This window comes from Castanea sativa, chromosome 5 (assembly GCF_040712315.1).
Source record: "Castanea sativa cultivar Marrone di Chiusa Pesio chromosome 5, ASM4071231v1".
NCBI classification, from domain to species: domain Eukaryota; kingdom Viridiplantae; phylum Streptophyta; class Magnoliopsida; order Fagales; family Fagaceae; genus Castanea; species Castanea sativa.
Window position 1 is genome coordinate 27,620,674 of NC_134017.1, and position 72,089 is coordinate 27,692,762.

Sequence of the window (72,089 nt, forward strand, 5' to 3'; positions counted from 1 at the left end):
AGTGTTAAATTCTTAATGAAAGTTAATGACTAAGTCTTATGAAGGAGTGACACTTAATTGAAATGAAGTTTTCGTCATTAGGCCTTGAATGTATTTCCATTAATAAACTAAACATTAATTATTAAATGCATTCTCAATCTTTAAATATGCTCTTCCCATTTAATACATCTCTTCAATCAATTAACCTTTATTAATTTCTTCTCAAAAAAAAAAATATTATTATCTTAGATATCAATTTACTTTGAATTCAAATATTCAATTCTTTAGGAAGGAACATCACATTAGTCATCAAATTCAATTATTTTCAATCCATTAGGCAATATGATTTCTTGATTCTCAATCATTAATGTCTAATCATGTACTATTTTAGAATTAAAACCCTTACATCTTTAAGGTAAGATTTAGTTTTAGTTATCTCATTAATTACTTGTCTTTTCCTTAATTGACTTCCAAGTTCAAATTCAAATTAGTCATCTCATTTCATTAAAGTTTGATTATCAGAAAGATTTTAATATTCAATTAGAACATAAATTTCCCTTAGCAAAATTAATTAGATTCAAATTAGAGATTTAAACCTAATTGACTATCACCTTTTATGAGAAATCTATTAGCATTTAATGCATTTAATACTATTATCTTTTAGGAAATATCTTCCCATTAGTGCTTAATTGTCTTCCATAATTAACCTTTCAGATTTTATGAAAAATATGACTAGCCCTAAAGATTAATGAGAATTTTATTAAAAAATGATCAAAGATTAATTACACAATTTTAAATGTTGGGGTAATTACACTCTCCTCCTTTGAGGTTTGGGGGAATGACACTCCTCCCCAAACTTGAAGAGGAAAAAAAAACACTCTACTCCTTTGAGATTTGAGGAAATTAACACTCCCTTTACTTCTGTTTATATTATTAATAAAATATTCTAAATTTTTATAGGAATTTCTTTATAAAAGTTTAACTATGGTTTGTAAAAAAATAATTTTTAAATTTGAACAAAAATGTAAAATTTATCAAGTACCAAAACACTTGCAACGACAAATCTCTCCATAACCCGTTGAAACTAGAAAAAAATTAATAAGGAAAATTCACAAATAATATTTTAACACTTTAATTAAAAATTAAGAGTACTGAATTTTAATTATGAAATAAGATAATTTTAAAAACCTTCCCCTTAGCAATGTGCAGGTTAATATTTGTATTAATTGAACAAAGTTTGGTTAGTTTAACTTTAAGGGCGGAAAGTGTTTCTTTCTTCAAGTTTGGGTGGGGTGTCATTTCTTCATACCTCAAGTGAGGAGAATGTAATTACTCCTTAAATGATTTTAGTGTTTTAATTAAAAGCCAACATGGAAAAAAAAAACTAAAAAATATTAATTGATATATATAATGAAGTAAATAAACAATTGTATTTATCACGTAAAATCTAATAAAAAGCAAACCATAATTTGTTTTTTCATACTTAGTTTAATTTATTAAGCAACCTTTGGCCTTTTCTCAAATTTTGAACTCATTATTACGCTCATTGTTACTAACAATTAAATTACGTGGGTTCTAATTAGTTTAATTGGCTGTTGTTGAATAAAAGATTTATGGTTCAAACCATGCCTGCAAAAAAAAAAAAAACCAATTGTGTTAGTCTGATGATGGACACCATATGATAAGAGAAATTATCATGAAGTAGACGCTATAGATTTAAGATTTATCCTATCTATTCAAAAAAAAAAAAAAACAATCAAAGCATGAAAACTTTTATCTTTGGAGGGTGGAAAGCTTGATGGTGCTTATTACAAGAGCAATTGTGCTTACCCTACTTGTATGCCAAAATACTATTATCTATATATATATATATATATATATATATATATATATATATATATATATATATATAAATGAAATTCTGAAGCTTTCACAATTTTCCACGTCAGCAGAATTTAAAAAAAAAAAAATTCTAAAACCTAGCATTATTAAAAAGAAAAAAAAAACACCCAAATATTTCCGCTAAAAAAAAAAAAGCCAAAAGCCTAAAACCCGAAAATTTCCTTCTCCCCAAAACAAAAACTCGATTAAAAAAATACTCTCTCCCTTAAATGCAAACACAGTAACAGACTCATCAAACTCCCTCTCTTCTTCTTTACACAGGAAAACCCCAAAACTGAAAACCCTAGACCCAAATCCTTCTTCTTTGTCTCCACTCACATCTGACCGGATGCTTATCTTTAAAAAAAAAAAAAAAAAGCGTTAGACACAAACACAAACTCAACTTGGAAATACGATTGGATCGAGTCTGCAAGAGAATATGCAGGAAATCCCAAAACTGAAAACCCTAGACGCAAATCCTTCTCCTTGGTCGCCACTCCCATCTGAGACAATCTCTTCCCGGCAACAGTAAGCGATCAAAACCCTGCTCTATAAAAAACAAAAATTTTGATTTTATATACAAAAATTTTGATTTTCTATTTTTTGATCTGTTAGATAAAGAGGTTTTTTTGATCTATTAGATAAAGAGGTTTCTGGATTTTAAGTTTCAGTCTTGGAATTCAATCTCAAAGTAAGCAATAATAGAAATACATGTTTGATCTGATTCTCTCTCTTATATACCTACCCTTGTTTTTTTTTTTTTTTTTTTTTTGTCTCTTTGGGTTTGAGTTATAATATACATACATATAAATTTAGATCTTTTAATTGATTTTTTGTCTGTTAAATGGATCTTAATATGCTTTTTATGTTGTTTTGCTTTGGAGAACACGGCTACTTCCTCAACTTCGCAACAGGACAAAGTCACCGCCGAACTCAACGTCGAGGCCTTGACCATCAACGACACCAAAAGCACCGTCAACAAGTACCTCGATGAACCCCAAGACGCTCACATCACTGTGGTACCATCAATCTCTCACATCACCAAGATTTGAATTTCTTTATTTGCCTGATCCTAATTAGAGTTTCGATCAACTCAATACCTTTGCTTCTACTTTTGGTTAAAATATAATAAAGTTTGATTTTGATTTTAGTTTGAGATCCTAATTAGGGTTTTGAATCTTTATCATTGATATTAATTTTTATTTTGATGCTTATTCAATGTGGTAAGAGATATAGTGTTCTATAGTTTCAATTCCTATTATTATGTTACTTGGAACAGGATTGCAAAAACACACATGTATAGTTGAGTCTAATAGATATGTTTTGTTCAGTTTTCGATTTTGGGTTTTGATATATTAGGGGGTTAATTTGATGTAGGTTACCGTGAATGATACCCCGTATACATCGGCAAGTACTTTTGAGGAGTTGAATCTGTCAAAAGAACTGCTGAAGGATTTATATATTGAGACAAAATTCCGAAAGCCAAGTAAAATTCAAGCTATTAGTTTGCCCATGATTTTGACTCCTCCCCATAAAGATTTGATAGCCCAGGCAAATAATGGTTTTTCTGTCAATTTACGAATTTCGTTTTTAATTAGGTTTTTTTATCAATTTAGGGATTTCAATTCCTAACCCCTTTTTCTCTCTATTCATTTTTGTTGAAGTCAAGGAAACACTCATAGAAAATCAAATTCTACAGGTTTTGTAATTCCTCTAAGCTGCATCTTTCTGTTCAATGTGTCATTAAGTCATATATTTTCTGTTTTGTAACTTATATTCATGGGTGTATATTTTTGCTATATGAAAAATGGGGCGTGATGATGGGGTGAACTGACTTGATTGTATTTTTGAAGACTAGGTTGGATTACTGATGCGTGGATTTCTGTTACCTGACTGTTTGATTCTCTGCTGGTAGATGGGTGCTTTAATAAAAATATGTTGGATTGCTTTAATTGGAAATACATAACTATGCAAATATTTATACTTGTTGTTTCAAGTCCACCCTTTGCAAATTATTTATAAGGCAAACAGTGTTATGGTCAAGGGTGAAAGTTCTTAATTTGAACACTTTGTCTTGGCTTTTGGATCCTTTGGGCATATTTTGATATGATTAGGCTAGGTGGCTATGCAGAATCCATTGTGCCATTTAGAATACTTAATATTTACATTTTCTTACTCTATGCAAATTGAGTGCATTTGAATTATGTGTAGGAACTGAAGGCAGCCAAATCATGAGAAAAAGATTGTCATACAAATTGTCAGATTGCTTGCTGCCACCTCCAAGGTTTGATACTTTCCTCTGCTTTTTTTATTTTTATTTTGTTAATCTCTGCCCATTCACTGGGGATTCTCATTTCTGTACTGTTGTTTACCTCTTGATTTCATTTTTTTCCTATAATGAATGTGTTGTGTAGAGAGAGTTGGAGAGAGAGATCTACAGGAGGCCCTTCACTACTATCAGACCAGTCCCCTTTGATATTGATGAAGAGATTGCTGCATTAATTGCTAATCTGACACAATCAGATGAAGCATGGAGTCAAATGCTTTGTCTATGAGATTGTTCTGGTACTGGACAAATTCTTTTTCTTCTCTTTAATACACTTCCATAGATTGTTTGTTCTTCTCTTTTCTATTTTTTTTTTTTTTTAAATCTGAATCATTGATGCAACTAAATGACCAATCTTTGGAACTCTGGCATATTTCTCAAGGAGTCAATAGTTTATAGTTAGCATGTCTATTTGCTGGGCTTGGTTCCTGCTGTTGTTGGGGGTTTGTTTTAGTTTTGGGTTGCTGTTGGGGTTTGTGAATACATGTAAATTTAGTCAATTGTAAATTTTTATGCCTTACAGGGTTTTGAGGAGTACATAAATTTGATTTTGGATGATGCTGGAAAAGTCAACATCAAGAGGAAGAGCAAAAAACTTTAGATGGGTTCACTTTCCTTTACTTTTAATCTCCCAAATGTACATGCTTTGAATGCGGTACATCTATTTTGTTATGGGTCACTTACATCAAAGGAAATGTAGAGGGTAGATTCTTCTTAAGAGATGGAACCTCCTCTCTCTCTCTCTTAATAGTGGAAAGTGAAGATTTCAGCAATTGTCTAAATTGGCATTATGTTGCCTTTTCAATCCCATTAAGTTCTAGCATCTTTGTTTACTGGCAATGTTAGAATTTAGATACATCTTGTACATCAAGAATTATTAATATAATTTATAAAAGATATATGATTGAATGAGTATGAAGTTAACTGTATTTGTGTAATTAATTGTATTGGAGTGTATTTATATCAGTTATATATTTTTTTAAATATGATCTCAAGCTCTTGTTTATCACAATATCTCAGCACATGTGATAGATTTTATTGGTTTGGTATATATAAATTATAACATGATATTGATTTTTTTTTTTTTTCATATTAGGGAAGTTATCAATAGTTTTCTCGTGCATCGCACGGGTTAGCGACTAGTTATTTGAATAGGGGAGAGAGACCAAATCTCCTCATGCATTACTTTACCTTGACGTAAATCTGTTATTGATAAAATTCCTACATTTTTTCAAAAAAAAGAAAAAAAAAAAAAGCCAAGGGCAATATAAGGAATAAGAGCTATTGAAATAATTACCGTTTAAGTCTTATAGTGTAGGGGTTTTACAAATTAAAAGGTAAGATTTCAAAGGTACCAAAATAGAGCATAAGCTTTTAAAAAGTAAAATATTAAATTAAATAATTGCTAAAATACTAACAAATAATTAGACCCTAAAATTTCAAAAAGTAATAATTTCAAATTTCAAATTTCAAAACTAACATATCAAATTTATAAAATATATTTGACACAATTTAATTGGCAGTATGTCCGTATGGTGCATCGGTTGATAATGAATATATTTATTTATTTATTTATTTGAGAATAGGTTTGCTAATTAAGATCACTAAATTTTTTTCTCAAAAAAAAAAAAAAGATAACTAAAATTAAATTTTAATTTTAATTAAGCATGTCATATATCTATTTTTATCAACGACGTAAGTTTAAAATCATTTAATATAAATAGTGATAATTTTTTAAATATCTTGAATTTTACTAATAGATTCTTAATAAGAGTAGTATATTAAAATTTTAAGGATTTTCATATGAAAGTTAATTACATTTAAAGCAAATTATTTTAATGATTAAAATGTACTTATTATAGTGAATTACATGACGAATTTCTCTCTCTCTCAAATTATTTACTGGAGCAAACTCAGGGGCGGCGTTACACTTTGTTTAGGGGGTTCAAATGAACCCTGACTTCAATTTTTTTATATATATAATATATTTTTTGTTAGTTTAATACTTTAAATTATTTTTGCACACCTTGACTTCAATTTTATACACCTTTATTACAAATATTTCAAACTCTAAGAGTAAGAATAAGTGTTTGTGGATTGTAAGTGTCACTCTTTATCATAAATTTATATGAGTAATACTACAGACACAAACTATTTTACAACATTTTTACAAACTACTGATGTAGCTTTAGGAATTTTCAAATAATCATTGATAAACATAAATGTGATGTAAGTGGTGGACCAACATTAGAACTAATAAGAATTTGTCACTTCAACAATTTATAAAAATGTTGTAAAATAGTTTGTAACTGTAGCATTACTCAATTTATATATATATATATATGAGGGATAATTACAATATACTGCTAACCCCGCAGCTCGAACCCTTTCCCCCTTAAACCCCCAAGCACTTTGTATCTCTAGTAATGCTATAGTCACAAACTATTTTACAACATTTTTACAAAATGTTGATGTGGCCAATCTCTTATTGGTTTTCATCTAGGCCCACCATTAATATCACTTTTTCATTTACCAATAATCACTCACCACGTCAGCAGTTTTTAAAAATATTTGTAAAATAGTTTGTATTGATAGTATTATTCTTTATATTATATCTGTGAGTGTATCTAATGTTGATTGTGTACATTACTTTTTGTTATAATGTTGTTTGTGTAAATAATGATGTGTGTGAAAGTTTGTGTGTATAATATAAATATAACTTTATATAATTTAGTAATTAGGAAATAGAGAGGATTTGTTGCATGTGTGTGTATTGATATCATGTTATAATAACTTTTTGTTATAAAGTTAGAAAAATTAAAGGAAAAAAGAAATTGTAAAGTTAGTGATTGTTCAAGTATTTGATTGGTTAAGTAGACACGTAGTGCATTATTTATGTATGAATGAGTATGGTTGTGTGCGTCAATAATTAATACAAAGACAAATACCAAAAAAAAAAAAAAAAGATAATAACAACTGCATAAAAATAAAAATGTTAAACAAACTTAACAAAATAAAATAATCATAGCTACCTACAATGGCAATAAATACTCATAATGAACTATCATATAATAATTCAAAATTTGAAAATTTGTAGAAAAAAATTGTAAAACTTCAAAAAAAAAATTTATCAATAACTCAATATATTTAAGTTCTCTTTTTATTAATTTTTTTTAATTGCCTTCCTAAACAAAATTCCTCAAGGCACTGGCACTAAAAGTAATACGTGGGGAGACAGGACAGCCAGACCATAAAAAAAAAAAAAAAAAAAGATACTGGACCGCCAGTCATTCTCGTGGGAGTTCGGAGCCCAGTTAAAGGCAAAAAAGTAGTTGTGATTGTGCTACTGGCAATCACACACACACAAAAGGAAAAGAAAAACCCCTCACTTCAAGCCCACATTGTACAAACATACCAGATAAGGTGGAAAATATGTCCCTCTAAACTCTTAACAAATAAAAAAGGGAAGAAAAAAGCTTTAGCCTTAGGAGAAAAAAACAAGAAAGAAAAAAGCTTTACTTTAGGAGAAAGAGTAGAAGTATGCAAGATTCTATCAGTAAGTAATTAGAAGAATGATAAATTGCGTATATAGGTTTAGGTTACATCAATTATTATTATATTATTATAAAGACGAGGACAGAGACGGAGCCAAGACTTTGAATTAGGGGGCTCAAGTATAAAAAAAAAATTTATTATGAAACTCCTTTTTTTTTTTTAATGAATATTATGAAACTCCAATGAGTATTAATAAATCAAAGCTGTCAATATGACTAAAAAAATAAAATATTTTTGTACCAGTTGATACCGTATAACGTTTTGAAATTACCACTATTTTAATATACATATATATATTTTTTTATTATTGCACTTTATATAATATCAATATATTAACCTAATATATAGTAATATAAAAATATATTATACTTTTTTTTTTTGGTTAGCATATTATACTTGAACTAGAACCATATTATCTTTACCTTAGTTTTCCGTTTCCCACCCACTGACCCATCTGCAAGCAAGGTTTTTTGTTTTTTTGTTTTCATCTGATTTATTCTCCTCCACCCATTCCTTATCTTCTAGACCTTTCTTCTTTTTTTTTCTCTACCTTTTCCATACCCACACAATTAATCATTTTTATTTCTCTCCTCTCCTTCTTTAGCTTGTTTCTCTTTCTTCGTTTCATCTTCTTCATTTTTCTTTATTTCATCCACTGTAAACCCTCTCTCTCTCTCTCTCTCTCTCACACACACACACACAGGTGTCATTCAAAACATCAATTATGCACGTATTTGTGTGCTCAATCTGCTATTATGTTGAGTTGTAACAACTCTATCTCTTTGCCTTTCTTTTCAATTCAGTACCTCTCACTCTCTCTCAATATGGTATTTTTATTTTATTTTTTCCTTTGGGAATTTGATGGAAGGATCAAAACTTTAAATTTATAGACTAGTTTTGTTTCAAAAATTCTAAAGGGTTGGGCTTTTTTATTTTGGTAAATTTGGTAGATTGGGCTTAATTATATATTTTTGTAACTTTGCTATTGGTGATTTTGTTATTGGGCTTCCTTTTTTTTGGAGCTTGCCAATTTTAAAGGGAGCCTAGATGTAATTTTATTGAACAAAAATGCTAATTAATACCTATATATATACACTTTTTTTTTTTTCAAATTCTAGGGGGGGGGGGGGGAATGCCCCCCAAGCCAAAGCATGGCTTTGTCCCTGGATGAGGACAATGCAATTTGTGCTTTTTGCTCATGATAAATGAGTGAATCTATCATGACTATGGCTTCCTCAACTAATCACCGTAAATGGAAGTACGATGTTTTCTTGAGTTTTAGGGGTGAGGATACCCGTAATAACTTCACAGGTCATTTACATAACTATTTGCTTCGTTCTGGTATTAATGTCTTCAAAGATACTGAGAAGCTTAAGAAGGGAGAAGAAATTTCACCAGCTCTTCTCACAGCAATTGAAGAGTCCAGATTCTCACTTGTCATATTCTCTAGAAACTATGCATCATCTACATGGTGCCTGAATGAACTTGTTGAGATTCTTCAATGTGTGAAATCAAAGGGTCACCTTATACATCCCATTTTTTATGATGTTGATCCGTCGGACCTTCGTTACCAGAAGGGGAATCTTGAAGCAGAGTTTGACAAACATGAGAAAAGATTCCAATCTAACCCTGAAATTGTTCAAAAATGGAGGAATGCTCTAACTGATGCGGCCAATTTTTCTGGATGGCATTTAGGAAATGGGTAACCACTCTTAACCCTTTATTATTCATTTTTATGATATATTTTAAAGCACATAATTTAGGTCGTAATACAAGTTTGATTCCACTTTGGTAGTGGAAAAATAATCTTGAATCCCTATTTTTTATGTGAAACATGTTAATACCTCTTTAGTAAAGGTAGAGTTAAGGAAATCGTAGTAAACAAGTGAAAAATAAGGTAAATGGTGAAGCTTAGAGCTGGGTGAAGCTTAGAGCTGGGTCAACCCAAGTGTTAATTGAGAGTTGGATCAATTGAGAGAGAGGTGGCACTCTCTATAAGTCTCTGTTCATAAGTTCGGTTGACTAAATGTTGACCAAACGTCAACTGAGATTATATAAAATTGCGTTTTCTGCAGTTTTGTGGCCAAAAGTTGTACCCCTGAAATATAAACATTTGTGAATGTTAGAAAAATGTTTCAAGCTATTTTTTTTTTTTTTTTACGATTATAACACTTGACCCATGATAAATAAGTGATTGTAACTCTCATTTTCTATAGCCTCTCTCTTGATTTTCTCTTCAAAACACAAAAAATTCTGTTTGTATACTCCAAAATTGATATTTATAAAACCCAATAGATTTGATTCTATTCTAAAAACAAATTTGTAATAACCCTTTAACAACTCTTGTAGGGGAAAATATTGTAAAGGAAAACATTTACTTTGTGCATCTAAGTTACTTTCATCTTTCTATTGTTCTTTTTTAAAAAAATATTTTATTCTTTTAAGTACTATCATTTCATAACATTAAATATCCTCTAATGTTTTCATTAATATTTTTGAGTCTTAATTAAAAAAAAAATAGACGATTAAATTTAACAATAACAAACAACAACAAAACACATAATTCTAAATAAAAAAATATTTCTACAATTCCATATATTACATGTTTACAAATCAAACTTATATTTATAAGTTATAGTCAGATAAAAGATTCCATTAAATCTAATAATGTCCTCAAAGCCACAAATGAAATTCAAAGTTAAAGGTGCAAGAGAAACTTGCCTTATTTAAAAGTCATTACTTGAACTCAAGTCAACAACTAGAACTCATCATCATACAAGAGAGGCAAAAGTTAAAAATGAGAAATATTATTGGTAGTGGACAGTTTGCTTTTATTAAACTGTTTTTTTTTTTTTTATTATAAATTTTATAGAGGGCCATTTGAGCAATTATTTTTTTGGAGATCACTACGCTGGTTGTTTAATTCTTTTTAGGAGGGCTAAAAGCTTTCTAAGCTAATTAGTTGACATTTCTTGATGTTTTAAATGAAAATATTTGGAATTTAAATTCTTCCACGTACAACCACTTATTGAATAATCAAAAAAATAAATATATTTTTTGGGATGAGAGTAACTCTAATTTCTGGTGATCAAATTTTATTTTTAGGTCTAATATCTCAAGGAAATTTTATTAAAATATATATACATTATGTTTAGTTTCTGAAAAATTATCTACCGCTCTGTTTGTTTTAGCATCAACGTTTTCTGAAAAATGGTTAATTTTCCAAATAATATTTTCTAGAAAACTATATCATTTTTCAGTGTTTGGTAACGACCTTGAACATTAGCTTGAAAATGTTTTCTAGTATTTGGTATGCAAATTTTTATTTTTATTTTTTATATTTCTTGTATAATTTAAAACATTTGTATTATGTAAACCAACTAATGTAATCAATATAAATAATAATAATAAACCAAAAATAAATTTGGTTTTCATACTAAAATTTTGACAATAGATACAATCAAAATTAGTTGTCAAATTTTCATGATCTCTACCACTCATCTTACTCATATATATGGACAGGAACGTCTACACACACACATATATCAATCATTTGTCTATATACATAAAATTGACAGGAAAATACATCTTTAATAAGTACAAATAACAATAATTTTTAATTGTCTACTCTTTTTGTTGGTACACTAATTGTTTACTATGGTCAACCACAAGTTTTTAATATTACTCAAAATTATATATTTATATAATGTATCTACATAATATATCATCACTACATAGTATCTTCATAATGTATCTATCAACAAAAAAGATTATCCTATGTAAAAGCAATTTAAAACCATATAGGCACTATGTTTAAAATTTTCGTCTTTTACTTCATTTATTCTTTCTTTCTTCTTTTTTGTTTTTTTTAGTACTTTTATGTGCAAAAAAAAATTCTACCTAGAATCCATCAAACCAAAAATTTCTTAGAAAAAAAATAAAATTAAGTTTGAAATTCAAAGCAAAGAATTGGGATTTTGGTAGAGATGAATGAAATAATTACCGTTGTAAATATGTTCTCTTTTGCAAGTTTTTTTTTTTTTTTTTGAGAAACCTCTCTTTTGCAAGTTGGTAGAGAGGAATGAAATAATTATTGAGCAATAAAGGAAAAAAAAATCTAATTAGAGAATTGTGTTATAAAAGGGAAGAGAAATATGGAGAGAGAGAGAGAGATCTATGAAAGAGGAGAGACCAGAGTTAGTGACAATGAGGGTGTGAGGAAAGAAAAAGAAAAGGGAAGAGAGAAAGAGTAAAAGAGCTTACTGTGAGAGAGAGATTGTTTTTCAAAAAAAATTTTAGAAAACAACCTATAAAAAACAAGCTTTATTTTTATTAGGATTTTTCATTGACTAAAAATAGTTTTCCTTCGACCAGTTTTTTTTGTGCTACCAAATACTGGAAAATGTGGAAAACTGGTTTTACAGAAAGTTTTCCAGCAAAACAAATAAAGCGTACATATGACTCAGCCTCTTAAATTTTTTGCATGTCAAGTTAATCCATGTGTTCTCAAAACATTTTATTTTGGTTTTGGTTTCTCTCTATCTTGTATCATTTGTTTTTTTTTTTTTTTTTTTGAGAAGTGATACGGTCAACTTTTATTAGGAAAACCCAGCAATATCAACTAGTACAAGAGAAACAAATGGTGGTGGAACAATCTCCGTCCACACCGAAAAATTAGAAATACTAATGGAATGTTTCGCTAAGTTATGCACTACCAAATTACCCTCTCTTTACATGAGAATAGAGTAAGTAATTGATTAAACAAACTAGCATTACATTTGATATCCTCAATTAATAAACCAAAGGAAGACAACTAAGTGCTATTATTTCTCAAGGAATTTGACAACACCTAAGAATCTGTTTCCAAAACTGCTCGACTAAAACCCAACTCAGCTGTAAACTCAAGAGCTAATGAGGCTGTTAGTGCTTCAATCTCCATGGGTGTGTACTGCTGTGGCAGGAGTTTAGACATAGAAGCCATTACTAAACTGTTGCTGTCTCGAATCACTCCTCCAATGCCCGATTTTTTCTGCTCCTTGAAGATAGCTCTGTCGCAATTTATCTTCACCACTTCTGGTATTGGAGGACGCCACTTGGCCTAAAATAAAATGAGATCAGGTCAAGTGATGGAAGGCGCAGGTTGGGTCCCTACAAACTCAGCTACACGCTCCTTTGCCGATGACAGAATCTGATGGACTCTTTAAGTTTGGTTGCCTCAAACACACCTGGTACCTTTGAGTCCAAATTAACCACACTGACGTTGCAAACAGCTCCAAATTGTGATCCTTTGTGATGAGCCATGAGAGCAATTCCTTGAAGGCCACAAAGGTGTGTCGTCTTTGGCAATGCTGAAATGGTTCTTCTTCCCACACCACGTCCAGTTCGTTGCAATTCTAGAGAGCATGAAGAGCTGATTCGGGTTCATGTTTGCAGCGGTCACATGTTGGATTTTCGATGACAGTTCGCCTCACTAGATTCTCCTTAGTTGGCAACGAGTTCTTGCAAGCTCTCTACACCAAATCCTTGATTTTGTTTGGTACCTGAAGAGACCAAATTGTCCGCCACAAAACCTTGTCATGCTCCATCTGATCTTCATCCCATTCGGTATGTGTTTTAGCCTTCAAAAATCTGTATCCGGACTTGCTTGTGTACACTCCGTTGCTAGTGAATGGCCAAAATAAGGTGTCTTCAACCGCGCACCTTGAGAGTGGAATTGACTTGATCAACTCAGCTTCTTCTGGGGTGAACAAACCTTTTATAAAACCGTGATCCCACTACCTTGTGTCTCCATTAATCAAGATCTCCACTTTAGCATCAGCCATTGTGTCCACCCTAGGTGATTGAACTTGTGGCATATTTTTTCCTTGGTAGCTAGCGGTCTTGCCATACACTCACTGCCTTCCCATTCCCAATCCTCCATGGCAGCCCCTAAGTAATACCTCCCTTCCATGTAAGATGCTCTTCCAAGCATGAGAGCCGCTACTAGAGCATTTAGCCCCCATAAATGTATAATTTGGAAAGAAGCGCGCCTTAAAAACTTTGTGCAGCAATGAGTTCGGGTTTTTCAAAAGTCTCCATGCTTGTTTGGCTAACAAGGAGTCATTGGACATAACTATGTCCCTAAACCCCATCCCTCCCTCCAAATTTGATTTAGTTAGTTCCTCCCACTTCAACCAATGGATCTTTCTTTTTTCTCCTCTTTGGCCCCCACCAAAATTTCTTGATCATGGTTTCAATTTCATGGCAAAGACCCAAAAGTATTTTGAAACACCCCATAGCATAAGTTGGGATGGCTTGTATTACCGCTTTAATGAGTACCTCACGACCAGCTTGAGACAAGAGTTTTCCTTCCCAAACTTGCAGTTTTTCCCACACCTTCTCTTTGATAAAATTGAAGCCTTCTTTCTTTTTTCTAGCCACCAATGATGGCAACCCAAGGTATTGTTCAAAATTCACAATTTCATGTATACCCAAGGCAGCCATGATTTCTTGTTTTGTTGCTTCCGTGGTAGATTTGCTAAAGAAAATAGTAGTTTTGTTTTTGTTCACCTTTTGGCCTGACTCCTCTTCATATTTCTCAAGGATAGTAAGGATTTTCCTGCATTCATCACCACTTGCCCTACAAAAGAAGAGGCTGTCATCTGCAAACAATTAATGGGTTAGTGCTGGGCATTTCCGACAAAGAGGGAAGCTCTTGATTTCTCCCGAAATTGTTGCTTGTTGGATTAGGCCATGGAGCCCCTCGGTGCAAAGTAGGAAGAGGAAAGGTGATAGTGGGTCACCTTGGCAAATACCTCTAGTGGGTTGGATAAAACCTTGAGGTTCACCATTGATCAAAATGGAGTAAGATACTGCTTTTACACATGCCATGATTAAACCTATCCACCTCTCATCAAATCCCATTTTTATCATGACATTTTCAAGGTATCCCCATTCCACCTGATCATATGCCTTACTCATATCAAGTTTAATAATCATATACCCAATTTTCTCCGAACTCATGTTGTTCATGCTATGTAGAGATTCAAAAGCCACAAGTATATTATCATAAATCAATCTATTCTTGGTAAATGCTGATTGGTGCTCAGTGGTGATGGTGGGTAGAATATTTTTAAGTCTATTTGCTAGGACTTTGGAGAAAATTTTGTAAAGGACATTGCACAAACTAATTGGATGATATTGAGTGACAAATTCCGGGTTTTTTATTTTTGGGATCAATGTAATGAAGGTGTGATTTATTGGGTGAGGGATTGCACCTGTGTTGAGCCACGAGAGGACCAAATTTGTTACATCCCTATCAACCACCCCCAAAAGTGCTGATAAAATAATGGTGGCATGCCATCAGGTTTTGGTGCTTTGAGGGGGGCCATTTGCTTGAAGGCTTCCTTAACTTCATCATCTCTAAAGGGAGCAACAAGGGCTGCTCGGTGATGACATTAAGGATGTGGTCCAAATCTGCTCCACGTGCATTTGGCTTTGAAGAGGTGAAGAGGTCCTGATAGTACTTGATCATAAGGGCTGCTATGTCATTTGGATTCACCCTCCAAATATTTGATTCATCCATAATCCCATGAATAACATTTTTCTAAAATCTCCTAGTGGCTCGGCAATGGAAGAATCTCATATTTTTATCTCCATTCTTAAGCCAAAGTGTACGTGATCTTTGGCTCCACATGTGTGCTTCCCTATCCAAGAGAATGTTTATTTCCTCTTTGAGTGCTCTAACTCGTGTGTTCAACCCTGTTACTTGTGTTTCTTGCTCAGCTTGAATCAAAAGTTCCTTCTTCTTGGCCAACTCCTTCCTCACATTTCCAAAAATGTTATAATTCCACCATTCAAGATCTCAACCACACTTATCAACCATTTTCAAGATGACATTGTCACTAAAATCGTGATGGTAAGATGACCACGAGGCTTCCACCACTTCACCACAACTCTCATCTGATAACCACATCTCTTCAAATCTAAATAATTTCCATTTTGAAGGAATTTCCAAACTTGACAAATTAATGTATAGAGGCACGTGGTTTGATGAAGTACAATGGAGATGGTGCACAATTGTACCTGGGAACTTAAAGAAACTAGCTTGCATTGACCACACCTCGATCCAGTCTCTCCCAAATAGAATGTCCATCTACGAAGTACTTGCTCCATGTAAATCTGTCTCCCACAAAGCCAAGATCAAGAAACCCACACTCATCCAACACATCCCTAAATAGTTGAATCTATCCTTGATTTCTTGTTGCACCCCTAAGTTTCTCTTCCTGTCTAACTATCTCATTGAAGTCACCTGCACACAACCATGGGATATCGGGATGGTGATTAAGACTTCTCAGACTATCCCACACCTCACCTCGCCTTGAAGTGTCTGGTTCGCCATAAAACCCTGTGAATCTCCATTTGTTAGGGGAGCCTTTGTCAATCCAGGTATCAATATAATACTTGGATGAATCTGACACCACCAAGTTAACTGAGGCTTTCCAAAAAAGAACCAAACCACCACCATGCCCCACCCTCAATACCACCCACTTATTTTCAAATTCTAAGTTTTGTTGGATCGTATCTAGCCTTGCTTCTTCTGCTAGTGTCTCAGAAATGAACACAATAGAGGAGTCTTTTGCCCGGATTATTTCTTTAAGCACCTTCCCTGTATGCAGGTTCCCAAGCCTGCGACGATTCCATACTATGCAATTCATGGCGACTAGCGGGGCTGGGTGTCAGCCTCTGCCAATTTGATACCGACATTATCCTCACTCCTTTAAACCTGGTAATATTTATTTAGTAGTTAAAAGCAAGGAAGCTTAGAAACATCTAGAGGATTTGTACGAAGTGTTCGGAGTTTTAAGAAAACATCGTCTGAGGTTAAATGCCTCAAAGTGTGTATTTGGCGTTGGATCGGGAAAGTTCCTTAGCTATATTATCACTCATCAAGGGATAGAAGTGAACCCTGACTAGTTCACGACAATACAACGTCTACAACCTCTGAGGAATCCCAAAGAGTTACAACGCGTTATGGGAATGGTCACGGCCCTAAACCGATTCATCTCTGGATCAGCTGAATGTTGTAAGCCATTCTTCTAGCTTCTGAAGAAATGGAGAGACTATGTATGGACACCTAATTGTGAGGAGGAATTCCAAGGACTAAAAGAATGCATGACAAAGGCCCCAATACTCTCATGGTCCAAGAGTGGAGCAAACTTGTACATGTATCTATCAGTATTAGACGATGTTGTCAACACAATCCTTATCAAAATAGAAGAAGGGTTTCAAAACCAGTGTATTACATAAGCAAAGTATTACTCGAAGTTGAAGTGAGATACCTTCCCCTAGAAAAGACCGCTCTGGTTCTAGTGCATGCAACCAGACGATTGCCGCACTATTTTCAAGCCCACACAATCATCGTCCTAATTGAATACCCACTACAAGCACTTTTAAGAAGAGATGAGTTTTCTGGGAGGATCGTTTAATGGGGAACCGTCTTGGAAGCCTATGATATCAAGTATTAGCCCTGCACGTCAATTAAAGGTTTTTATGGCCGAATTTACCCTAGAGAGCATGGGAAAGAATCTCGGCTTGAACCAAGTGTGTGGTGTGATCTCAGATTCCAATCCATTGTAGGAAATTTACATTAATAGAGCATCCAACTCTCGAGGGTCCAAACTAGGAGTTGTCCTCATCTCCCCGAAGGGAATTTCTCTTGAACTATCAATAAGATTGGAGTTCTCAGCATCTAATAATGAGGCAGAATATGAGGCACTACTGTTCGGATTAAGAATGGCCAAACAAGTGGGGGCTACCAAGATAAAAATATTTTGTGACTCTGAATTTGTCACCAATCAGGTTAATGGAGACTTTGAAGCTTAGGATGAAAGGATAGTAAAATATTGGACCAAAGTGAAGGCATTACAACAATAGTTCAAGCACGTTTCTGTTATTTAGATACCTTGAGGAAACAACAATCATGCAAACTCTCTAAAAACTTTGGTCTTCTTGGTCTAGAGTTGATCACTTTGGGTAATCATTGTGGATTCCTTAGCTAAACCTAGCATGGACTACTTAAATTGTGCTCGGGTAATGGGTATCCATCCTGGCCCTAATTGGATGGATTCTATCATGGCATATATTAAAGATGGGATGCTCCCTGAAGATAGTTTCGATGTAGAAAAAACCAGGTGCAAAGCTCCAAGATACTAGCTATCAAGGGAAGGGAAGCTTTACAGATGCTCGTATACCGGTCCATGTCTACTATGTGTTCATCCAGAAGCAATAGAATAACTTCAAGAAGAACTACAAGATGGAATTTGTGTTAGTCATACCGAAGGGCAGACCCTAGCTCATCGAGCAATCACCCAAGGATATTAGTGGCCAAACATGCAAAGGAGCTTTCAAGAATACACCAAGAAATGTGATCAGTGCCAAAGATATGCTCCCAACATACACCAGCTAGGTAGGTTTCTGAATCTATTGACAAGTCCATGGCCTTTCGCCTAATAATGGCTAGATATAGTGAGACCTTTCCCTAGGATCATGGGAAATTGGAGATGGTTGTTGGTAGCTACTGATTACTTCACTAAATGAGTTAAGCTGAGCCACCAGTCAATATAAGAGACTCTATTGTAAAACGCTCTATGTGGAAGAATATAGTGACTAGATTTAGAGTCCCTTAAACCTTGATATTAAACAATGGACTGCAATTTGACAACAAAATGTTTCGCGAATATTGTAGTGAATTGGGAATTACAACCAATACTCAACCCTAGCCTACCCACAGGGCAATGAACAGGCTAAAGTTACCAACAAAACAATCGTTAATGGTCTAAAGATTGGATGAATCTAAAGGGAGGTGGACCGAGGAACTTTCGAGCGTGCTATGGGCTTTTAGAATGACCTCGAGGAGATCCACCAAAAAAACCCCATTTTCTATGACTTATGGATTGGATGTACAAAGGTTAGAATGCCAATATCTAGAACAAACGATTTTGAACAGAAGAGCAGTGACTTAACACTATCCAAGAAACTGGATATGATAGAAGAAAATAGAGAGGTTGCAATGATCAAGTTAGCTAAATACCAACAAATGATTAGCCGTGGTTATAACAAGAATGGGAAGGCTTGAAAGTTTGTCCTTGGAGACTTGGTAATTAGGAAAGTTATAGGGAACACCAGAGATCTAAGCTGGGGAAAGTTGGGTCCAACTTGGGAAGGTCCATTTAGGGTCACATCAGTTGCTAGAAAGGGAGCTTATAGACTAGAATACTTAGATGAAAACCTGATCCTTCGACTGTGGAATGTATATAACTTAAGGAAGTACTTTTACTAATAAAGTGTTCTTTCTTTTGTACAAGTGATTTTTCTTTCCATGCATGCCCAAAAATTATAGAAAGATGTGGAAAACAATAGCTCGGATCATGAAAACCCTGGGATACAAGAACATGTCTTTACCTCGGGTGTATCCTAAACAAAACTCTCTACTCAATTTTATCCTTGGGTCATTGGAAGAAGAGGGAAATTAGGATGTGGCCAAAATGATGGACGCTCAAGCCCACTGAGGCCATAAATCTTAAGCATTCATACTTGCATCAAATGGTAATAAAACATAAGATAAAACTTGCATAAATTGAATCTCGTAAAAATTATTTAACCACGAAAAAGATACTGCATTCATTTAAGAAAAGATAGTTTCAAATGGATACAAGATAACAAACATAAAACCCTTACAAAAATTATAAATTAAAAACCCATAAATATTTTTTCAAATTTATAAAATTAAAAGAATTATCATGTAGTAGGCTAACACCCCCTCCTCGGGGCCCCTACCTTGAACCTTTAGATCCTTCTCTCGAGTATCTAGAGCTTCCTCTTCAACCACTGAAGCCCCCCTTACCTTTGGTGACAGCAAGCACATCGGGAAGATAATTGTTCAAAATGGGTATCTCCTCATTCCGAAGCATTGAATCAACAACTACCTCTTGTTTGTCTAGAGCACTAGTCCATCCTTCCACAAATGCCTAAAAGAAATATTTGCGGACCAAAGGCCGAAGATACTCCTTGGTGAACTCTTGACCATCCAATAGGCCTTTTGAAGTTCATCACCAAGAGCAATGATCCTCCCCTCCAGCTTGGCATTTTTCTCTTTTAAGGAATTTCAGGCCTCCAATGACTTCTTAACTGCATCCTCAGCCTCCACCAATTGCCTAACAACAATATCATAGGTAGTCTTTAGGGATGCAGCTTCCTCTTTGACTTTATCATGAGCAGCTTCAAACTCTTTCACCTTCTCCATTAGTTCTTCCACCTTCTTCATCAATTATTCTTGCTCGACTGAAGCTACCTTCTCCTTCTCAACAGCTATAAACATCCTCCTGCTCTTCTCCACCATGCCTTGATAAGTCTGCAAATAACAATCAGCATCAGAAGTGTACAAAAATAATGACAGTAATAATAATGGTATGAGAAACATTAGCAAAAAGGAAAACAATTGAAAATAAGATTAAAAAAAAAAATTAGCCTAATTAATACCTTCCAGTACCACATTCCTCTTCGAGGCTAAGAGCATCCCTCCCATTCCATTGTCTTCCAGTTCTCCATATCTGTAGGACAAAGAAGGGTCTTTCCCTATCTGCCCAGGGCCTAACACCCTCGGTAGATGGAAGAGGAGCTCCCTCCATGAAAAAATCACATGTGTAAGGGGTAGGATCAGGCTCGGATGACCCTCTACCATCCGAAGAATCTTCAACACTCATTATTTGCAAAGGATGAGTAGGAGGCTAAACTGGTGCCACTAGCACGACCATCGAGACCTTAGTTTAAAGAGTTTTGCCATTCTTTGATGGGACCTTGCCTTAGGAACCCCCATGAGGCCTTTTAGCTTTAGTAGCAGCCTTAAGAATAGCCGTAGAGGCAACCCTCGAAACTTCGATTCTCGGAGCTCCAAAGAGGTCAGAAATGTCCAAAATCACCATTTGATAAGACATCTCCAAACCCAGACTTTCACGGGGAATCACCTTAGAAATGATGAGAGTAAATCCTAGAAGGGCTTCTGGAATAACTGGAACCGAGATTGGTACGACCATGGACACTTCGAGATCCGCATTTGTGAAGGGAGGAGGGGAATCACTACGCTATGAATGTTTTTCCAGCTCTTCAATCTCCATTGGTGACTAATAGAAGTTCTTCAAATGGACGCCAATATAGAGCAGCCGATAATCACCCTTTTTGATTATGTCTTGTTCTTTTTGAAAACAGGGGTACATGGGCCTGTATCCGAGAATCAGATGAGTAGCTCGGAGTTGGTCGTCTGTATGAATGTAGATCTTAGACCGAAGCAACCTATTGAGTTGGTTAACTTTAACAAGATTGATGTTCCTCTCGTGGGAATGCGGGTCTACAAAGAAGGAAACATATTTTTGCGAATTTAATAATAATAGTAATAGATAGATAAAAAGAAAAAGAAAAAAATGATGATGAGTGAATGAAAGTCCTACAGACCTGAGTTATTGATGTTAGTAGGGCAAGAGAAATGATCGGATTGCCAGTTCCCCAAGATAACGAGGTAGCCCCCATTTGTGAGTTTGTTAAAGTTAGGTAGGCAAGAGATTATCTTAACTAGCCTGTGGCAGGCCTTAAGATTCCACCCCGATCTAGGAGCCTCGGATTTACAACTATTTTGTAAGTTATATACATAATTGATGTCATGGAGAGTAAGATTCAAGCCTAATTGCTTGTTCAGTGTATCTATAGCATTGACTACCCGAGAAACATTGGGTACACATTGTTCAGGACAATTTAAAATATCTAAGAAAGTTTACTAAAAGATCATTCAGCGGTATCCGAACCCTTCCTTTACGAAAGCAATAAATGGGATAACTACCCTCCCAAAACCTCTATTTTGAGCAATATCACCTTCCTCACATGGCCTAATTTCTACATCTTCAGGAATATTATACCTGACTTGGAAAGCAGCATTACTTTCAGAGGTACTAACTAATTGAGCAAGCTTACTCATAGTATTGACTAAGAAGACGAAGAAAGGAAATGAAAGCCAAATAAAAAGAATAAGAAGTAAAGGACTCACAAGAAAACAGAGTATCAAAGCCTGACCAGAGCCTAAAGAGGCAAAATTTCTTCAAAGAAAGAAAGGAAAGAAGCGGAGTGTAAGTGACAACAAATGGGTAAAACTGGTCTTAAATGGTAGAAGGGCGGGAAAAAAATTTCTCCACCTCTTGGGTTTCCCTCCATTACACGCTCCATCTTTTGACATCCACTACACGGATGCTAACAAGTGGCATGGCAATTCAGAAATTGAAAGGACATTCTACATCCCATTTAATGCACAAATGGCTGCATTCCCATCGATGTCAGACAAAGATCTCGAGGTAAGCCCCAAGATAAGACCATGATCTCATCCCATGAAGTTAATGGGTGCAAGATCATGGGGGGCTATTGTAGTGGGACAAATATTGGACCTTAATGTAACAGGGTAAATACTAGGTCCATTTCAACATAGGCCCAAACAGTGGAAACAAATCCAGCACTGATTGGCCTATACTAGTAATGTACGTGGATCCTCAGATCATTGATCAGGCTCAGTGACCTTACAGGCCCAGTGCCGAGACCTTGTCCGAACCGTATCCATACTACAGACATAAATCCTAGAGAAGGTAGTTTTTTCAAGGTAGCTTTCTGGTGTTTCTTGATGATTCCATAACCGTCTCCACATTAATGAAGGTCGCTTACCTGACACCACTGTTTTTAATGCAAAAGTACAAGTTTGAACAATAAGAAAAGCCACTGAAGTCTCTATTCATGATGAAAAACCAAGAAAGAAGAGTCTGATAAGACCAGAAGTTATCCAGGTTGACCCCTGAACAGTAAGGAATACTTCAAAAGTCTTCGTTCATGATGAAAAACCAAGAAAGAATAGCCTGAAAAGGCCAAACGTTATTCAGGTGGAAAAAAAAAAATATGAAGAAGAAAAGGATGACTTATATAAAAGAGAAAGAAGAAAGAGAAGAGGAACAACACACAGAATATAGGAAGAGGGTTTTTTTACAATAACAAAAACACTCAAGAGAGATCCATGTAACACATCATACTTGAATTAATAAAGAGATTTTGATAATTTACATGTTCCTGTCCAAATTTCCCATGGTGGGTCAATATCTACGCATAACATAAATTAATTATGTCACGTGTGTTGCTTAGTATCCTAAACCATAGAATTAGGGAACACGTTCCTACAAACATGAATGGATTTTTATATTTCATAATACTCTCAAGTTATATATACACACACACATACATACACACCCTCAATTCCATCTTTGCATATTTAATTTTGTCTTTCATGGAGTCAAATTCTAGGTTAGGGTCCACTATGAGTTTTTAACATCCTCTCCCACCCCAATATTTGTTATAAAAGATAATGAATTTATATAAAAAAAATTAGATAATACCCCCTAATTATTATTACTTTTAATTGTATTATATTTATGTAAATCAATCCTGCATTATTTTTTCTTGTTATTACTCTAAAAATATGCATAGCCCATGAAACAAAAATGCATTCAAGGAATATATTCCTATGAATATATGATTTTTTTAGGAACAATATATGAATTTATTTAAATGAGTAATGTGCCATTTTCTCTTCTTATTACTTTTGTTACATTTATATTATACATTTATCGTTAAGATAGAGATTATCAATAGTATTCAATATATATGCTCCTAAAAATAGGTAAGTAAATCTATTTAATTGAAGCATTCTTTATTTTCCGTAAAGAAAAACTTTTTTTTTTATAAATTGCATCAAGGGAATTAAAGATACGGACTTTATGCTTTTATCGTTTGAAGAATGACTGTTAGGACATATGTGATTCATGTTAGGAACATATGTCATCATGTATTGGCTAATCCTTTAACAAAACGCACTTTACTTGTATTTGGGTAGATCTATAATGTGTTTAATATTTCAAGGAACAAGGTTTCGAATTCAAGTGTTAAAGCCATGCAAGTCTATCCAAAAATCAAGTGATAAAATGCTGGTTTTTAAAACTCAACAGTTAGTATCTATCAAGATTTAAAAAGCTGTCTAAGCACGAAACTCAACAACTGCTCGACAGATAGGGTATCTATCGAGAATTATGAAAATCAGATTTTCAGTTCTGATTTCATGCCAATCCGTGAGTATGTGTTTGGGCTTTCATTTCTCACAACCCTAAATATATATAAGGATTATTTTATAGGTTGTCTCAAAGAACACAGTTGCACAAGTGTGAAGCAAAAAGTTGTTCATGCAAATTGTGACCGGAAACCTAGTTTGTCCTAGTTCATCTTGACGAAGCTGCTATGTTTGTACACCGTAAAGTTTTGTGACCAAGCAACTTCTTGATCTTTATTGTGTGATGAACTGAAGAACTTTACAGTCAACATCCTTCTCAAGTTGGTGATCAAGTCGCGTACTGGGATCCACGCATCTATTAGTTAGTCACATACTGGGAGCCATGCATTAAAATGAGAGATTGTCACTACAGAACAAGTCCAATTGAGTATTAGGATAAGGGTTCAACTATAGGTTGGTATAAGGTACTGGGACTTCTTTACTTGTAACTAATTGTCGTGATAATAGTTAATTCTTAAGAGTGATCACCTTAAAATCACCCGGTATGGTTTTTGCCTCGGAGGTTTTCACCATTCGAAAACAAATCACCTTGTCAACTTTATTTTAGTTGGTGATTTGTTTGTACTGCCACATATATTGTATGTTAATTTGATTAATTAATAAATTTAGCTAATTAATCAATTAATTCATCACATATAGTCAATACATTTTTGGCCTTTCAATGACAACGGTGGATTTTGTGATTATGAGTAAGAGATCATTATTGCATTTTTTATGCATGAAAGATAAGGTTTCCATTTGTTTATATTATTATAATATCTTTCTTTTAATGACTCGTATATGTTTTGGCGTGTGAAGCACCGTTTATTCTTTAAATTACTTAAAATTGATTGAATTTCCATATTTTTCATTATATTTAAAACTATCTATATGCTCTCACTGTATAATCTATGATTTATTTGACAAAAGATCTTGATCTACAATATTTAAACAATATTAATCTCGAGTGATATAATTTAAAAGCTATTTCCCAATTTAGTGATTTATAAATTTACTGGATGAAACAAAATAATGGTTTGACGAATGTAAATACCAACTTAATTGACTTAAATATTTTTGTTATATATAAGAAATTAAAATATGTTTTGGTAAAACAAGTTTTTTTTTTTTTTTCTTTTTTGAGAAACTTGTGAAACAAGTTCATTGTGATATTTCTCTCAAAACAAGTTCATTGTGATATGTATTTTTGTCACTAAGTCTAACTTACTATACGTTTTTCATTGTTCCATTGTTGACAGGGATGAACCTGAGTTTATCCAAAAAATTGTTAAGGATATTTCTGAAAAAAAATTGAATAGTACAAATGTAAGTATTGCTAAACATCCGGTTGGGATAGATTCTCACTTGCAAAACATCAACCTTCTTTTGAATATTGATCATTCAGAGGAGGTTCGCAAGGTTGGGATTTATGGATGTAAAGGAATTGGAAAGACAACAATCGCAAAAGCTATATATAACTGGCATGCTAGTCAATTTGATCGTTGTTGCTTTCTAATGGATGTTAGAGATAGGTCTAAAGATCAGTATCAAATTGTCAAACTACAAAAATTGCTTCTTCATGAGATCTTAGGAGAGGATTTGGAATTGGGCAATATGGATAGAGGAAGCACTGTGATTAAGGAAAGGCTTTGCCATATAAAGGTACTTATTGTGATTGATGGTGTGGAGGATACAGATCCAAACCCTTTAGACAAATTGGCAGAAAAACTTGATTGGTTTGGTCCTGGAAGTAGAATAATTATAACGACGACAGATAAACATGTATTGGATGCTCAGGATGTTCAATTAACCTATGAGATGAGTACAATGGATCCAATTGAAGCTATTCAACTCTTTAGTTGGCATGCTTTTAAAAGAAACAAGCCTATCCCGGATTACATGAAACTTGTAAAAGTTGTGGTACGTTTCACTAAGGGCATTCCATTAGCTCTAGTAAAAATGGGTTCTGATTTGTGTTCTAGAAGCATGGATTATTGGGAAAGAAAATTACTTGGAAACAATGTAATTGAGCCAAAAGGTGAAAAAAGCACCACAATTTGGATTGTACTAAGTAAGTATGTCGAGACACATTATAATGATGAAACAAGAGAAATGCACCCTAATTTGCAAGAACTTTTCAAAGGAGCTTTGGAATTCCCTTCTGATGTGCACCCTAAGTTTGACATGAATATACTAAAGCAATGCAATGATGTAGATTGGAAAGATGACGATTTTGATTTACAAAAAATCAAATCTGAGCAATTTGATGATGAAGCCTCACACCCAGATTCTGATAGAACTCGAGATGACGAAATTGGCAAGCAAGGGGTGAAAGCTCGGCAAGGTCAAAGTGAAAACATATATGCTGGCAAAACTCGAGATTTTGGAAAGGGAAGTCAATTGATGAATGCTTTCCAAGCTGGAACCGAAAACCCATATCATGGTGAACTTAGTGATGATGATGCTGCTAAGCAACGTGGATTTGATAACCCACATTATGGTGAACCTGGAGATGATGGCACTGCTTGGAAAGGAGGAAACGGCAACACATATGATAGTAAACCTGAAGATAATGATGTTGCTGGAACTGATGACTCATATGATGGTGAACCTGTACATGATGACGGTGCAGGTGGAAGGGACAACCTATATTATGGTGAACCCGGAGATGATGACTCTGATGGCCAAAGTGGAACCAATGACCCATATTGTGGTGAACTTGAAGATGATGATGTTGTTGGGAAAGATGGCAATGATAGCCCATATTATGGCGAACCTGGTGATGATGGCTTTGATGAGCAAGGTGGAAATCATGGCCCATATGATAGTGAACCTGAAGATGATGATGATGATGCTGCTAGGCAAGGTGAATACGATGGCTCATATTATGGAGAACCCGGAGATAATGACGCTGCGGGGCAAGATGGAACCGATGACACATTTTATGGTGAACCTGAAAATGATGATGCTGCTGTGCAAGGTGGAAACGATGACCAATATTATGGTGAACTTCAAGATGATGACGTTGCTGGACAAGGTGAAAACGATAGCCCCTATTATGGTGGTGAAACTGGAGATGATGACGTTGCTGGCCAAGGTGATAATGAAACCCCATATTATGGTGAAGCTGGAGATGATGATGTTGCTGGGCAAGCGGAAAATGACAGCCCATATTATGATGAAGATTCTGGAGAAGAAGACAATAATTGATATGCAGAAAGATATGAGTATCGGTAAGGTTTAAATGAAAACCCCATATCTCGTAGAGGTTTAAATTATAAAAGTTATTTATATAATAAAGTTAAGATTTTTTTTTTATAAAATCATAAATTTAAAACTCATTTCCTGAGCATTTTCTATATACTGTATATCGTGACTTCCCCCTTGTGCTCACCTCTCCCTTCTGTTGGATTGCAGATTGTTACATGGCCAGAGGCCGATTTTTGTGCGGATCAGTTGGGAAAAAAAAAAAAAAAAAAAGTTCGCCCAAAGGGCTTGTCTACAGCCCTGTTTTGTAATTTTCCTTAATCTGCAGATGATGTCCAGCTTTGGTGTTTGGGTCGTGTGTGTAGTGTGTTAGTGTCTTGTTTCATAGCTTAGTGTCTTGTGTGTAGTATAGATGAAGCTCAGTCTTGCGTTTAATTTGTTTATGTTGTTTATTTCGTCATTTTGGTTTTGTTTGTAAACTTGCTTGACGTTCTCTGCCTTTTGTTTATATTCATAAATAAACATCCCTTTCATGCAAAAAAAAAAAAAAAAAGAAGAAGAAGAGATTAACTGGAAGCAGCATAATGAAATATGATGAGGAGTTATCTTAATTATAGAATAAATAAACCTCTTGCACTATCATTTGTTATTGAGGCACGTGTGGGATATGGTTGTTTTGTTGTGAGCATGATGCATCTATGCTCATGTTATTTGGTACACATTTATATTTTGATCACTAGCTACTTGGTTATTGGAATATTTGAGGCTTATGTTATGCTTTGAAATCATGAACTCTAGAAGGGTTTGATATATTAGTAATTGCTTATACAATTGGGAGTATGAACTCTGGTGCAATTTAATATATTATAAATATTTCATGTCCGTGATGCTTTATTTGATTTTTTTTTTTTTTTTAACTTAAATGTGTTACCTTTGAAAATTGATATTATATTCTCTAACTATAAATTTTGAGACTGAACATTTTGGATATTATTTCTTTAATTGAACTTTTTATATTGATAATCTTATTGAATATTTTTATATACAAAATGAAAGCATCATACGATTGTATGTATTATCCTGATGCACTAAGTTGAACTGGATGCGAAATAACAGTCATGCCCTCATACTCCATGTTTTTGATTCGGGGCATGAGAGTTATCATTTCCCATGAGGCACTTATTATAGTTTATGGATTTATTATTTTATTGTAAAATATGAATATATGTGAGATAAAAAAAAATAAAAAATAAAAAGTCACATTAATAGTTTATGTAACAACTTTCAGTAAGGCTTTATAAGCTTATAAAACCTTACTGAAAGTTCCCTCCTAGGTTAAAAAAGAAAAAAGAAAGAAAAAAAAAGTGAGTACATGCTTGGACTTAAAACTTAAAAGTTAGAGAGTATACATATTAACTAGCACTACAAAAAACGCTAGCTATAGCCGCGTTTTTTGGCCGCGTTTATAAAAAAAAGCAGCTATAGCTGATCTATAGCCGCATTTTTAAGAAACGCGGCTATAGGCCCCCCTCTGGCTGTGCTTTTAGAAACGCGGCTCAAAAAAAAAAAAAATATATATATATATATATATATATATATATATTCTCACGTGCCCCTTCCTTTCCCACCTGCATCCTCACCTACCCACTCTCAATATAAGTGCCTTTCTCTTTTTTTTATTTTTCTTACTTCATTCTTCACTCAGGTTCTTCTCTCTTTCCCCTTTTTTTTTTTTTTTTTTCACTAAATCTTCAGGTTTTTTTTTTTTTTTTCCCTTTTCTTTCTTCCTTCTTCACTAACTCTTCAGGTTCTTCTTCTTCTTTTTCTTTTTTTTCCTTTTTCTTTCTTCCTTCATTTTTCCAACGTAACTCTTTTTTTTTTTTTTTTTCTTTGTTTCTTTGGAGTTCCTGCATCTTTTTTTCACAACTCTGTTTTGTTTTTTTTTTCTTTGTTTCTTTCTAGCTACTTCTTCTTTTTTTCTTCATCTCAGTCACTGATTTTTCTATAGATCTAGTTTTTTTTTTTGTTATTTTATGTTTAGTTAGTAAGAAAATGGAGAAAATGCTAAAAATTTTGAATTTGTGCTATTGTGGTTATGTTTAAATGGGTTTGTGTTTCTGAGCTTGTACTTGAATGGTTTTAGTGTTATATTTTGGAGCAAATTGTGGTTGTATTGTTAGTATGTTGTGTTTGATTTTGAATTTTTTGGGTGTGTTTGTATTGTGAGTATGTTGTGTTTGATTTTGAATTTTTTGGGTTTGTATTTGATTTTGAATTTTCTGGGTTTCCTTTTAATTTTGAATTTTATTTTTGGTTTGAATTTTGAATTTCTTGGGGGAAAAAAAACACCTAGAATTTTTATTTTTTTTTGTTTTTAAAAAAACCTATAGCCGCGTTTTTGGAAAACGCGGCTATAGGTCTCAGACTATAGCCGTGGGTAAACAACGCGGCTTTAGGTCCAATCTTTAGCCGCGGTTGTAAAAACGCGGCTATAGACCCACAGGGGCTGTTGCTGCGCTGCTTAGGCCGCGTTTACAAACGCGGCTCTAGAAAACGCGGCTATAGGCTATAGCCGCATTTTTGGGGTCTATAGCTGCGTTTTTGAAACGCGGCTTTAGACCCCGTTTTTTGTAGTGTAGTAATCAATCTCCAAATTTCTATATGGGGGTAGGGATGTGGATTCAACTATAGCTTGACAAGTGTTCAATTCTGAACTCAGTTAGAATGAAGTGAAATCTGCCCAACTGCTTTTAGTTATGCATGTGGGCCTCATTAATTTACTGATTAGGTACGAGGGAAAACTGCCCCTGTAGGTGCAATGCAAGATACCGGTTCGATGCAGTTATTTTGGTTAATTTTCCATTCTCTCAAGAACCAAACACAATGCACTTAACAACCCCAAATCACATCATGATCATTTAAAATACCAAATATTCCAAAAACAAAAAAAGAACAAAAGAAAACAAACAATTAAGAACAAATAGATTCACAATCTTTCTCTCAAACTTACCCCATTTAAAATCACAATAACCCCAAAAAAAAAAATTTTAAACCCATAAAAAATTATCAAACAAAACTATTTAAAAATAAAATACATAAACAAACCTGATAGGAACATCCAAAGTCAGAACCATTACTAGAAACTCCTAAGAATGTTGTGACAAAAAGGAGAGTGGAGATGGTCAAACTCCAAGAAACATGGTATCGAGCTATAGATTGTGGTGGTATCAAGCAGTAGAGGTTGAGGAGAGAGATAGAGAGAAGAGGCGACTGGGAGAGGGAGACTGAAGAGGGAGACAAAGAGAGAGGTGGCTAACGTAAATAAACCTAGGGTTTAAAATTTAGCCAACTAAAATGACATCATATTGTTTTTAAATCTTATAGTGACGTCATTTTGGAAGTGATATTAAATTTATATCAAGTACTAAAACGACGTCATTTTAGTACTAGATTTTTTTTTTTTTTAAACCCTAGCATTTTTCTTAACCCACCACACAGCGTCTTTTTTTTTTTTTTTTTCTTCTTCTACCTAGCGTCTTTTGCTTTCATGCCTTGTCTGAGTTTTCTTCTCTCTACTAAAACATAAAACTATATACACTAATATATGTTAAATTATAGTGTGTGTTTATATATACTAGTGTGGTGAGGTTTCTTGTTAGAGTGCAAAAGAGCCACTGCTCACCACACCGGTAGTCTTCGGTTTGCCCAGATCGCCACCGACTACTACATTAGACACCTATGGTAGGTCTTTGAAGTGGTCGGATCGGTTCGGCATCGACCGTTTTCATTGGCTTCAGTTGGATCCTAAACATGCCTAGTCATGGGTTTATAATTTGTGGGCTTCCACAAATTATTGTCATGGTTTTTTGATTATCAGTGAGATAAATAATAATTGCCATAGTTTATATATACATGATTAAGTTTGCACTTAAGCTATGAGGATACTTGGATTGTAACATATAATGTTACGTATATTAATTTGTTAGAAAAAATATTAATGATTATTTATTTTATGTTTGTAGGGAATTACCATGTTTAGGTATCAAGTTAAGATAGGGATTAGTGGTATTTGAATTTTATTTAGATTGTATTGTTAGCATGGGTGGTGTCCTAATTTTAGGAACATGGCTATTTTGGCCATAAGTTTAGGAGAAGTGCTCAATTATTTTAGTTTTTTAATGTTACATTGTTGTATTTAAATAGGTTGAGTTATTTTCAATTAAACATATCAAAGAAGTTTAATCAAGTTGGATCCAAATTGATTACTAGAGGTCAGAATTTCATTGGTCAAATCCAAATTTACCCTTTGTTTTCTTTTGTTCTTATTACATATCAAGTGGTTCATTAGAACCAACCAAATTTCTATTTATTTATTCTCTAGATATTTATTTTCACCCTCCCTAAAAATTGTGTACATATCATATAGTATGAGATAAATAATAATAGTCGCCAAGTATCATCAGTTTTGGGCTTCAAATAAAATGTTTGCCAAACAATAATTGTCTTGGGTTTTGTAAATTTGTAAAAATTTGCCAAGCAGTAATAGTCTTGGGCTTTAAATAAAATGTTTGCCAAATACTAATCAGTCTGGACTTTGAATATATTGTCAAGCAGTGATCGTCTTGGGCTTTAAATATTTTTCCAAGTTGTAATAGTCTTGGGCTTTGGAATAGTGCATGGGTTTTGGGCTCATGAGGCTAGTTTTGGGCTTTGCTAGATAGTGATATGAAACTAGATAAAAGATGAGATTTTGAGCATTTTAGTGATAATTTATATTGTAGCCCCTTTGAAAGGCTTTTATTTAAGGACAAAGTTAGAAAGAGGGAGGAGAGATATAGAGAAATTTCAAGAGCGGTTATAGTAATTTTGTGCATGTAGAAAGATCGGGGGGCAGGGGAGGGTTTATTTATACTAAGAAGAGTGGCAAGTGAGTTCAGCCCCACTATGCTCCTATTGCTAGTAGGAGCATGAAGGGGGGGGGGGGGGGCGCTAGGCCTACTCAGCATTTTTCTAGAAGCTCATAAGCTTTTCCATTGTCAATTTTGTCTTTTATTGCCTGGTTTTTGTGTAGCTATTTGGAGGTCTTCCAAGACATGGATTTCTTCATATCAAATATCTTTGAAAAGGATTGGATGTCTAGTTTCTACAAGTTTTGGCCTTGTTCAATTTGGAGCAACGTTCACGAAGATATTTTACCTGGAAGGGAGGTAATGCAGTGTAGGAAATTGTGAAGCACTTATCTTGGGAATGCAATATCTCCCAATCCAGAGGTGATATTACTGAGCCATTTTTTATTGGAATACATAAGTCATCATAATACAAGAAATTTTTAGCCTCTGGCACCAATTGTGGATGAATTTGTACAATTTATTAAGTGAAGACTCCCTAAAAAATAATTTTTCACTAGAAAAATAATGTATTGTGCATTTCATTCCAATTTTTGAGAACTTTCTTTATGGACTTACTGGCCTCTATTTTTGGTTAAACAAGACGTCGTTGGAAATGTTATGATGTTTATTTTCTAAATATTCTTGCTTTTTTGTCCAAATCCCACGTTGAAGTAAGGGAGTCAATCTCGTACTGGAGGCTGTACCGGTTTGACTAGTGGAACGATATATTTCGGTACCAGTCAATACCGGTGTACTGTTTCGGATTTACCGTTATTTTTTATATTTATATGTGTGTGTGTATGTGTGTGTGTGTGTGTGTGTGTGTGTTATAATAAATATAAAAGTTTACCATAGAGCATTACCTTAATTTAGAACAAATTATTCATGGTTTTAGACTTTAGTAACAATTAAAAGAAAACAAAAAACACAATATAAAAAATAGAAAACTTAATTGTTCACTGCATACTAAGAAAAAAAATAATACTAATAAGTTAATGCAAATAAGTTATCATTCTACCTTTACAAAAATTTAAAAATTACAAAAAAAAAAAATTTTAAAAAGCTTTTTTCTGTACCAGCCGGTACACCCGGTATTGCCTGAAATTGGCTGGTATGGCCAGTACGGTCGGTATTTAAACCGGTACAAAATGTTAGAATTTCAATACCGGTATACGTACCGGTATGGTATCAACTACATTGCGTTTAAGGCCTTGAAATAATAATGGAAAAACCACGTTTTAATATAAAATTCCCACTTTAAATTTAATGTTTTTGTAAATCAGTTTTTATTTAAGTGGGGGGTTTTGGCCATCCAAGCTTGTAAAATCTAAGCTTGTCATGTAAATTTTCCAACCACTTCTCACTCGGACCAATTGGTGGTCGTTTGATTATTTTTTAATCAAAATTAAATTATAATCACACATCGCAAAAATAGTTATGACTTTTAATTTTTTACAATTCTCATCTGTTTCAACTCTAATCTGGGCCTTTGAACATTCATTTTAAAGAGAAATTCATAATCTTTAAGATGGGCACAAATTTATCACAATCGAATAGTCAGATATTTTGTGAAACATTAACTAACCTGGTTTAGGGTTTATCTAAGTCAGTCAAACCTAGGAAAAAATGGCAATTTTAGGATTTTAAACTCTTGGACCATCAAAATGATTTTTCCAACATCCAGTTTTTCATGTAATTTCCTATTTTTTTCATGTTTTTAAATGCAGTTTTTGTTTTTTTGGGGTTAAATTGGTTTTTTGGCACGCAAATCGAGGCTAGACAAAATACAGTATCAATAATACTATGACAAGAAGCAAAACTAATTTTCTTGTTGATTTTGTTTCCTTTGACTTGCCCCCTAATTGTATTTTGAACCAGATTAAGCTTGATACCTTGGGTACTAGTCATTGTAGGCACTGCCATAGTGGTTCCATAACTCTTTAGTTTCTTTTAATTTATTCCAATTAACCAAAAATAAATGGTCAAATGAAAAAATGGATTGATGATTGATGATGATGATTGATGAGACCATAAAAATCGTTATGGTTGTCCATCTTAATGGACGACCATTGCATCATTAGTGGACTATCAAGGAAAGATGAGCAACCACTCAACACATTCAATAACAACCATCAAAGGTCTTAAACTCTCATCAAGATAAATAATGTTACAATTAGGGTAATAATCACCCTCATTTATGTCCAACAGCTATCTAAGTCACCTATAAAAGGGACAATCTACCTCACTTACTAAGGTACGTCAAAAATTACTACAAAACTACTATCTATATACAAAAGATATGGGTTGATACCAACTCAAGCATTGGAGGCTCTCTCACCGAGCACAACCTGGTGACTCTCTTTATCTTGCAGATCTTATAAGATCGTTAAAAGCTCTAAATTGGACGAGTAACCCAACTGGGGGTTTTTGGCATCATCAGTTTGGCCCCGTCTGTGAAAAAAAGACAAGTCATTGTTCTCTTCCCGTGACAAAGGATCACTTAGTTCATTCAAAGACATGAACACCATGATACCATAGTCAGTCATAGTTAGATAGATATGAATACCATGATACCAATAATCTTCACCAGACAAATTTTTTCATTCTCATAAAATCAATGTTATCAAAGTTGTATGTGTGGTGTGTCATTAGAAAGCTCACACAACAAGCTTTAGTATAAAGTAGGGATGACAATTTTTGTTCACAGTTTAGGTTCATGTCATGCTGAGCCATGAATATTCGGTTATATAGGTTTACTCGAACCTAATTTGTTTAGTAAATATGTCAAAGAATCCTCAATCCTAACATGACATGTTTATTAAATAAGCCGATCTAGCACGATACGTTTAACTCATTTGATTAACAAGCAATGCAAATGTCAATAATAGTACATACTTGACCTCAATAATTTGTTATCAATTTTCATATATCTAAAATTAAAATACAATTACAACCATAAATAAAGTAATCAACGTATAATTACAACCATAAATTAAGCAATAATAACAACAAAAAGCTAATATATCTATAAGTTAAACGGGTCAAACAGGTTCGCATGTTAAACATGAACACAACTAATTTATTAAACGGGTTAACCATGTCAACCCGAATATGACTCAAACTCATTTAGCCTCAACCCATGACCTATATATAAACATGTTAGTAGTGTCGGATTCACAAGTCATGTAAGATTTTGTCACCCCTAGTTTAAAAGAGTCGCTGGTATTAAAAAAAAATCAGAAAAAAGAATCCAAACTCACAAATTTTAGAAAACCTTGAAATGGGTGCATCGCCACATTCTCATGCTCACTACTCATAACCAAGGTTGTCAAATCCAAACCAAATCAAACGGTCCGATTCGGTTACCCGTGACCCAACCCGGTTCTTTAGAGAGTGAAAATTGGTCCTGAAATAAATAGTGAAAAACGCATGCATCAGCTATAGAACCAACGACTTGACCTCAATAATTTGTTATCAATTTTCATATATCTAAAATTAAAATACAATTACAGCCATAAATAAAGTAATCAACGTATAATTACAACCATAAATTAAGCAATAATAACAACAAAAGGCTAATATATCTATAGGTTAAACGGGTCAAACAGGTTCGCATGTTAAACATGAACACAATTAATTTATTAAACGAGTTAACCATGTCAACCCGAATATGACTCGAACTCATTTAGCCTCAACCTATGACCTATTTATAAACATGTTAGTAGTGTCAGATTCACAAGTCATGTAAGATTTTGTCACCCCTAGTTTAAAAGAGTCGCTGGTATTAAAAGAAAATCAGAAAAAAGAATCCAAACTCACAAATTTTAGAAAACCTTGAAATGGGTGCATCGCCACATTCTCATGCTCACTACTCATAACCAAGGTTGTCAAATCCAAATTGGATCAAACGGTCCGATTCGGTTACCCGTGACCCAACCCAATTCTTTAGAGAGTGAAAATTGGTCCTGAAATAAATAGTGAAAAACGTATGCATCAGCTATAGAACCAACGACCTCTCGTCCATTTAAGAGCTCTATCCAATGCACTAACCACTAAACTAGTTGGCTTCCTTGTGTCATATTTGAAATTTATATTTTGTTTACTTTAATTGCACAAGATTAATAGCTTTGCATTTAATTTTATCACTATTTACTTAATAGTATTTTCTAAATTTATTTTTGCTCAACAATTATGCTTTTATATCAATAAATATGAATATAAAATTTGTAAATTTATGTTAAAAATGATTTTATTTTAAATTAAAATGCTTTTTATGTGAAAGATTAATAAACACAACTTTTGAAGTTGTTTATATTTATTATTTTCTATTCACTTTATAAAAATAATGAAAATTTGTTTGAAAGTTTTTTTAATTGCTTTATATTTTTTTAAGGGTAAATTTCCATATTTTTACACATTTAACATATTTATTTGTATGTTAAATAATATTAAATTAATTTTGACATCATAATGGTTCGACATCGGTTGAACCTTGATTCGACCTTAAAAATCTTAAACCTCTCTCTTTTCCGATTCTTTGCACAGTTTGGGTCTAAATACCATGCTCATAACTCCCTAAAATAGAGAAAATTTGAGGAAAACCAGAGCCAAAATAAAGAATTGGCATCACAAGCTTTCAACCATGTCTCATTTGCAAATATTTGAGGTTGAGAATACCTTAAAATAAGTTCGACAACTTGGAAATATTAAAAGTTTTTAGAATGGACCAACCAAGTTGGTCACTTAGGATGTAACGCTAGCTCACACAAACCAATTTTTACATTTTGATACAAACATATTTTCTCACACATTAGACTTTTTTTTTTAGAAGAAACTTGAATTTCATTAACTAGAAAAGGAGTACAACAGAGGCCAAGAGCAAACAGAGTCATCCAAGGCCTAACTTAAACAAATGAACTAAAAATGGCGGGATAACACCCTTCCAAAGATTTGAGGCATGATTACACTTGGCGAAATGGGCTAACTCATGGGCAGCCCTGTTGTAGACCCTTTTCACATGTTGGAAAGAATAGCAGGAGAAAGAAGACCTTGCAAGCTGGATACGTTGAACAAAATGACCCATTATACCATCACTAAGGGCGTGGGAAACTGCTGTGGTGACCACGGAAGCATCGGACTCGAAAATTACCTTGGGAGGCTTCATCTCTTAAGCCAAAAGAACACCCTGTTCCAGAGCAAAAAACTCAGTCCAATCAGCAGGATAGTGCATGGGCAGAGCTTTATAAAGAGCTGCTATCACTCAACCCAAGGAAACCCTAATGATCACCCCAACACCAGAAATGCCGCTGCCACCTAAAGAAGAAGCACCATCAACATTAACTTTGAAGAAACCCGGTGAGGGAGCAACCCAGGCACTTTGAGGGGGCTGCTTAGTGGAAAAGTACAAAGTGGTGGCCTCTTGGAAATCCTCAACCAAATTCTTTGCCACTTCCCAGATTTGCAAAGGAGGTAGACCACTTTCACCATGGATTATTTTATTCCTGTTGCACCAAATCGACCAGAAAATGGCAAAGAAAAAATCAAGGAGTTTGTCATTCGGGCTAGAGCTAATTAGGAGCACTAGATCATTGAATTCCTTTACATTCAGCAATGCATCAGTGAGGCAGTCTGGCCAGAGGGACCATACAGAGAGTGCAAGGTCACAAGAGATTAAGGCATGAAGAAGGCTTTCAGGTTCCTCATCACAGATTGGGTAGTCACAGGAGGTCTGTATTCCTTTTGCAACCATTTTTGTAAGCACAGGGAGGCCATTTACACAAGCCAGCCAAGAGAAGATCTTAATTTTTTTCTAGAAGCTTTAGAGACCAGATTTTCCTCCAAATCCGGGCATTTGGATCTCCTGAAGAGCATTCCCCTTCATCCCTTGTATCAAGAAGCTTGGAAACGACAAAATAGGCACTTTTAACTGTAAATACACCCTTCTTATTCCCTATCCAAATAAGTTTGTCCTCAGGCAGATTGTGGCTTAGGGGAATCTTTAATATCCTGTCAGCCTCAAATGGTAAAAGAGAGAATGGATAATCTCAGTATTCCACCACTTAGTCATTGGGTTAATGAGAGAGGAGACCATAGGGAAGTCCATAAAAGGGTGGGGAGGGGAAATTACCTTGAATGTTGATGGGTTTGGGAGTCACTTGTCATCCCAAATGTGAATTAGGCGCCCATTTCCAACTCTCCATCTTGTTCCGCTTCGAAGAACTTCTAGACTGTTGAAAATGCTCCTCTAGTTGTAGGAGAGGCTACTGCCTAAATTTGTATGAAGAATATCACAATATAGAAAATAATTTCGCCTTAAGGATACGGGTAGCCAGGGAGCTCGGATTTGAGAGGATTCTCCAGGCCTTTTTTGCCAGCAAGGCAAGGTTGAAAGCCTGTAAGTTTCTAAAACCCATTCCGCCTTGTGACTTTGGCTTACACATTGTTTTCCAACCAACCCAAGCCATTTTGGACTCATGATGCTTCTGCCCCTACCAAAAACTCCTCATCATTTTCTCTAGGTCTTCACATAGACTCTTTGGGAGTTGGAAACAACTCATCGTGTAGGTGGGAATGGTTTGGGCCACTGCTTTGATGAGAATTTCCTTTCCCCCCATTGAGAGCAATTTACCCTTCCACCCAGCCAGTTTTTTGCCTTCCTTTTCCTTGATCTCCGCAAAGACAAGTTTCTTGGATTTACCTATAATAGAGGGAAGGCCAAGGTATGTTGAATGTCTTGAATCATGCATTGGCCCCAGGATGTTTAGGATCTCATCTTTAAGGGCTTGGGACGTATTTGGGCTTAAAGAGATAGAGGATTTATCAGCGTTGATTTTCTACCCTGAAGCAGACTCATACAAACAGAGAATTTCTTTTAGTTTGTTGCACTCATCACCATTGGCTCTACAGAAAAGTAGGCTGTCATCGGCAAAGAAGAGGTGTGTGTGATTTTTGGAGCTCCTCTACAGATGGAAATGCCACTTAGATGATTGTTTCTTGCCGCGTCATGAATGAGAGCAGAGAATCCCTCTACACATAGTAGAAATAAATACAGGAAGAGTGGGTCACCCTGTCTGAGTCCCCTAGTAGGTATAATATTTCCATACGTTGTGCCATTGATAATAACTAAGTATGACACCAAGGAAATGCATTTCATCACCAAATTGATCCAATTCTCCGAAAAGCCCATCTTCCTCATGACTTTTTCTATAAAAACTCATTTGACTCTGTCAAAAGCTTTACTCATGTCTTGCTTTGCAGCCATAAAACTATCATTCCCCCTCCCTCTTTTTCTTCAAGAAATTCATTATCTCATACACTACCAGGACATTATCGGTAATAGGCCTATCAGCTGTGAATGCACTTTGATTTTCTGAAATGATATAAGGGAGAATAGCCTTGAGGCGGTTAGCTAGTGTTTTTGAGACAAGCTTATAAACCACATTACATAGACTTATTGGCCTAAAATCAGTCATTCTTTGGGGGTTATTAGTTTTTGGCACAAGAGCAATATTGGTTCTATTAATATCAGATACAGACATGCCAGAATTAAGAACATTTAGAACCATATTTGAAATATTAGTACCTACAACATTCCAGTACTTTTGAAAAAAAAGAGCTGACATACCATTAGGACCTGGCGATTTCGAAGGGTGCAACTGCTGGAGGGAGGAAATCACTTCTTCTTTTGTGAAAGCTCTAGAGAGCTCTAAATTCATTTCAGGAGAAACCAAGGTTGGAATGGGAGCAATTACACTTTCTATCTGACTCGGGTGAGAGAAGGAGTATATTTCTTTGAAATAGGAGATGGCAGCTTTGGCGATACTGTCCTGATCCACACACCAGTTACCGTCCTTATCCCAGATTCCCAAGATTGTATTTTGCTTCTGTCTTTCCGAGGCTCTTGCATGAAAAAACTTGGTGTTTTTATCTCCCTCTTGAAGCCAGTGAGCTTTTGAACGTTAACTCCAATAAGTTTCCTCACTATCTAGGAAATCATTGATTTCCTTTCTTACTTGGTTTATTTCCCCTCCTAACGACCCATCACTATCAAGCTGAATTAAAGAACTAAGCCTCTTCCTTTTTTCCTGTATAACCTTCGAAATCTGCCCAAAAGCAGCTGAACTCCAGGCCTTGAGATCAGCTGCACAAACAGAAAGAGCAGAAGCGATTCCTCCTGGTGTACTCAAATCACTCCCCGAGCACCAAGCCGCTTCAATAATCTCCTTGCATTCCTCCCGCTTAGTCCACATAGACTCAAAATGGAATCGATGAGCTCGTGGCAGCTTGGGGGTCTTGGGTTCAGATAAAAATAGAGCACAGTGATCTGAGGTAGAATCAATCAAGTGGTGGACTCTGACCTCGCCGAATCTGTCAATCCAATCGTTTGTAGCAAACCCCCTGTCAAGCCGTAGATACATCCTTCCATCTCCTTCTTGCATGTTACACCATGTAAAATCTAGCCCAATATAGCCTAAATTCTTAAAACCACAATAGTTCACCACTTCTCTGAACTTTTCCATCTGGCCTTAGGAACGCACTAGCCCACCTGACTGGGGGTTCCCAATCCCCCGGTAGTTCCATGCTAATGAATTCATGGCTCCCTACGCAGCACCGCCGATACATCTTCATCACCAAGACTTCCAAAGAGACCATCGCATCTTTTTTTCCTAGTTACCTTTTCTTCACCCTCTAGGAAAACTTGAGAACCAGGACGTTTCAACCTTATAGTTGAGCTTTGGGTTTTGGAATCCTTACCTTGGGTTAGACCTTGCTCTCTAGCAAGCTTTTTAATCCGGCCCCTTCCAGTTTGGGCTTTCATAATCCCATGATCCATCAGTTGCTCACTGTTGGCTTCACATGCTTGGGCATATCTCTTGGGCTTTTGTGGGCTTGTGACCTCAGAGGGGTCTTTAGTTTCCTGTGCACTTAAGCCCGTTTTTTAAAGCACCTCACTAACTAATTCCCGCGTTCCAGATTCCGATATTTCCATAGAGGATGGTGCAAACCCCTCACCCTGTGGGTCCTATTTTTAACTCAAGACTTGCTTACCTGCAATCACATTGTCTAATCTGGTTTTACTTTCTGCTGCTTGACACTCTGAGCCTCCTAACACGTCACATCCCTATCCCTAGTCCGATTGGCTTGAGACTTTTGAATTTTTCAGATTTTGAATGCTACCGTTGCTAGTACTTTCCCCACCGTGGGGTGCTAGAGTGGGTTGGCGTATATTTACAGTGGTATTGCCTTTGTCTCCATTTGGGTTATCCCTACTGGCATTGTAACTGCTGTTAGACTTGAATGAATTGGATGGGTAATATAAATTTACTCCATTAGATATATAAGCAAAGAAAGTAACAGAAGTGGATAAGAGGACTAATAGTGCTATTTATATATATATATATATATATATATATATATATATATATATATATATATAATAGAAATTCTACTCAAGTTTAATCTAAATATATATTTATGAAGTTTTCTGTAGAGAATTGAACCATTTCCCTTACCCTCCTCCCACCCTACAAGAATTTTATATTTGTGAATTGTCCATCACACTTAAGGGTGTGCAACCAACCCGTCAAAACCGACCCAACCCAACCTGCCGGGTTGGGTCAATTTTTAGGCCTTGATGGGTTAGGTTGGGTTACAAAAAAATTGTTAATAGTGGGTTGGGTTAGGTTTGGGTCATAAAATTTCAAACCCACCAAACCCAACCCGACCCACCCATATATTTAAAATATATTATATAATTAATAAATTTTTTAAATAACCAACTCTTCCTATCCTATATAAAAGTCAACTACTTCATACAAATCCTAGTAAATTACTATTTTTGTTTAGTCATTAGGGTGGTTTGCCTTTAAGGAGTTACATTGATACTAATTTTTGAGTTTTTTTAATATATTTATATTTATATTTTTTTTACTCAATTTAATAATAATAATAAGAAAAAAAATTTGTCCAACCCATGGATTCAACTCGACCCAACCCAACCCATGTGGGTCGAGTTAGGTTGAACTTATGTGATGGATTGGGTTGGGTTGAGTTGAATTTTTTTTGACCCACCATAATGAGTTGGATCAAAAAATCTCATCAACCCGATCCAACCCAACCCATGCACACCCTTACACACTAAAAGTGTGCGTTAGTGCCTTTTATTTTTTTATGTTTGTGGTTTCACATTATAGGTATTTTTGGATTCTGGGTTTGTGTGATGCGGCCCAAGGTTTGGGCTATTTCATTATAAGTTTTCGTATTTGGGTTTTCACATTGCGTACAAGTTTTGGGGTGTGAGGTTTGGGGCTTCAAGTTTGAGATTTTACATTATAAGTTTTCGTGTTCCGGGTTTGGAATTTGTGGTTTTTGATTTTGCATTACAAAGTTTTCGTGTTTGGGCTTTGGGTTTGAACTTTGAAGGATTGGGTATGGACTCTTTCGTCACAAGCTTTTGTATTTATGATTAGGGATTAGGACTTGTGATTTTGAGTTTTTCAATAAAATAGATTGTTTGGTCCTTGTTTATAAAAATATAATTCTAATAAAAATATAATTCTAAACTTAGAACTAAAGCAAAAGTGGTGGTCCCATAGATTGTTTTCTTGTTTGGCAAATGGTTTGGCAAACAGTTTTCCTTTCCGACACGGTAGATTCTGTGCGTTACGTAGAGTGGTCCCCAATAACTTAACTTCCACTCGTTGAATATACATACATTCTGCTCCATTTTAGCTTTTACAGATTCTATTCTTCGCTTCCCAACATCAACATGAGCAACCATCTTTCTTATGCTTTAAGTTCAACACTATCATATGTTGTCCACTGTGTTAGCAAGACATGGAATTGGAACACACAGACTCCCTAGTTTATACGCCCACCTGGGTAGTTGCCACCGTCTGCTTCATTATCGTTCTCATATCTTTATGCGTTGAGCGCAGTCTGCATCGACTTGGAAAGGTATGAAAAAAAATCTCTTGAATCACCCTCTAGAATCTTCATTCTTACAGTGCTCATGGTTATGGAGTAACTATGTATCTAGTCATTAACTATGTATCTAGCCAAATTTTCTTTCATGGACTTACACTTTGCTTTATTCATGATCACTTTTGATAATCCAATTGAATTTCGAACCAAAATTTTATTCGGTCGTTATGCATTTGTCCAATCTATGAATGGGTTTATTAATGTCTCAATTGAGAGTTTAGTCAAGAACTGGAATATATCATTAAGAGCTGAAGCACCAACTAAACAAAAACTTTTTTTTTTTTTCATTATTTTAAAAATAGCTATCTAGTAAAATTTTTCTTTTCAGATTTTAAGAAAAAAAAAATCACTGATTGCCAAATGCATGCATGATTCAAAAAATAAATAAAAACTTGCTCTTTTTTTTGGGTTAAAATATATGATGTTTTCATTCCTAAATTAAACTTTGCATAAATTACATTTTTCTTTCCTAAACTTTGAAAAATTTGTTCTCGATCTTAAACTATTGAGAAGGTTATACTTATTAATGTTCAATTTAAAATGTTTTTCATCCCTATATTATTGTAAAAAGTCAATTTGTCATCTGTATATTATTGAAAAAATCTCTTTAAATAGTTAAGAAAAAAAAAACTTATTAAAGTTTAGAAACAAAGTGCGAAACTCAAAAACTTTAAGGATAAAAACAATATTTTGAATCCCCAACCCCGATAAAACCTAACTACACAGTAAACACAATCCTTTTTTTGAGAACCCTTAACTACTAATATAAAACATAGACCTCTATTCTGATATCCTTTTCAAATTGTATAATACAAAACCCGTAGCTTTTCGTGAATGCCAAAGAAGAGGAACAATTTCAATTCTAAAAGAATAATAATCCTAAATGAATATTGAGGAATAAGCTGAAAGAAAAAAAATTATATATATATATATATAACGGAGAGGCACATCATAACCACGCAACACATACTGCAGGTGTAGAAGACCATAGCATAGGCTGGTCAAAATTCTAGGGGGAAAAAAAGAAAAATAAATAGTGCGATTTTGTGTGTTTGATTAGCAAACAACGAAAGTTACTACGTATGTTTGGTGATCATCTTTCCTCTGATTGCGAAAAACAAAATTTCTTCTTAATTTTGTAAAGCAGTTTTCTGTTTGATGTACATTTGTTGCTTTTCATTTCAGTTCTTGATAGGTACAAAACAAGAAGAACTATATGCAGCATTACAAAAATTAAAGGAAGGTGCTCTCTCTCTCTCTCTCTCTCTCTCTCTCTCTCATAGGCTAGACTTAACATTTTACCATGCACATTCAACATAACATGACTAGTTTTTTTTTTTTTTATTTGCTAATCCTGATCAAATACAAATCTTGTTTTAATTTTTGTGTTTTACTTTATGTTTCATCAATGACAACTTGCCATATGTCTTACTTTTTTTTTTTTTCTATTTTAAACATTGGGTATTTTATATGGAAAAAAGTATGAGAAAAGTTGTGATTAATGGGGCATTAAGTAGAACAAAAAAATAAGACACATGATTATGTTCATCCCTAATCAATGTACTTCTGACGTTTGTTTACAGAACTGATGCTTTTAGGGTTCATTTCCCTTCTACTAACAGTCTTTCAAGGCTTGATAAGTCGCATATGCATACCAACTCATCTTTCAATTTTCATGCTTCCATGTAAGAAGAGGTACATTGTTCACCCCAATGGTACCGAACATTACTCTAACCCAACTACAAACAGTCCACAACGACTTTTGTTTGAAGATACTAATTCAGGGCATTGCCTACATAAGGTATATGATAGTCTGATTTCAAGTATTTTTTTTACACATAATTTTCCATCACTTCTTAACTGCTTGTATTTAAATTCCAGGAGATATAACAATTAGCTGGAGAGAGGGGGTCATGAAGTAGAGGTCCCAAGAAATTTTATATATATATATATATATATATATATATATATATATATAATTCCTTAGTTGGGAAGATAACGGATTTAAAACATAAACATCTTTCTTAAAAATACCAAGTTTCAATTAAGCTATAAAGTTTTTGGCATGCTATATACTTGTACATATGTAGTTGAATCATTTCTTAATTAAATCATGTAAATTTAACAGCCCTATCATAGTGTGAATAAATTATTCTATATCAGCAGTAACATAGGAGTTTCCTCTCGATGTAGGTAGCAATAACTAGGGTATTGCCAAAGTACAAGTAAATACTGGTATGTGTAATACAACTACAAATGTGGTTGAAGTAACAATTTGCTATCAATAAAATTGAAGTAATAAAAAAATTAAAGTTTCCTCTTATTTCAGTGGATTCAAGAGTTTTTCCTTCTAAGTTCAAAAAATGCTTATATGGATTTAAGAGTTTGCATTTAACTTAGAACAAGATCTAACGCTACTACGTTTTTCCATCTATGACAGTGGTGCAACCAGATATTGGTGCAGTAGGCCTGGACTTAATATATTTGTAACACACTTATAATACATGCATATAAGAATGAGAAAGAACATTAAGAATATGCAACCCTTACACTTCGTAGCCATACAATGGAGATATGGAAAATTTTGGACTACTAGTCCATGTAATCATTAGAAAATACAGAAACAAATTATGAATAGGTTGCTTAATAACAATAAGAATCAGAAAAAAAATGCGTATAGATAGAAAAAGGACTGGATTCTGCTACTTAAGAAACATTTGTACATATATGTTATCTAATAAACCAACTTAGATTCAATTGATTTATAGTTATATCACTGGTGGTTCTCTCTCTCTTGACCAGGGAAAAGCTCCATTGTTACCATTGGAAGCGTTACACCAACTACACATTTTCATCTTTGTATTGGCAGTTGTTCATGTAATCTTCTGTGTCACTATAATGACTCTTGGTGCAGCCAGGGTAATGCATTGATGATCCTAACCTCCGATTTCATTAGATTATATGTTTTAATTTCGTGGCTTTTGTTCATGATGTAACTAGTTTGATATTTGCATTCTTTGTAGAAATTGGACAAATACCTAACTATATCTCTAGTCTTTCATAATTTCTGAAGTTCTTCTTCTAAATATGTAGATACGCCAATGGAAGTCCTGGGAGGATTCTATTAGGAAAGAAATTCGATCAAAGAAGGGTAATGTAAATCAGAATTTTCAAAAAATTTCTAAATAATCTTTTTAAATATTTTGGTTTGTTTTGGAATGTATGCATGAATTTAATAATTTGTGCAGGTCTAACAGGTGGCAACGACGCTCATGTTCATGATACTGATCACCTAGATTTCTTGAATGAACGTGGAGCTGGATATTGGAGAAAGGCAGCAGTTGTTAGTTGGATGGTAAGATTGAAACCTATCCATAGAATGATGAAATTTACAAATTATCAATCTTGACTAATCTGTGTTTGTCCTTTCCTTTCATTAATTGAATGAACTCAAAGATAGCTAGTCTCGTACTAAGAAGCATAGATACATTCTCTAAAATTCTTGATGTCCATGCCATCAGACACTAGTGAGAAACTCTTGCATGCGTAACCATAATGAGTTTAGAAGATAATTCGTTTTATTTTAAAAAATTCCTCCGACTTTATAAATGTTTTAAAGCATTTTAATAGTTGTCATTTATTTTTACACCTAAAAATAAACATAAATTTTTCCCTTCAAATATAATACATCTAAAGATGTATATGAATTAATTAATTCTCATTTCTCCACCATGCATGTGGTGTCCAGTTATTTTACACCTGAAATATAAGGGTAAACTTAACCTTAATTATCTCAAATGTGATGACATTCAATTACATGTTTATTGGTAGATATCATTATTCAAACAATTTTATGCCTCTGTCACCAAGTCAGACTACAAAGCAATGCGACAAGGATTCATCAAGGTCAAGTTTTCATCATTTCTACATACCAAATTATGCGTGTCTATATAGTTTGTTTCATCAGCTATTACTTTTGTTTTCTCCCTGCAGAAACACTACCCTGATGCTCCTGAATATAATTTTCACCATCATGTGATGCAGACGCTTGCAGTTGATTTCAAAAAAGTTATCGGTGTAAGGTAACACTTAAAGATACAGCTTAAATCTAATTATTGAACAATCTTCCAGGATGGAAAGTGAATTTTTACATAACCATTGTCAACTGTAGTTGGTACCTGTGGCTGTTTGTTGTGGTTTTTTTGCTGCTGAATGTGGCAGGTAATTTCCTTATATCATAATTGATCCACCTCATGTCCCAATTGCAATTTCATGTTATACTTGTGTCTAAGTTAAACATGAAAGCAGGATGGAACACGTATTTTTGGTTGTCCTTTTTGCCATTGATTGTAAGTGGTTTAGGTTGATTTCCATTGGAAATTTATTAAATTTTTATTGATGCTAAATTATATTATGGACTGACATATAATTAGACTCATGTTTTACTTGTTTGGGGTGATAGCTGCTACTTCTTGTGGGTGCTAAGTTACAGCACATCATCACCCGTTTGGCTCAGGAGGTAGTAGTAGAGAGAAACATACATGATCATGAAGCACAACTACAGGTGACAGAGATGAAGAGAGACAATCATGAAGTGCATGAAGCACCACCACCAGTGAAGCCTTCAGATGATTACTTTTGGTTTAGTAGCCCTGCTCTAGTTCTCAACTTAATTCACTTCATTTTGTTTCAGAATTCATTTGAGATAGGATTCTTCTTCTGGATCTTGGTGAGTAAACATATATCGGCCAGATGCCTAATAGTATACGTGCACATGAAATTTCGAAGGCATACGATCTAATACAATCGTAAAATTTACTCATCTGCAGTTCACATATGGATTCAATTCATGCATCATGGACAAATTGGGCTTCATCATCCCAAGACTTATTGTGGGGTAAAACTCTGGAGATAAGGGAGAATGTGGAACATATTTTCTTTTTCTAGCCCATGTTTTTGTGTGTCCCATCATTAACATGCCAAGGTAATTGTTTCTTTACGCAGGTTGATTGTTCAAGTGCTATGCAGCTATAGTACTTTGCCTTTGTATGCTATTGTGACCCAGGTTAGATATACACACGCATGCTTTACTTTTGTAATAATATAGTAGCTTCACCTGACATATGAAATCCTCATTCTTTTCTATTTACTTGTTTTAAAATATTTTCTCACCGCATGAAGATGGGTAGCACGATCAAATTTAAAGAACCATTTAAGAGCAGAGAAGAAAGTACAAGAGGCCCGATTGAAGCAAGTCAAATTCAAATGCAAAGTATGGCTAAAGAATCACCCCAAAATGCTCAAAATTCAGAATTTAACACTATTGTGATTGAAAAATCTTGACATCAATAACCGAGCTTCCTTCTGCAGCTAGCCTAACCTCCTTTTCCATTATATTAAGTTCTTCATAGATATACTATCTACAATTCGATTTTGGATATATATAGCATCTATATCGTTTCTCATGTTGTTCTAGGGAAAGGATTATATAATACAAAGATTGTGAATTGGGCTTACAAGCCATGAAATAGTTTGCCCATATATACTTACAGAAAATGTACATCACGTCTCTTTTTCTTAAGGATGTATTTACAACAAATATTCAAATTCAAATTATACAATTAAGTGTGGCTACGCAATTGACTCCTTATATTAATCCCCACATAATGATCGTTGACTAGGATCTACTTGATTCTTAATGTTTGCATTAGTTCCATGATCCTTGTTATGACCTCAATTACTACGTATCACTTTGCAAGCATATGGTTCATGAGTTTGGTCATGAGCCATGTTCTTGGATTTGAAAAGCTTGAATTGTGCGCCTGTGTGTAGCTCTTGGTGAACACACTGGCAATTTGGTCTACACTGTTAAGATAGCAAGTCATTCTTTATTCAAGGACAACTTTCTTACAAACAACATGATAGTCAACCTCTAATTGGTTCATGTGTTCATGCAAAATGGGGCTTGAACAAAGAGGAATTGAGCTATATTTATCATACTAGATAAGTGGGGGCTGAAGTAGGAAAATGTGTAATTCTTCAAAAAGAAGTTGAAACCAAGTTAACTCAATCGTTGTGAGGGGAAGTTGTCTGTACTTGGCTTCGGCACCATCTTAAGTATTTTTGAACCTTGTCGGGCATTCTTCCATTTCTTCTTGTACATCTTTATTTTTCAAACTATCAAGTAACTCCTCCATATCGGCCCCTTGAAGGGGAGGGATAGGTCGTCAAGGGAACCCTAACGACAGAGAATACTCGCCTAGTGAGGGAGAGAGAGCTCCTATGAGAGGAGAAGGATTCTCCAAGTCTTACAAGTAATTTAATCTTTAAAGCATGAAGAATTTATGTTGATTGACATGATGGCTTTTTTTTAATAACGACAAGGCATGATATTTTGATAAACCATTAAAACAAATTGAAATAATTATTTTGGACTTGAATGTATTTTAATTTCTGAGAAAACCACATAAAATAAATGTATTTTTCTTATTACATATTTTTAGAAAGCCACATAAAAAGTGATAAATAATACACTTAGGCTTGTCTTTATAAAATTAAGGATATTTTAGCTATGTTGACTATAAATGTTTTTTAAAATAATTTTTTGGAACATAACTAAACGCTAAAAAATAAGAAAAATGCTGTCTCTTTTTACAACACTCTCAGAACAAATCATTGGTAATAAGTTGTTATTAGTTATAATTTAAATCCACGACTTAAATTACTTTTTTTGCCCATCTACAATAGCAAATAATAACCTGTCACATAAGCCATGGAGCTACACATTTTTTAAATCACAAATTTCCATCGTTATAAAGGTTAAAATAACATTAATGTCATGTCAGATCTAATACCATCAATTCATTAAAGAGCATGGATTTGCCGCAAACAAAATGAGGTGGTAACTTATGAAGCTAACATGTGTCCTAAGCCATGTGCATGTCACATGATCAACTTAATTCATTTGACCACAGTTAAAACTTAAACCACCAGCCTTTCTCTCTACCAACCCAAGTATAACAAAACCTCTATCATCTCTCTCTTTGCAGACCTAGCTCCCCTTTCTCTCTCTTAGGCCACCACTGTTCATTGCCGCCATCGTACCTTGGTGGTTGGTCAACTATTCTCAATTAAGCCAAAACATGCCTCTCTTCCTCCATTTAGTCTTACTCTTTTACAACAAAAAAAAAAAACTAAAAAAAAAGGAATTTCGGTGTGATTGACCCATAGTTTAATTGGGTGGATTTAGTTGTAGATATAACTTTTGATTTGCTTCAAATTTCTTGTGTAGAATTGTCAAGGTCAAAAGAAAATAATTATTTTTGGGAAGTTTTACTTGAAATGGGAATTGATAATATAGAAATTGAATTCAAAAAATTAAAAATCCAAGCCCAGATCTACTCATTGAGAAGTTTAACCAAATCTAAAAAAATTCCTTTCTACCAAAAACCCAAAATTCCTTAAACCCATCATCTTGAGCAACTTAGGCAAAAGATCGAAGGCACAACAAAGAGTGGGTTCCTTTCTTCCAAGCTTAGTTCCACGTCCATATTCACATGATTCTTTTGAGGAATGAAAGGAGGAAAATTCTGGGTTGAACAAACAAAAGAAGAAGAAAAATAAAAACAAGAACAAGAAGAACAAAACCCAGATCTGGATCCTAAACCTAGTGTTGGAGCATTTTAATATTAAATAATAAATTTTATAACATAAATGTAAAGGTGTGGGAGTGAATGTGGAAGATGAGGAGTTAGTGAAAATATTTAATCTCACATTGAAAAGGAAAGAGACTATTTTGTTCTTTTTAATTGTGGTGATTAATAGGCTAACATGAATTGTCTCAAATATTGGGCCGGATACGTGCGCAAGGGGGATGTGAAGGGTGGAGGTGCCCATCAGAATAATATCCAACAATTAATCTTGTAACACCCACTATATCAGAATAATGGACCTAATTAATCAGATTAATTTGGGTAGTAATTTCGTGAGGCCCATTGAGCCTATAAATAGACCAATTCAGACACAATCCAAGTAACTGCAATATACACTAAAAAAAATAGAGAGATTCTTGGCAATGAAGGATGTTCTTTCTGGTGGAGTTTTGGGCTTGAACACTTTGTGTAGAGGTTATTCTAGTCATACGACACTTGTTGGGCTGTTGTATCCTGTGGGAGACAAGTCAAAGACGGTCTGCACCAGTTATAAAGTTTAGCCAACTAAGGGCTTGAATCTCCTTAAAAAGAGCGAGTGCCACGCCTCAGTTCAAATAGTGTTGTGTAATCTCTTTCTTTAAACTAATAAAAATTCAGAAGTATTATTCAGTTTCTCTTCGTGTTATTTCTATTATCATTGTGTTTGCACCAACACCTAGCAACCCATTAACATGCTTGACGTTCTTATCAAACTCAAAGGATAACATACTTGAGTTATTTAGCTTGGCTTCATTCTAAATCTCTAAATCTTGTGGCTTCGTAAATTTTTAAAAAAAAATGGTCTTGCTATTTTTTTACTGTAATTTTTAAGGATGTGAGCATAGTTGTACCGATGGTGGAGAGGCTCTGAGAGATAGTGTTGGATGACAAAATGAGAGATGATAGGGGTTTTGTTTTACTTGAGTTGGTAGAAAGAGACCGGTGGTTTAAGTTGTAATTGTGGTTAAGTGAATTTGGCTGGTCATGTGACATGCATATGGCTTAGGATATATGTTAGCTTCATAAGTTGCCACCTCATCTTGTTTGTAGCAACTCCTACAAACATGTTTGCAGCAAATCCTTACTCTTCATTAAATTCCATTAAAAAAAAAAATCATTATCCTCTTTCCACCCTCCATATCTCTCTCTCTCTCTCTCTCTCTCTCTCTCTCTCACACACACACACACACACACACACACACATTTTCCTGGACCTCCATGAACTCCTCTAATAGACGCAAAGGACTAACGAGAACAAAGCTCTACCTCTAACCCAATTTTTTTTAAAAGCCCTCAAGGTTCCAATGTCCATATAAACGCTATAATGAAGTTCTTGGTAATGGTTGGTGTTCATGTGAAAACTAAAAGCTAGTCATCCCCTAACACAGAAAAAAAAATGTCCTAATTATTTCATCTTCTAGTAGAACCAAAACACAAAATCTAAACTAATCTTGAATTGGTTACAATACCCAAATTTGAAAGACAAGAATTGCTCACAACCATAGAGAGGAAAAGAGCCAATTGGGTAACTTTCAGTTACGTTAGGATATTTATATTTGAAGAAAATTGTTGCATTTCCCTCTCGTATTTCCTTAATTTATAATTTTGAAGTCTAGATTGGACAACAACAAAAGTAGAACTATTAGGATTAATATGGGGATCAGGGTTGACAATGAAATTGATGGCTTAATTGTCTAAGGTTGGGAAAGGGTAGTATAAGGTTTGAGGATTGAGGTTCAATTTGGCTAGAAACAATAACACTTGAAGGAAACACAAATCACTGTTATCTAGTTCTCACAGGAACGCCATTATAGTGTATATATGGAACCTTGGAAGGCTTTTTTTTTTTTTTGGGTGATGGAAGGGGCTTCTATTTGGGACTGTGAGTCATATGCATCCCTTGGAAGAGTTCATGGAGGTCCAGGCAGATGAGAGAGAGAGAGAGAGAGAGAGAGAGAGAGAGAGAGAGAAGAAGAAGAAGAAGAAGAAGAAGAAGAAAAACAGGAGATGTGATTTAAAGGTCTAAGATCTTGTGGTGGTTGAAACTTTTTTTTTTTTTGAGAAAATGGTGGTTGAAAACTTGAAACTTTAATAATGGTTATAAATACCGAAAACAAATTCTGCTATAAAATCCGAGAACTATCCACAATTTACAAAATAGGGCGGTTCAATCACGGTTCATAGGTCCACTTCTTTTTTTATAGTTTGGTTTTCGGGGTTTAAAGAACCGTCTTGGTGTATGATTTTTGGTTAACTGGATTGGACTATGTGGTTCGGTCCTAGTTACTAGCAAATTGCTGCCCAAACTGGTTCTTTAGCAAGTAAAATTTGAAAACTGACCTTACCACAAATATGAAAAAAAAAAAAAAAAAAAAAAAACCATGGTTTTGCCCAGCACATTAACCACTACACCAATTGGCTTCTTTACCCATTGAATTTATATTTTATTCACTGCACTTTTACAAGATTATTAGTTTTGAATTTAATTTTATCACTATTTACTTAATAGTATTTTCTAAATTTATTTGTGTAGTAGAATTATGATTTTACATCATTACATGTGAATGTGAATGTGAAAATTTGTAAATTTATTTTAAAATTGATTTTGATTTTAATTAAAATGATTTTTATTTGAAAGATTACCAAACACAATTTGTAAAGCTTGTTTATATTATATTATTTTCTATATTTTATAAAAATAATGAAAATTCATTTGAAAGTTGTTTAAATTGCTTTTATATTTGGTGTAAATTTCCATATATTTTTTACACGTCTAATACATTTATTGTATTTTAATTAATATTAAATTAATTTTGAAGTCATCACAATTCAACTTTAGTTGAATCTTGGTTCGACCTTAGTTGAATCTTGGTTCAACCTTAAAAATCTTGAACTTCTCCCATTTTCAGTTCTTTGAACAGTCCAAGTCTAAAAACCATTCTATTTTAGTCAAATTTTCAATTCTTACTAATTGAAGGAAAATTATTGAATACTCCGGAGATACTATAAGTACATACTCTCTCCTCTCACATGAATTGTGGATCTCACCATAAATTTAATTAGTGGGATCCACAGCTATGTGAAAATATAAAATGAGGGAGTAGGCATTTAAGGTACTTTGGGGGTACTTAATAATTACCCCTAATTTAATATATTTATTTATATTTTAAATAATTATTAAATTAATTATGATGTCATCATGGTTAGACCTAAAAAATCTTAAATCTCTCCCTTTTTCAGTTCTTTGAACAGTCCAAGTTTCAAAGCCATGAGTTTAATGACCATGATCATTGTTATAGGTCCATCACGGTATCATTTTCTACTTTTCTAATATTTAAATTAAGACAATTTGATAATTTCATAGAGTTGAAATCTAGTTTTTTTTAACTGAACATTGCAGTGTTGTGTCCATATTTTTCATTAGTGCAATTTTGCAAATCACAAGTCTCAATGAATTGTACATATTGGAGAGTATGAAAGGCTAATGGTTTTGAGAAGATATTCTTTAGTTCAATTGTCAACCTAAAAATTAAATATGTATGTTTTTTAAGACATGAAATAGAATTAGATTTGGTAAAGCTTTTTTGTTTTTTTAATTAGAAAGTTTCAACTTATGAGATCCGTTTTTAATGATATCTCTTTATTATCAGACCAAGACATTAATTGGTTTTTGATATAGGCGAAAATTGAATTCCAAATCTCTTATTCAACTATCACTGACTTTAACTTGGTTGTAATTCTATAACATCATTTTATCTTATTTTTGTGGTGTTGTTACTTGTGAAATCTTGATTTTGAATTATATAAGGAGGCTAGTTTTTTAAACTTAAATCTAATTAGTTGTTTAGGTATGCCTTATTTTTTTAGTTTACATATTAATTATAATTTATCATTTATAAAACTTATTTTTATATTTATCTAACTTTGCATTTTGACCAGTAACCAAGGCTAATTTAACTATAGAAGTAGGTGATGTAATTGTCTAATGCTCCCAAATAAAAGAAGGCTCCCACTTATATTAATATATATATATATATATTACATAATATATTTTAATTAAGAAAAAAATTTTAAGTCTTTTTATTAGTCAATAAAATGCATTAAAAATGCCCCATTGTATCCTAAAAAACAGACGATTCAAAAGGGAAAAAATAGTCATTTGGCTAACAAAATTAAATTATAGGAGACAAATTGATTAACTAATTCTTGAAATATGCTAAAATTAAAATTAATACCAAACAAATTCAATAATAATACAACATAAATGTCTTGAAATATGCTAAAATAGAGATTATAAATTTCTAAAACAAAAGACAAAAAATAAAAGAAAAAGTCTCTCATCTCTCTATCTTTCAGTCTCTCCATCTATATTCTCACATTTCATTTTTTCATCTTGAATCTCCTTTTTTATGAGTTTTCTTTCTTCATTGTGAAATCAATCAATGCAATAGCTTAACTACAGTGGTGGACCATGGATGGTAGTGTGTGAGCCGGCCCTGGAGGTACCCTCTCTCTCTCTCTCTTCGAAATTGTCATAAAGATTGAAGCCATTGAAGAGTACTGAACTACTGATTTGTGATAACTATTAGCTTTTTATTCAATATTTCGAAAACAAATTTGATTTGCACTACACAGCTGACAGGACAGCTTACTACACTACACATTGCCCATAGCAAATATCACTATAGTACACTACAGTCACATGGCCCACACACTATTACTAAAGACACTAGGCCCCGTTTGGTAACGGCGTTTAAACAACAAGAAATGTTGTTTAAATATCACAATATGTATTTCTTCACACTTTTTCACACACATATTTTTACAAGAGTTAAACAATGTTACTAGAAATTTCTTACCAAACGGCCCTAACCCACAGAACCCACCCACTGATCAGATGAGTTTTAGCGTTTAAAGCTTCAAGATTTTTTGGGTTTTAAGTTTTATTAACAAAACATTCTTAAACCCCACCCACTGTATAATAAACACCTGTACACGCATAGAGATATGGGTTATTGACAAACTGAGATTACGCAACTAATAAATCAAATGTCCTTTGATATTCATCTAACCAAAGAACGGATAGAGATATTGGTTATTGACAATAATCGAAATTAATTTATACAGCACCAAAACTAATTAATACGTTATTATTACATAGAAGATACGATCTAATTGCTTGGAACCTTCCTAATACCACAACACGAACATAACGCATAGCATTCCATATATAACACAAATGCTCTTTGATATTCAACTAACCAAAGAACGGATAGAGATATTGGTTATTGACATTAATCGAAATTAATTTATACAGCACCAAAACTAATTAATACATTCTTATTACATAGAAGATACGATCTAATTGCTTGGAACCTTCCTAACGACACGAATATAACGCATGCATTCCATATACAATACAAATACTCTTTGCTGTGTATACATATATATAAAGCCTCCTCTAAGCCCTAGAACTATTATACAACAAGAAGAAGAAGAAAAAGTGAAAAACCTATATCTCTCTCTCATCTCAAAGCGTCCTCTAAACCTAACCCTCCTCTAAACCTAACCCTCTTATTCATCAAGAAAACAGAATAAAAGAAAAGAAAACCCCCTTATTCATCAAGAAAACAGATCGAATAAAAGAAAAGAAAAGCCTCATTTCCATCTCTCTTTCTTTGAGCTCTCTGTGACACTTGTATATTACCATGATTTGGAAAACAGCTGGTGCTTCGGAGTACCTAGCCATCACTGGCTGGGGCATCACTGACATACGTTTGGCCAAGAAATCATGGGTTTTTCCCGGGCAACGGTACACCCGACTCGACATGTCCCCAGTCAACTACACGTTCGAAGTTCAAGGCATGTCCGCCGAGAAACTCCCTTTTGTTCTCCCCGCAGTCTTCACTATCGGTCCCCGTGTCGACAACATGGACAGCCTCCTTCTCTACGCTAAGCTCATGTCCAAACATGACAAGCGCTCCAAACATGTTGATGAACTCGTTCAGGGTGTCATTGAGGGTGAAACCCGAGTTCTCGCTGCCTCCATGACCATGGAACAAATCTTTAAGGGTACCAAGGAGTTCAAGAAAGAGGTTTTTGAAAAGGTTCAACTTGAACTGAACCAATTTGGACTTCTCATCTATAATGCTAATGTCAAACAACTTGTGGATGTGCCTGGCCATGAGTATTTTTCATACCTTGGCCAGAAAACCCAGATGGAGGCTGCCAATCAAGCCAAGGTACATCAACACTAAACACTACTCGTTTTTAATAGAAAATATTCATAATTCTTTTGCACTTTTTCTTTTTCCTTTCATTAAGTTTAGAGGTAAATCATTTCACACTTGTTGAAATAACAAGTTTGATGTCAATGTTTTCAAGAATTACAATCTTTCGCCTCAATAAGTTGTGAAATTTATTACCTAGTATTTCTTTTTGGGTATATATGAATCTACAATTGTATATTTGGTTCAGATTTAATGAGAAAAAAAAAAAACAAAAAACAAAAAAAAAATTTTAATTTTTTTGTCTTTGTCTTCACAATGATATATCGATCATGCAACTTTTTATTACTTAAAATTTTCATAATTAGCATTATTCATCAATTACTATTTTTATAATAAGTAATAATCATTTTATTGGGCAAGACTACTTCATTCGCATGGAAATATATTTTCTTCAAAATAAGTCTTGGCACTAATAAATTGATAAATGTTGTGATAGATTGATGTTGCTGAGGCTAAGAAGAAGGGTGAGATTGGAGCAAAGGAGCGCCAAGGCCTAACGTCACAAAACGCTGCCAAAATTGATGCTGAGACTAAAATCATAACTACTCAAAGGTTAGGAGATGCCCAAAAGGAGGAAATTAACGTTAAGACTAGTGTGGAACTATATAAGAACCAGAAGGAAGCTGAGTTGGTCAAGTCGAAGGCTGAGTTGGCCACCAAAAATGCTGGGTGGTCTCGAGCCTCTCAGTTGGCGGAGGTGGAGTCGGCAAAGGCGGTGGCCATAAGGGAGGCTGAGTTACAAACTGAGGTGGAGAAGAAGAAGGCATTGAATCAGACTGAAAAACTCAGGGCCGAATTGCTGAGCAAGGCAGCAGTGGAGTATGAGACTAAGGTATGTGACACTAATGTAATCTTGTTTTACCTTTTCTTTTTTCTTTTTTTGTTGTGGAATTACTTAGTCTATGAATTATGAGTTTCTCCTTCAATTATGTTTATAAAATTTGGATGGCTTAAGGTTTAAGAATAGAAGAAGGATTAATAGGGGTCCCATAGATAGAGCTATAGTTTGGAGGGGTTCCCACAGACTTCTAAAGATAAAGACTTAATATCACTTCATTAATAATGTAATTAATAATTTTTAATTGAATGCATGATCCATAACTTCCTTAATATATCATTTTGTAGGGCCAAAGCCTAGAATAAATCAATATATTTTCTTTATATTTAATGTGAGGAGTTAAGCTTCACCATTTACCAGTTTCATAATTTGTATGAATTTCATAATTGTACACCTTTTTGAATTATAATGTGACTGATTCCAACCCTCTCTTTCTAAATCACTCATCTTCTACTTCTAATAAAAAAGGTCATGAAAAAGACATGGTAATACATGCTGCTTTGTTATGCTAATAAGTTGGTTCACTTTATGATTTTATTTTTATATTTGGGTTACAACTTACAAGTCTTATACACTATCCAAAAACCCATCATATATAGGGAATGGATTTTTTTGTTAATATGTGAAACATTGATGATATAGGTGCAAGAGGCAAATTGGGATCTGTACAAGAAACAAAAAGCAGCGGAAGCAGTTCTCTATGAGGCACAGAAAGCTGCTGAGGCACAGAAGGTAAGCGCAGATGCCAATTTTTATGCTCGCCAACAAGCTGCGGAGAGTGAGCTGTATGCAAAGAAAAAAGAAGCTGAAGGGATCACTGCACTCGCACAAGCTGAAGGCTTTTACCTGAACACCCTATTGAAACAATTGAGAGGAAATTACATTGAACTAAGGGACTACATGATGCTCAACAAGAATATGTACCAGGACATTGCCAGGATTAATGCTCAGGCTGTGAATGGAATGCAGCCCAAAATTAGTGTTTGGTCTAACGGAAAAGGCAGTGAAGATGGTGCAAATGGGGCAATGAAAGATGTTGCTGGGGTATATAGCATGTTGCCACCATTGCTAAAGACTGTGCATGAGCAGACTGGGATGCTTCCACCGGCTTGGCTAGCCACATTGAGTGATGTTACTCATGAATCGAATTAGTCTGTTTGGTTTTTTAGCACCATTGAAACAATGCTATGATAGAACTTACCAATATTTGTTTAGTTTTAGTCCTACGTACCGGCAAGGAACATTGTGTAAACGTTTATAAGTTTGCCTTTCGTTGATACTAATTTGATGATTTAAACGGATCAGTTTGCTACTTTCGATAAATTTATGGTACCTTTGGGCCTTTAAATTCGTTGTTTTCTTTTTATCATCTGTATACATTTTGCTATTATCAGTTATATTATCACTATTGTTAAGATTATACTACAAGCTAGAAATTTAGCCCTTTGCAACCAAATTATTAGGGACCAAAAAGTCCTTGCTAATAATGTACTACTAGCATTTTTTCCTTTTTTTTTTTTTTATGTTGTGGCAAAAATGTGCTTGATTTTTTGTAATTCAGGTTCATTGTGGTTTGCTTGAGGTGCCAATGTGTGAGCTGCCTGATTACAACTCACATGTTGAAATTAAGGACCATGCAATGCACTCTCAGAGCCTGAGTGCCATTGCCATTGGCTTGGTAACCTCAATAATGTTACCAATTGGGCTTTGAATCTTTGATAGTTATTTTCTTTTTTAGATCATGTGCAATAATCTTGCTCTATTTTTGTCCCAAAAAATAGGGACTTTCGTTTCGTAGGAGATGCAATTCCTTGGTTTTAGGAGAGAATTTAGAAACCCATCAGATTCATTTTCAAATTGCGTGTTCTTTAGTACTTTTTCCTTTTATGTTTCATCAAACTTTTTCTAATTGACCAAAATATCTCTCATATATGTTAACATTAAACCTGATAAGAAAATTCTACATACCTTTTGTTTTGAAGACGCTCTAAGAACCAAAATCAATGCAAGAGAGTTGAAATTGTAACAAATATTCCCTAAAAAAACTATTTATAATATAATATAGGGTTATGGATTCCTAATCAAATTTGGTTATATAATTTTTTTTTTTTTTTTAAGGATGAATGTGTGGTAGAGTCCATTTGATACAAAATTTAAATCCTATTGAAATTTAAAATGATATATATTTGTTGAGTCTCTCATTTGATATAATTCCCTAATTAGGTGATAATTTAGGTCTCCTTTAAGTATAGTGGTTGTTCTCATCAAAAAAAAAAAAGTATAGTGGTTGTATGGCACCAAACAACCAAATTTGTTTTTTTATTAAAAATAAATAAATTTAATAAATTTTATGCAATTTGGTGCTATAAAATCGAAAGAATTAAATCAAATTAAATTAAATTAAAAAATATAAATAAAAAATGCTAATGTGAAAAGGTCAACCAAAAATCAAATGCTTCGATTTTATCTAAAAATTTCCTGATTAAGTGATAATTTAGGTCACCTTTAAGTATAGTGGTTGTATGGCACCAAACAACTAAATTTATTTTTTAAAAGAAAATTAATAAATTTTTTGCAATTTGGTTCTATAAAATCGAAAGAATTAAATCGAATTAAATTAAATTAAAAAAATATAAATAAAAAATGCTAATGTGGAAAATTATAGAGAAGTTAACCAAAAGTCAAAGAATTTGGTTTTATATATATATATACTAGTATTATACATGTGCGATGCACAGCTTAAATAAAAGTTATATATGTCGAAACTATATTAATAATTTGTGTGCCACAATAAAAACTAATTAATTTTGAAACATATAATACATACATGTATTTAGTCACTTTGTGCGTACATGATGTGCAGTATATAAATTATACATATTAAAACATAAAGTTATATGGTTTATAATCTAAATAAATATTAAATTTATTTTAAATTACTTGAAACATTTTGTAATAGAATTTTAAGTGAAGTATAATTTAAAAAATTTTAGAACTTAGAAAATAAATTTTATTCATAGTAAATTATTAGTAATAGAGTTTAATCTTCAATAACAAACTTAATAATAAATGAAAGTATAAATTATATATTTTACTAACATTATCAAAATTATTTTAAGCACTATTCAACTTTCTTGATGTATAACATAAGCAAAGAAGGAATGAGTATTAACCTTATGCACTGAGTAAACATACTTGAGATGGTAAAATATGAGATCTTTACATGCCTTTTTAGTTTATGTCAACCTCTTTGCTAATCTAGCAAAATTTCATGTTTAATCAAAAGTTATCTACATAATTCCTCACCTTATATAATGAACACATTATATCTTTCATACTCTTCAATCCTATCAATGTTTGTAATTTTAAGAATTTATTGTCATGCCAATTGGGTCCCAACAATGTTTCTAAAAAATAAGTTAAACCGCAAAAAAATTGGGAGAAAAAAAAATACCAGGCATTTTATGCTTCACGTGTTTGGTTCCATAAAACCCTTTTTTATGAATCTCAATAAATCAAATGATGAACAAAATGGATAAAAAGAAAAGAAAAGAAAACAGAGCTTGGAACAAATCTAAGATTTGAAACTTAGATTTGCTTCTATTATGAGCTTAAGGGTGTGTGTGTGTGTCTGTGTGTGTGTATATATATATATATATATACACTTACCGGATAACGAAACTTTTGGTTTTAGTTAAAATAGATTTTTATATCTTTTGAAACTTAGCTAAAAAGGTTTATTCTTTCTTTAACGTATAACTTTTTTTTTAAGTTCTCTTGGATTTATCCAAAAAAACCTCTTAGTTATTGGGCTTGAGTCTATCCAAAAATATCTCTTTGCCGGACTTGAATTTCTTTTTCTTTTCTTTTTTTTGGATAAAATCATGTATTAAAAAAATGAAAAATTTGTAGATTATTATTCATAACGTGAAGGGAAAAAAAAAAACTGATATCAACATTAAATTTTTGTGTCTATTCAAAGATAAATAGAGGAAAAGTTGATAAGAAAAATTAAAAAAAATTTCTATACAGAAATTATTAGAGGAAAAGTTGATAAAAATAATTAAGATATTTTGTGTCTATCCAAAGATTAATAGAGGAAAAGTTGATAAGAACAATTAAGAATTTGGGTCTATCTAAAAAATTGATTTTAAATTGCTACAATTCTGTACAGTTGCTTGGCGCAATCACAACTTTTAAGTCCAACTTTTATTATATAGTATATGATTATACGATATACAATATGATATATATATATTAGTGATGATAATTCATAGTTGTCTCTAAAATAACAAAAAAATGGGCATTTTAGAAAGAAAAAAAAAGAGTAGGTGAGTGTGTCCATCTTTAAATGAAAAATCGTGCTTGAGAAGAACTAAAGTAGAGGATTCTAAAATCCAAAAATTTAAGATTATTTTTTTTTGCTAGAATTTTAGAAAGAAAAACCTATAGGATCTCTATATATTATCTCTTCTCTTCTTTATTATTTATTAAGAGGATTTAGAAAATTAGTTATTATCCCGTTGACTTCCAAAAATACCCTAATTTAATTAAATTATCTTTATTCCTAAAAAATAAAAAATAAGGTTAAAACTGTAATCCAACAAAATTCAAAAAATTAAAAAAAAAATACTAGAGAAATCTCCCTTTTCAAAAAAAAAAAAAACTCCTTCGGTTTTCCTCTCTTTCCTCCCACTAATCTACTTATCTATTTTCCTCTATCATCACATGTCTCTCCACTCATATTTAAAATTTAAAATTCAAAATTAACCACAACTACTCAAAGATAAGTTCCACAGATTGAAGACTTATCCCATAACAAAGTCACCAGCCACATCTATATCTCTTCTTCTTTTTTTGGTTTTTTTTTTATTTTTTTATTTTTTATGGACATCTAGTTCTCTCTCTCTCTCTCTCTCTCTCTCTCTCTCTCTCTCTCTCTCTCTCTCTCTCTCTCTCTCTCTCTCTCTCTCTCTCTCTCTCTCTCTCCAAGGAACTGACCATATAGAAACTTATGAGGCTTACATCTCCAATCCAGGTTGGTAATTCTCTGATTTTTTTTTATTTAATTATTCATTTTCTCCCCTGATATGAAGTTGGTACGTGTTTATTTGATTCTCTTTCATTGGTTTTCTCAGTCACGAGGGTGTGATTTCATTTGGTTTGGTCGAGAGGCTGTGATCAAAGACAACCTTTCGCAACTAGTATCACATCTTTTTCTCTCTCACACACTCTCTTTGTTTTACTTTTTTGTTCCGGTACAAGATAAAATTCTCACTCTCAATATCTTTGAGATTATATTTGTATTTGTTAGTAATATCATTCCAATTGATATTTATGGTTAACAAAAATTAACTTACTTGGATGAATGATTTATTGGTTTTAATTGATGCTTAAGTCCATTGCATTGGGTGGTTTTAGTCACATTTTAGGTGAAGTACAAGAATAATTTTCATTTTATGTCATTTTTTTAATTAATTTGTGTGAAATTAATTTTGTACCAACTGTGGGTTAGTTTTGTCTTCCCAAAATTCCATTTTAAATCTTTTATCTTATGTAAACTGTTTGTTTTTTTCAACAACAACCGAGATTACCATCTACTATTTGACATATTTCCAAGTTGACCAAGTAAGATTAAGAAGAGTAGTTTTGTTTGTGCTTCACCAGAATATCATTGACACATCATTCTTCTTCCTTGATGGGTTGATGTTGTTATATGTGTAGTATTGTTGAAAGGGTCTGGCTTACCTCCAGTACTTTTTTAACTGAGGTTTTCTTTTATTTTAAATACACAATAACAAGTGATAGTAAGTTTTAATCTCTACCTTAGTGGGTGATTTGACATTTTTTCATTAAAACAAAAAGAAATTGGAATTAAAAAAGTACTAGAGGTAAACCAAGCCCTTGTTGAAAACAATTGTTGCAAGGTGTTGAGGACTCTTTTTTCGCCCCACGTAGCACTATTTCATTGGCAACCCATGCCACATTAACATATTATTGATTTTTTTGGATAAATCTATCTAAAGCCCAAAATAAGCTCATATTTCATTTAACTACATGGATTGGGCTCACATGGCCCGTGAGATCCTTACTTCAAGAGGCGGATTCATAATCTACATTTTCTTTTCATCAATTGGGATCATAACTCATGATATCATCAATATCAACATATGGATTGGGCTCATACAATGAATCAAAACTCAAGGCACATATTACCTCTCTCATATTCTTGGAAAGCAGCTTCTTCAACAAAAGCCCATATTCACACAAAACGACAACAAAACCCAAGGTACGTCATCTCATCTTCGGCTTATGATCCAAGCTCATGAGTCTCTTTGGGGAAACTTTGGAAGTTGTGGTTTGGAGGGCCAAGAGGTATATTCAGTAAAGCTCCAGTGGTTTAAAGTTAATAAAAGAAACATGTTGCTTGGTGTTTCTTCTTCAACTCCCTAAACTCTGACGAGTCCATGTGTAACGAGTAACATATGGTAAGCCTTCATACATCCTCCAACAGAAAATCCCAGCAGTAAATCCTAGTAATATTTCTAAACACACTACAGCACTATTACTCTCTTATACTCATTCTCTCACTCTTCATATTCAAAAAATACACCTATCTTACTGCTCCTATCTCCAAATACTTAAACACATCTCCATACTCTTCTCTTACAAAATCTTTCCTCTTGAAAAGCAATCTCTACAACTTCTCCAGCGGTTATAATCTCACATTTTTACTATCTTTAACCTCCATATCTCTCATACTTCCATATATCATACATATTACAAATACTACATCCCACAAAACATCTATATCTTTTACTATCTCCACACTTCTCAAGAGATATCAAACACTCATACTAAAAGTCCTTCTCATGGAAGGCATAAACTTCTAATGCTAAAGCCCTTCTCCTATAAGGCACCAAGATCTCATATTAAAGCCCTTCTCATAGAAGGCATAAATTCATCTTACATAAAACCCTTCTCTTAGAAGGTACAAATACTCCATACAAAAACCCTTCTCATGGAAGGCAACACTATTCATAACTTCACAATAACTAAAAGAGCATAGTCATTTAAGTACATGATAAGAAGGGCAAGCTTAACCAGCTCCTACACACAGCTGGACATACTCTCTCTCTCTCTCCCTCCCTCTAGTTGCACCCATTTTTCCCCCTCAATCTTGAAGTTATCATGGCAAACTGCCTCTCTACCGCTGGGGCCACTCTGATGGGATATTATTAACTCATAGAAGCTGTACAGCTAGAGTTACAAACCATACAAAGATAAGTGACTCTGTTTTCATATCTTTAAATTTACATCATTGAGTACATGATTATTTCACATTTAAATACATATTACTTTATTCCAACTACTATTACAACTATTAATCAAAGCTATTATATCAAACACATATTACATATTTATTCAACAATTATCGTGATTCGTAGACTTTAGCTTTAATGGCTTTGTAGGTTTAAAAGTACGCCAGTTGCCGTTAGACCACGTGGCCCAATGTTGAGTTCCGAACACAACTTCCCAAACGAACCCGAGTCTAGCAAGGTCATCCCTCCAAAGGACCACACGTGGCCAAGCAATCGAAAAGGGCCCCCAAACACAAGGTTTTCGCGTTGTAAAGAATTTATCAGATTGAAGGTAAAAGATTTTTTTTTTTTTTTTTTTTTGCATGTGTATTAGTTTCATGTTGTGATTTAATAGGCTACATTAAAAGTGATATCCCCACCCAATAAGTAAAATCGTACATATGTGTACAACATACATTTGAAGGCGGTATTAAAAAATTTATGAGTTATTTAAAAAATCTCTCATTTGCTATTATATGTTTGTTTTCTAATTTATAATTTAAAGAAGCATTAGTTAAGTATTTCTAACTTTAGCAAGTTTAATTAATATTCAAAATCTTTGTTCATATTCTGTAGTTTGCATTATTAGTTACTTCACTTGTAATACCCTGAAAAAAAAAAAAAAAAAAAAAAAAAAAAAAAAAAAAAAAAAAAAAAAAAAAAAAAAAAGGACTTAACAAGAAGGGTATTTAAGTAAATATCTTTGTGGGGTCAATTTTATAATTAATATTACTAAGGGGTTTTTAGAAAATAAGGTTGAAATTCAAGCTATATATAAGCTAATTAAGTCAACATATAATGACAGATATTTTAAGAGTGGAGACTACCCAAAATACTCAAGTAGAGAAGAATTGACTGTACACTTGAAGTAAGAGCCTAAGAATCTCATTCTTTGTCAAATCTAAGCCTTCTTTGGAATTAGAGTTTTTTTTTTTATGTGGGTATTTTTGACTAGTAGTGAAACTATTTAAATATTCAATGAGTTTTATGATGTAAACAAAGAAGGGTTTAGATTTATATTTTCGGTAATTTGGACGATAGGTACCTGCAGATTTTTTTGTCTCAGTATTGTGATTTTTTTCCTATGCCCATTGTTGTGCCATGCGTGTAAGTGTAGATGGAAGTTGCAAAAGGTGAGGCATTGTGAGTCCAGTTCTGCACAAGTTTCTGCCTTAAGAACTTGTACTGAATTGTGGATTTCGTGAATAGAAAAAGTCATGGTGTGGGCTTGAAGTCTCTGAAAATTATAAAAAATAAAAATAAAAAATCCTTTTAGATACTACTTCAATAAGTAATCTCCAATAATTTTGAACAGTTTAGGAGCCTCCAAGGTTATGATAAAAAATCCACAATCAAGTTTACAATAAATCACTATTCTCTGACATCCCATTCAATTGTATATTGCTTCCACTTAAATATATATGTTCAAAACTATTTTATGACATATGTGCAGACTTTTCCTTCCTCAAAATTTGTAAAATAAAATTTTTCAAAGTCTCCATAAAAATCAACTATGCATTGATATAGGGTCTGTCATAAAATGTCTATCTTAATCATATAAATTATCTTCGCGATTAAACAAAATTTTATCCTTTAACCTCTAGATGATGCTTAGACTGAGCTCATTGAAGAGTTGAGTTCCTCATGAATATATGGCTTAATATGAAATCATAATCTCTAAGTGTACACTTGCTAGATGGGAACAGTCCATAAAATATCTCAAACCCCTCTTTTTTTTTCTTTTTCCTTTCTTTAACTTGCAGATAATACTATCCCAGCAACCTAGAACTTAGAGTACAATGCAACTTCATAATCATTAACCACTTGCCAATATGAAACAAAGGTACCACAATTGACTATAACTCAAATTGTAATTGTCTTTCAAACTAAGCTCTCTTGCCATCCCAAATCCTTCAATATCCAATCATAGATAATATGGTTTACTAGCCCAATTCAATAATACGACGAACTTGTTTTCTACCCACTTCAAGTTCTTTTGAGCCAATCCATCAACTCTCATCAACTAAATCAAAAAATTACTTTTCTAACGTCAAAACTTATCCCCCCATAATATTAAACAATCTTCCAAGAGCACGAGTAGAACCAAAATAGAATAATGAATCATATACAATACAAAGTTCAAGAATAGGTGACTCATGAATTCAAGTATGATTTCTGTTATCTAGGCCTAAGGGGTTAACATAATATATATTTTACTAAGGTGAAAGTTCAATGACAACTTGATTAGAAGTCCAGAAAAATAAAGTTTAAAGGAATGCTGGCAATTGTAGGAAAACCAGATTTTTTTTTTTTTTTTTTAAATCTCCTGCCACCCCTAGTTCTCTTTTGAGATGAGGACAAAACTAGGAAAAATGTACTATATCATACAAAATCAAAGCACCTGGACACTAGCTTTTATGGATACACCATTCTTCCCCCCTTTTTTTTTTTTTTGATACAAGCTCATATAAAAGTTGAAATCTACTATACCAATTAACAGAGGATCTGGATAACAAAATTTGAATTCGGATTTGCTTAGGTTGGTCAAGAGTATGTATGACTAAATTTAAACAATGAAATTAGGAGCCAAAGGAAACCAATGGAAAAGTTCAACCCCATATCTGCTCAGTATTCAACGAAACTAAAATCAAAATTTACATGGGTTTCAATGATGGATGGATTGACACCAGATCCTAAGTTGATCATATCATAGGGTGGATGTGCTCAAGTGGTTGTGACAAGATAAATTGAAGTCAAACATAGGATTTAGAAAATTGTTATTGATACTTTCTTTTTAAACACATACGAATAGAAGGCACATTTCAAAAATACAGTGGAATCTCAAAAATTCAACCGAATAGATCCAAATACAACTCTCCATCACAATAGGTGGCAAAAGAGAATTTCAAATGTTAATCAAAATTTGTATGATAGACTTACATAGGAATTTGGACCAATGGATATAAGAACATTTTTAGATCCTTATTTTTCTATCGTATTCAATTTCATGTTGACAACAAATTTTTCTTTCAAAGAAAATAGATTACATGGAACAAAACACCATACAAAACCATAACAAATTAAATCCATAATAAAATATTAATGTCAACAACAAATAATCATGTAATGAGAAAATAAATGATACAAATATATTGCTTACTATATTGACGTCTAAAAAAAACGCTAAAAGGTGCGATGACTATGAGATTAAGAGAGACATAATTTTATATTTTCAACATAATTCGTAAACACAAATATAGAATTTCAACCTATCTATAAAACTTGTTGATAAAATCATATAGTATATAATAAAAGAGCAACAAATACACAAAATCTATTCAATTTGATGAAAGGAAAAAAATACCTGCAGGGTTGTAGGTAGGTAGAGAGGAGAAGGGAAGAATATAGAAAATAATTGTAAAGTAGGTAGTAGAAAGAATAATACACTAGAAAAGTGTGTATATATAGAGAGAATTTTAAGTTGTGATGAAGATGATATGAACAAAAGGAAAGAGTTTAAGTGAAAATCAATTAATTTCTTCTTTTTTTACTTCATTATTACTCACTCCGTTCCACTTTGTTTATCCTGTTTGAAAAGTCAAACTTTTTAAGAAAACATAATTTATTGTCTTGTCTACCTTTTAAAAATGTACAAATTTTCAAAATTACCCTTAAATAAATTTATCAAAAAATTGAATTATCAAAAATTGAAAAATTGGAGAAGCAAGGTCCTCTATCTCTTCAACTTGAATGTGATCGTGATATCATTGAGAGAGCTTTTCTTTATCTACAGTAGATGGTGTTAATTCAAGTTGAAGAAAAGTTTTTTTTTTCCCTTCCCTTCTTTGGATATTTCTTGAATCGTTAAATTTTCAGTGAGGTGTTTTGTAGTTTTATCTTTGTTGGATTGTTCAGTTTGTTTTTTTTTTTTTTTTTTGTGGGGGGGGGGGGGGGGGGGGGGGGGGGGGGGGGGGTTTCATGAGAGAATGGCCTGTAAGGACACATTAGAAAGATTTTTTTTCTTTTAAAAGAGAGAGAATGGCATTTAAGATGCCAAGTCAATTGTTTTTTTATTTGAAGAGTTATTCTTAACGAGACAACTAAAAATGTGTCCCAATTAGATTGATTTTTCAAATATTTGTTGGTTTTCTTTTCAAATAGTTTTGAAAATAAAATAGGGGTATAATAGAAACATTAGTAAATTAATGACTTCTATTTTTAGAAACTAGACAATATTTTAGGACATCTCAAAATAGAATAGAAGACAAATAAAATGGGACGGAGGGAGTATTTATTAGAAAAAAAGATTACATAAGATGCAAATTTATCCCCAAAAAAAAATAAAACATAGTAAAAAAAATAATAAAAACGTACTTTGATACACAATAGTAATATTCAATTCTATCTTTTTTTTCCTATAAAAAAATTATATCTTATTTGCTTTTACGTATTTTTTATCTCTTTTTCTTTTACTTTATATTCTATCTTTTTTTTTTTTTACATAGGTAATTCTATCCTATTGATTTTAGGTTTTGTTGATAACATTTTAGATAGACATAGTTAGAGTTGTGGTTGTAAACCAAATGCTTTCTTTTGTTACTTGATTATTAGGAAAAAGATAACATAACGTAGTAAAAAAAATTAACAAAACGGGTAGTCACACGACAAAAAATAACAATGCATATTTATCCTATTGATATTCTATCTTATTTGCTTTTACGTTTTTTTCTTCTTCTTTTTTTTTTTTTTTTTTGAAATTCTAACAATTTTATAGCTAATTCTATCCTATTGATTTTAGGCTTTGTTTATAATATTTTAGATAGACACAATTGTAGGTTGTAGTTGTATGGTACCAACCAACTAAATTTAATTAAATTTAATCTCTTTTCAAAATTTTAGAAAACACTTACTGTAGGTTGCAAGTTTTATTTTATCCAAAGAAATTAATAAGAACAAATAAAAATGTTGTTTTTATCTAAAAATTACTATAATTTAATGCAAACACTTGGCGCAATCATGACTTTGAAGCTCAACTTTTATTATATAGTATATGATATGCTATAATGTAGAAGGATTGATACGAAGGATTTCCCCCTCCAAAATACCACTATAACAGCTATAAGAAACATATTATATACAAAATGTTTCTTAAGAGAAATGAATATTACACGCATTGACAAATATATGTCACAATTACGGTCTCTGTTTTACAAAGCTAATTTTTAATAAAAACTACATAAATGAAAACCACTTCAAATTGTCCTTGAAGTTGTACAATCAAGAAACAGTGCCTCTCACCCAAATGCATCCAATTTGGCCTTTATGCAATCCAACAAATTTGTGAATAAGTTAACCCGGTTAAAAAGGAAATGGAGAAGAAAAAAAATGACAGCTTTTATAAGGTAAAGTAATTGTTAAAATACTCACAAATAATAATTATTTTTTAAACAACTTAATATTAAGCAGTGAAAAAGTACAAACAAATAAACAGACTGTACTTTTTCATAATGTCAAACTTCATCTCATAATCGGCCGGTTATTTTTATTTTATTTTTTCATTTATCAATTCAATGTACAATCAATGCTAGCTAGCTAATCAGGGAGTTCAATTAAACAATCGAAAATATTAAAGGAACATTCAAAGACTTGCAAACAACGTTTTGGAGCATTAATAATAAATTTAATGCAATAGAATATGTAAACAATGTCTTTTGTATTGGTAAAAAAAATGAAAAAAAAAAAAAGCCTTTATATAATTGTTTTTATTGGAGTTACAGTGCCTTATATATTAAAAATAATAATGGTATATATTAAAAAACAAAACTTTATGTGATTTTTTTTTTTTTGGAGTTATTAAAAAGAAGTAAAAATGGCATATTTTTATTATAAAAAAAAAAAAAAAAACCTTAAATTTTTAGGTTGATATACCTTCTTCATGGAATGATCATGCTGGCTTTAGAAGAAAATTAATCATTTTGTCAAAAAACTTGTAAACCTGTGAGTCTCTTTACCAAAAGACAGTGTTGTTATATATATTTGAAAAAAACCAGAGATAAAAATCAAAATAAATAAATAAATTCCATTTGTAAAAAAGGACAGAGGAGTTTATTGATATCAAAGGAGGATATTACAAAGTTTTTAGGTTGACATACCTTTTTCAAATGAATGATCGTGTTGCTTGGTCACAAAATCCTATTGTCAAGAAGGATGTATTTAAAAAAAATCTAATGTGGCGTTTGGTACGGGGTAATATTTTAGGATTCCCAGGAATGTTTAAAGATTCCTATGTTTGGTTGCAAATCACGCTAAGGAATCAGATGCCAGGGAAATCTGGATTCCCCTCTCAGTAGGAATGTGGATTCCCTTTAAAACAGGTGGGAATCCAGATTCCCAAGCTTAAAGGAAATTGTATTTTTTATAAATTGACAATTTTAACCCTTTTTTATTATCATTTAAGCAATTAACATAAAATATAAAACAAATTATTATGGATTAAACTTTTTTAAAATTATTGTTAAGAATAAAAGCATTTGAGAATTTAAATAGTTATTTTTGTATTGTACCTGTCATTTTGAAATATTAGACTATAATTTTAATGAATTTTTCATAATTAATAGTTTATATTTGGTTTTTCATTATTTATTTAGAGGAAGATTTCTTTTTTTTAAGAACTTGGTAGTTCACATTCAAATCTAAGAATAGAATAGGAAAAATAAATAATTCATTTAAGATTCTTGAGAATAAACCAAGCGTTATCATCTCACATTCCTAGGAATCTTAAAATATTCCCAATGAAACCAAACATTGGAATAGCTACATTCTTAGGAATGTGATTCCTAGGAATCACATTCTTAGGAATTTAGATGCCAAGAGTAATGAAGATTCCTCTGTACCAAACGCCACATAAAGGTGAGAAAGGAAGAGGGG

At 33.3% G+C, this 72,089-nt stretch overlaps 2 protein-coding genes and 1 pseudogene across 2 annotated transcripts; all 3 read left to right on the plus strand.

The window, feature by feature from the left end:
* Positions 1-8,317: 8,317 nt before the first annotated feature.
* Positions 8,318-27,566, plus strand: LOC142636257 (disease resistance protein Roq1-like). Its single transcript, XM_075810410.1, has 3 exons — positions 8,318-9,443; positions 25,163-27,136; positions 27,321-27,566. Exons 1-2 carry the CDS (start codon positions 8,947-8,949, stop codon positions 27,111-27,113), a joined length of 2,448 nt encoding a protein of 815 aa, XP_075666525.1. The 5' UTR covers positions 8,318-8,946; the 3' UTR covers positions 27,114-27,136; positions 27,321-27,566.
* A 15,247-nt stretch (positions 27,567-42,813) lies between these two features.
* LOC142636766 (MLO-like protein 13) lies at positions 42,814-48,632 on the plus strand (annotated as a pseudogene).
* A 7,749-nt stretch (positions 48,633-56,381) lies between these two features.
* LOC142635012 (flotillin-like protein 3) lies at positions 56,382-58,953 on the plus strand. The gene is made up of 3 exons (XM_075809232.1): positions 56,382-56,915; positions 57,400-57,795; positions 58,444-58,953. Exons 1-3 carry the CDS (start codon positions 56,382-56,384, stop codon positions 58,951-58,953), a joined length of 1,440 nt encoding a protein of 479 aa, XP_075665347.1.
* Positions 58,954-72,089: the final 13,136 nt, after the last annotated feature.

Bases quoted from the DNA above. Each gene is read 5' to 3' on its own strand.
- LOC142635012 (XM_075809232.1), top strand. From the start codon at position 56,382: ATGATTTGGAAAACAGCTGGTGCTTCGGAGTACCTAGCCATCACTGGC. The intron at 56,916-57,399 runs GTACATCAACAC...ATGTTGTGATAG, and splicing joins AGGCTGCCAATCAAGCCAAG to ATTGATGTTGCTGAGGCTAA. The intron at 57,796-58,443 runs GTATGTGACACT...TTGATGATATAG, and splicing joins CAGTGGAGTATGAGACTAAG to GTGCAAGAGGCAAATTGGGA.
- LOC142636257 (XM_075810410.1), top strand. From the start codon at position 8,947: ATGAGTGAATCTATCATGACTATGGCTTCCTCAACTAATCACCGTAAA. The intron at 9,444-25,162 runs GTAACCACTCTT...CATTGTTGACAG, and splicing joins GGATGGCATTTAGGAAATGG to GGATGAACCTGAGTTTATCC.